We start from the raw sequence: 60,891 nt of genomic DNA, 5'->3' as shown, positions 1-60,891 counted from the left end.
TAACGCTCTAGGGGAATGTGCATCCTGGGTCGACTTCTATGGGAACTGTGCCGAGATTACATAGCGTGCACCCTAAGTGTTGGCTCAGGCCCATTGGACCAGTCGGTGCCTTCCCGCAGTCAGACGCTACTTTTTCTCCTTTGGGAGCAAGGACTTTGACTCCCCCCTCATAGCACCACCTTCAACACAATTGTGTTTATAATGCCATTTTAACTTATACTTGGTGTCCGAAATACCCGATCAACGGTCAATGTTACTTCAGCAGGTGAAATCAAGCACCGCCTCAAAACTAACACAACTGAATGAACGCAATAGCTACGAAATACCTCACTTGAATTGTACTTTTGTTTTGTTCAGTTTCTGTTCCGATTTTTTTTTTCTTTTTGGCAACGCGGCTCAATCCGCTGTGCATATCGTAGTTCCGATCTCTCACAACACACATTACGTCTGAACCGTTTCGCGAACCGGTAACCGCCTAAATTTTTTTCGGTTCAGTTCCAGTTCGGTTCCATGCGAGAAAGAAATGTTTTGGATCGGTTCAGTTCCGGTTCAGCAAAAAATACGTGTTTTTAGCGGTTTTCGGTTTGGGCTCAGTTCCGGTTCAGCAAAAAATACGTCTTTTTAGCGGTTTTCGGTTTGGTCTCAGTTTCGGTTCCGGTCCCTGCGTAAAACTCCAAAGTGTAGAAACATAGTGTTTTGCGATGCGGCCTCCGGGCACCTTGTAAAGAAAAGCCGCCTCTGGATGTGATTCAGCACAGTTCCACGTGAAGCGGCGGGACATTGTTATTTTCCATTTCATGTTTGGAAGTTGGGTATTCTCTGTTTCGTGTCTTCTTGGGTTGTGGATGTACGGATGTAATTGAGGGCATTGCTGCGACCTACTCTTCATAATAACGATACAACGATACCACCACAAAGACGACTGCGCTGGCAAAAAGCCAAGGTTATGTTATATCGCAGACGCAATGGCAGACGTCACGAGTACTTGAAGAGGGCATGTGTTACAGCGGTATTAGAAGGACGGAAAGTATCGGGGGTGTAGCTCAGTGGTAGAGCGTTCGCTTTGCATGTGAAAGGCCCCGGGTTCGATCCCCGGCACCTCCACTCCTATTTTTTCTTTTTTTCCCCTCTCTTTTCCGTTTCCTGTGGCGGGCGAATGTGTGCGTCCACTTTTCGACAAGGGAAAGGTGCCCGCGCTAGAGCCCGCGCCAAATCCCACAACAAAAAGCTTTAATGATTGCAGATGATAACTGGAATGCAAATGTTTTTCATGTCGAACTTGTTTATGCGGCAGTAACATAGAGTTACTTGCTCCACGGTGAAAATTTTTTGGAGTATAAATGCGTAAGTCGTAAAAAAATATAACGGCAACAATTTTGATCTGCAATAAAATGTTTCGCAGTTCTTCAACAGATTGATGAGCGACGACGGCTGTTCCTGCTCAATAATATATTTTCTGGATGTCTTACAACGTGGTAATCCAAGACGACAGTGTGAGACAAAAAAAAAAAAAAAATCTAATTGGCGTGATTGCAGGGAGGACTATAGAGCTGAGCGTGGATAGGGTTGATTAGAGTCACTATATTTAGTGACTCTAGGGTTGATAGCATCCACATCCGTTGACGGTAGCGGCACATATTTGCGATCGCATCCGCGCTTGTTGAAATAGGTGTATCCACATCCGGGGCTGTTGCGCATGACGAAGATGTTACGTTCCAAACATTTTTACTTTTCAGAATACGGACTCTCCCAGGAACCTTATGTCTTTTACCGTTGCTCAATAACAGCAGTCAAAGGAACTGCGAGGGATTGCACACTTTGGTACCATTTTTGATTCCTTGCGTGCTGTCAATGATGTCTTCCAGGGACTCCAAAGTGTGCAATCGCTTGCATTGCTGTTCCTTTGACTACTGTTATACTGTAGATGACATGAGGTTCCTGGGAGGGTTTGTGTGCTGAAAAGTAAAAACGATTGGAACATAATATTGTTTCGTCATGTAGATTCGTTTTCTCATTGTCTCATTGTAATTGCTCATTTTCTTCATGCGAATCTTCGCTGCAAAGAATATCGTAAGCAGATCGCATTCAATGTCTGTTTTGCGACTGGGCCATTTCTTTCGTTTAAGAGAGCAAAACAGACATTTCGAAGTGTAACCACTACTACGAGCTAATAAGACATAATAATAACGATAAATCATAGTGGTCTGTTAGTAGTAGGGGATAAACTACTCTAATTGGTTGCATTTGAAAATATTTCCGCTACTTTGTGCTTTTGAGCATTGGGTGTCGTATTTATATTATATATATATAGTGTCGTATTTTATTTATATACGAAGTTTTGCCCAGCGTTAACGTTGGCGTACCATGTTTCGGTGGCGCGTGGTTTAAACGTACCGTCTGACGTATCTTGTGTTCGCGAATTCGGTGTCTTCCATGTTGGAGTCCTCGGATACGACATAGACAAAAACAAACGGGCTCATGGGTCCCTCTGGGTTTCACCGATTTTATTTAGGCAATATTTTCCCTTGATTTTCAATTAGGGTTCTAGATGCTCCCAACCGTTTGAACTTTATTTTGACTAAAGGCAACACAAAAATAAATCGCTGAAACTCAAACAAAAACAAAACTGAAACACTGAAGATTCTGTGTTTTGTTTTCGTGTTGCCTTTGCCCTGTGGATCTTGACTAAACTCTCTACGTTCTCTTATTTTGACTAACACTATTTTTCCATTTGTACATTTTACCTCGACGAGCACACCTGACTAAGTGACGTCACTGGCTTTCAGCTCGGTAATGAGTGAATGTGAGGGACACCAACAGAAGCTGCTACTAAGCTTGCAACATTTCGTTCCAGCTTGCCCTTTAAGTGTCCTGTTCAGGGGCGTTGGAAGTCGCTCACGGCAAGGGGGGGGGGAGGCGAGTCCTATCCCAACCCAACCTAACCTAACCTAATCTATAGGAGCCATTCATGTGCTTATTAGAAACGACTCGTCCATGCAATCCGATGGCTGTGGAGGGCGTAACGCACATGGAAAGGTCACCTCGCGTTCTTGATTAGTAGCTTGAAGCGAAAAAAATTGGTATTTGACCAGCACAAACTGAAATATTCGTTGATCGTTTCATTAAGTAAGTAATCGAGCGGTGGGGTGTTCTTTTATTTTTTATTTCTGTTCTCGTCAAAAGCGCAATATTGTGTCGTCTGCAAAGTGTGTCATTATTGCTGCACAAAAAGGCTCTGCCGAACGTTGTGGCCGTGGCAGCGAACCTCCTAGCCGCTGGATAAGAGTTTCCCTTTCTATAGCCTCGAATGTTTCCCTGAGTTAATCAAAAACAAGTCGACGTCCTTTGCTGGAGCGAAATCTGCGAAATTTCGTCTTCTACTTTTTAAACGGGTGTTCATTTTCACTCTGCGCGGTAACAGAGCTGAAGGTCAGTCTGTCTCGGAAGACACATACAGATGAAAAATTGATCCTGTTTTTTTTTTTGGCCCCTGATCTTGTTTTTGTCGAGAAAAGAAAAATGCAGTCTTTGAATGAATGAGTTTTAATCGCGTGGCAGCACATATCGCTGCTGACCGGATCAAATGTACTTTTGTCAAATGGGAAAAACAACAACTTTATTGTGAGATGATGAATGGGGAGTTTCATCGCCAGGGGGCGATACTCTACCCCATTGCTGGTGGTGATGTGGGGAATGAAATAATGAGCCCCTTCACAGTAAGGATCGAAGTCCTATGGTATCCAGAAAGGTCAAGAGAGTTTTCAGGAAAGCGCGTTGGTGGGTTGGATGTGGCCAGGGACCAAGTGGGAAGCGAGTGATATCATGTCGCAATGGTCGGAATTTTCACAAAGAATGCGCGTCACAGATGGTCTGGTGGTGGTGGCACGGTCACATGGTGTCACGTGGTCCTATACATGCCGTTTTCAGCGCTTCCGGTTTAATGCCAAAACGACATCCGGTGTCACAGCAAACACGCTTTACGCCAACCACTGTGCCGATTGGTACAGTTATCGCTTCTGATTCGAGGAGAGAGAGGGCCGTATACGCCTTTTTGTGGCAATTCGAATTGCCAAAAAAAAAAGGCGTACGCCTCTTGTTTTCAACAAATCAGGAAAGCGAAAGATACATATAATTCTGCATGGCGGCTGGTTCCGAGCGTCCTGAGTCGCGGAAGCACCGGAAGTGTTCGTGGCACAGGAAGTTGTGGCGGAGGCTTGTTTATGTCTACCAGAGAATGTCATGTATAAAGCTACGGAAGGATACCTACACCATTTTCACAGAGTGTGTGGCTCATACCAGAGTTACGAAAGCTATGCGAAGAAACGATCATGCGGGAAGTGGTCTTCACTGGCTTTTGCACTGGGCTTTCAGCGACGAGTCTCTCACCCTAACGGGAAGGATATCATGTTCCACGTGACCTTCTGACGCCACCCACTCAAACGTTGCCCACCTGCGCACTGCTGAAGAAGCCCACGAAGACCGAAGCAGCTGTCCAGTGCATGGTGTGGCCAACGTTTGGGACTACATGCTTCAAGTTACGATTTTGTGTCAGACACGCAGCGAAGCTACCTAGTGGCACTTGGGGCTGCCAAGTGACGAGTAATTTTTGGATAATCAACTTAATCAGCTTCACCTTCGGTATGCAACTAAGTTTGCGACATGGTGCTTTTGCGAAACTACCGGAAAATTCAACAAGTTACTAAAAAATTTGAAATGAAAAAGGTTAACCGCACAAGAGCGCGCTCTTTGTAATTTGCCCTCGTGCCTAGGTTGCACAGCTTCACGACTTTCTCAAATTTGTGAGTAGAATCTCACTCACAATCATTGGTTCCGGCTGCGTCCAGCGTGCTTGATTATACTTATTTTGGTTTAAACTAACATGGTTTTTATTCATGATTATTATTATTTTTCACTCCATATTATAGTTTACGTCCTATGAATCACCGTGACTTGTCAAGTTGTCAATTTGAGAAACGAGTGAAAGTTTTCCCCGCCCTTTCGGTCATGCACATTTTTTCGAGATGTTTATAATTTTATTAGAAAACTTTTTGAGAGTTTTTGTTTGGCAGAAATTTGAAGTTTTCAATTTCTGGAAAGTTTGAGAAGTCTGGTAAACACCGCCGATTTTTCTCAGATGAAAACCCCGAGAAGTCGGATATCTACTTATAATAACTTACTTATACTACTTGCTTATAATAACTTACTTATAATAAGTTGCTGATTTAATCAATCATCACCATGACAGTCATCCGCACTGCGCTATCTGTTACGAAGACAAACTGTACCATATCACCAGATCTTGAAATGAGCTCCCGAGAGACCTACTCAAACTTTTTGGTTTGTACTCGATAAACATTTTTTGTGCCTTCTATCAATTTCAGGTGCCATGGGCAGGACATGGATGGGAGTCTTCATATTAGCATCTTTAACAAGTTTTACGAATGGTAAGTCAACGTCCCTTACTGCACGAAAGAACAAAGAAGTCACACGTCTGCTTGCGTTCGAAAAGATCACGAATTCACATTCGCTCCCAGCGCCGGAACAAACTCCATGCATACAGAAACGCGACTTTGCATATCCGGAACACAAAATAATGCATTCCTTATACAACGGATCCCGAGCACACGTAACCATATTCGATCACCCTCCAATGGCTTCGTTGAGATGAGAAGCCGTCTGTATATACGGTTGCGGAATCTCTAATGGAGTTGCCTCACGCAGTGCTGTGGCCTAGGCTATTAATTTCCGGGCTTTCTCCACAGGCTTCATCCATCGCTGATATTATTTACTGAGGTTACGGAAAGGGTGCTCCATAACAAACCAGAACATATACGTACGTCACGAAATGGTAACTCAGACAGCGACGACACAATATATATATATATACATAAATAAATAAATAAATAAATAAATATATATAATATACTCATGGAACGATGCGACAGCACCAGAGGACACGTGTTTCGCCGTGTTTGCGGCTCGTCAGCGCTGGGTAGCTGCGCATCGTTCGGGATTGGTAAACCAGGGGTCGCGTTCACTGGCTTGTTTTCCTGCATTATATATATATATATATATATATATATATATAACTTTTATAATTTCATAACGTTAACGTGGTTCAATAATAGCGTTATTTTGCATAACGTTATTGATTTGTTATGAAATCGTTATTGTTTTTTTGCGCCAAGTAAACACACGCGTTCTTGTCAGACTTTTGACTCTTCTGTGCATTTTAATTCTGGCCCTTTGCATCGTGTTCAACGTAACTATAATGCATCCTCCCGTGATAGTAGCATTGATATCTTTTCGCCCTATGTTGTGTTTAAACGTGAATTGTCTAGAGGGAGGAATATGTTTAATGGAAAGTAAAAAAAAGAGAAGGGAACGGTTAGCCACTATGTGGGCTTGCTATTCCCTAAGCTTTCAAGCGAACAAAGGAAGATACAAGCAGCTGAGATACAGAAAATTATGAAAAAATACAGAAGAAACAGCTCTTTTACTAATCGTTGTGCATAGGACGTATCAGAGAATGCCCAGGAGTTTAGATTCCCGAAGGAATCGTGTCAGCGCAGACGTGACTTTAGCATGGTGGGTAAGGCCAAGTAGCACCGCGAGGGAAAGCTCTCGGTAGCCAGGATGAGCAAGGCGGCGCCGGAGACTCGATCAGTGATCTTCGTACCGTTGGGAAGCAATGAGGACGTGTGGCACATCGGCTTCTACGTTGCACGTTGGGCAAAGAGGTGATGGGTTCTGATTCATCTTAAATAGGAGGAGAGGAGTTCGTGCCACATTCAGCCGCAGCCGATGAAGCAACGATTCCTCGATGCGCGGGATGCGGCCAGGCACAGCATATGTCATTAAAGGGTCAATGGATTAAAGGAAGGCATTGGTTCGTATAGCTTCTTGCTGAACGGGCTGTGTACAGTTGACAGTGAAGCGGCAGATTTTCAGCTGCCACATAGAGTGCGCAAGGGGAAAGACAGTTGGTTGCTCAGTGTCGTGGGCTTGCCGAGCAAGAGCGTCTAGCTTGGTGCATTAGGCACTTGGCTTATGATTGTTGATTTTCTTTCCTTACATTACTGTAAGCTGTATTTGAATGTTTTCAGTGCACTATCTAGTAGGATTTTTCGTTAATGGGCACTTTTAAATAAATAAATAAAATAAATATAAAAACGCGATAAGAGCAGCATAGATGTCGTCTTTCCAGTTGAGTTACACGGCCATGCGGACATCCTCTCCAGGAGAGTATGTATAACTACAAGGTGACTAATTATCTGAAATTCGTTAATGACCTCGTTAATTAGGAAATTTTCGGAAAAAGCGAGAAATAAAGCAGTACGGGAGCGATCCTCGTTGGAAGGCTTTCACTGACGGAGGCTTATCTGGGCCGGAAAGCGGTGGATCCGGCCAGCAGATCAGCACCTACTCCAATAATCTGAAATTGCTCCAAAGCCTCTGTTGCCACGGTTTCGGTTTCGGCTCATTCGCCTATCAAAATTCGCACGTGCGCGTTTGAGGATTTTTGGACTTCAACGAGTATTGTCTCCCATTCTTCTATCTCACTTTTGCACGAACTCCCTTAACTAAAGAGTTATTTAATGAATTTTAGGTAATTTTGTAGATACGAACCGTTTCTTCGAAAGGATGTCCGCCTGGCCGTATATAACTCAACTGCAATAGTGACACCTATGTGCTCTCATAGCTTTTTTAATAAGAAATCTGTAAAGCACACGCACACAAGACGACTAGAAAAAACGACCTGTAGAAATAAAAAATCAGCAAGACTTTTGTTAAAGTTTACAGTGTACCATATGTTGATTTATTTCAAGAAAGAGTACCATTGTACAATTCTAGGCCCAAAATAGGGACAACATTTTGGCGGAAGCTCCGCCTTCCTCAGGACTAAACAAACTGGCCAATCGCAATCGGTTTTAGAGTCCGTATTGGTGACGTCACAGTCTTGTTCCAGCGCACCTTCTGGTTGGTGCTTAGTTATCACACGATAACAGTAGGTCGTCGTGCGGCTTCCAACTTGTCCTACCTCCTCGGGAGTTCCTGATTCTGCTAGTAGTGTCTGCTTGACTGTTGCTCTGGGGCAGAATGTTACAGCAACGAGATCTCTTTCTCACGGCGAAGAGATTCTATCCACTGATTGGTACTCTCAGTTATCTGCCCACCATGTCAGACACTTCTTCGCAGAAATCAGGCACAATCTCTGGTCTACACGACAGAAAAAGAAAGAGGAAGAAAGAATCAGCTGTCGGAGTTGTTTCGGATCGCAGACCAAAAGTTAACTGGGCTGCTTGTGACAGATGTGCTTTCAATGAGGACAGTTAGTGCTTCTGTCGTAATTTTTCTCGTACCGCTAATAATGCACGTTGATATAGACACTTTGAATGTTAGCGAGTTGCGCAACGTGATTAAGCAAGGGGATGTGGTGAGCTTCGTATTGACAAGGGAAAAACAGCGCAAAAAAAGTTTTTTTTTTTCGTGCTGTCTTGCCCCTGTTCAAGACGTATACCAACTTGGTCACGTCACTACCTTAGCTCAGCTTTGTGTGTTCGCTATATGTTACAGTCTTAACGTCCGCATGTATGCGAGTATGAGATCCGGTAGGGACTGTGGAGTCAGAAGCTACAGTATATGCACTTCGGTTGTATGATGTTGAATGGTGCGCGGGAGTCTTCTTGTCTGAGGGCATGGAAGGGATCGAAGCAGCGAGAACTCGTCTTTTTCTCGCCTCTTCTCGTCTCTTTCGTCCCGTCCACCGTCCATTCGACAACAACAATGCGCCTTCATATCCCAGGCAGGGGGACGTTTGCCCCCCCCCCCGCCCCCTTGGCGCTGTACGCTGTACGAGTGACAACGCGTTTGAGTGCAGGACGAACTGTAGAAGTGCTGATAGAAAAGTTATCCACGTGGCCTACTTCATGTTGCCCCCATGGTGCGTGTCGGTCTTGCTTCTCGTCTGCATTGCGTTTCATGCTTTCGCAGAACTCGTGGGTCACCCCCTGGTATAGGGAGCCTATAGTTGAGGCCGCGTGTGGTGGAGGTGTATAGGTGAAAGGGCTCGGCGTTGTCGGCCTCACGGAGGTGGGCAACGTCACGACTGACGCCAAGGAGAATGTGCGTCCTGGGCCGACCTCTAAGGGAACTGTGCCGACATACGTCTGAAAGCGTCTGAGGAAAACCCAGGAAAAACCACAGACAGCACAGCCGGCACCGGGATTCGAACCCGGGTACCTCCCAGTCTCGACGTGACATGGGGGTCTGCATACATGTAGACAGCAGAGCCCGATCTCTGGCATTCAACAAGCACTTTACTGCTTCTTCAGTTTTCTTCTTCACAACCCAGCCCTTCGTTCTCCATCGCATCATCGTATTGTCCGACAACGTTACACCTGCATCGATAAGGGTACACGAGTATTCAATCGCACTTTCCTAAACGAGCTTTCTCCAGATATGACGCTGTCTGTCGACTGTTTTGTCTTGATTTCTGCGTAGGCAATAACAAGCACAGGAATCTGTATGCTCCAGACAATGTGAATCACACAAACGCATTTTCCCCTTCATCAGTTATGTTATTATTGTCAGTTGGCGGCGTTATCCTTGCGGATGATTTCAACTCTGCTGAAGACTCCCAGGTCATGCTCTAGGACGCACGGTCTGGAATGCGCGTAGACTGGTGCAACTAACTATAGTGCGCCAGTTTCAACATGCTGACGCTCTGCGCACAGCCCAAGGCCTGCGCTGGTTAGTGCCACATGGAAATCCGGCTCGAGGTTAGACCGTTCGTTCCTGACGGTCTGCGTGATAAGATTTCATCTTGTCATGGCATCCAGTATATGGTATCCAAGCACAAGTATATAAATTTGATCACTCGGCAGTGATGCTCACCATTGGGTTTGATCATCTCCCTGCTCTGCGTCGACTCGTTTGACGCCAGGATATGATCTGTTGGAGGGTGAAGTTATCAGTGCTGTCCACAATCCACTTTCTAGTGGGTTTACGTCTCTATATACCACGGCTTCATTACGTCAAGGCATAGACTTCATTACGACCTGAATTGGTTTCTTTCAAGCGAAGGGTGCCAGCTACAAACTGGGATGACTTTATCCCTGTTGCATGGCTGGCACACGGCAAATGTCGTACCTTCCGTCAATAATGTATTGAGTGCTCAGAAGTCATGTCAACATTTTCAAAATTTTCCAACAACCCGACTACAGCAAAAAAAAAAAAAAAAAAAAAAAAAAAAGAAAGAAAGAAAGAAGAAACAAGAAAAGCGAAAGGTTGAAGGTGAGGTATGTGCAGAGTTAACCGATGGGGCCGAAGTGCACAGTGAATGGAAGGTACGCAAAAGGGTTCTTTGCGCAAAGCCCGTTTCTTGGAGAAAACACACGAGGGTACGAATTTTTGTAGATCGTTCTGCCTAAGAATATCCGGGGTATAAGATGTTCGCCAATGTGCCAGTCTTGGAGTGTGCAAGGTAGAGGTTTCTCGCATGGTGCTGTATGCGCTGCATTCTTTCAGGATATATGTTCGATAGTTTCCGGTTGATGAGGGTGTAAAGATTGAACTTCACCGTATCACATGCTCTTCAACAACCATCATCACGAATGACATCGTTCCTTCTTTTTGTACGTCTTTTTGTGACAATGATTTAACATAACCGCCTAAGTGTCACAAAAAGGTGTGTACGCCTCAAGTCATTCGGGATCATGATTGACTACGAGCGTGTAACCGAGCGAACTTCTACACTAATTACCTGAATTAATTATCCTGTATTAATAAACACGATCATTTCAGCTCAAAACTGTTTCGGAGGAATCGAAACCTTCGAGAAAACGACGGGGTTTGCCTTCAGTTCGAGCGTCAGCGGCCAGACGTTACTTCAGCAACCCGACCAAGCTCTCACGAGAGACTGCATCAACTTGTGCAAGCAACAGTCTCAGTGTCTCACTTTCTCCCTCAACTATGTCGGCTATCGATGTGCCTCATTCAACCTCAACTCTGTTGGACGGAGGGAACTTCTTGTCACTTCACCGAGCACGAACTTCTTCGAGAAAATCTGCTTCAGAGGAGGTACGCATGCATCTTGCATCTGTGCGTCTTTACGGCTTGCACTGCAGCGTTAGTGTGACAGTGATGGTATAACATCGGTAATTGGAGGTCTACCATTTTGGGGACTCTATTCACAAGCTGAATCTCAGTCGAGACTAATTCAATGCAGACTCGTTATCAGATCTAGTATACGGGTACGTCTTCTGAGGCAGCCAGTTTTCTTGTTCCTATCCTTATCATCATCACCATCAGTATAATACGTCTAAAACAGTTTATACAGAAGAAAAGCAACTTCCATGTTTACTATCTGTTCATCTTTGCGTTTTACCTTTCTCTATATTGTCTATAGTCGTGTTCAACATAAGGACGACATGTGTAAGCCCCGCCCTACGCTTGTTCCTATTGGCTGCAATAGCTAGCCGCATCACTCTACACCGCGACAAGTAGTCCGCCAACAGTGAGACGACAACTGGTGGCACCGTATAGTATAATTCCTCCCAGAGATAGATAGACGAAAAAAAAAAAAAAAGAAATAGAGAGAGAGAGAAGAATGGAAATGTAGGTCGCGCCGGTGCGACCAGCTGTTCCCTGTCGCCTAGAGCTCTCTATGTCGTGAGTCTCTATCCTCTCTCAATCCTAGCCACATTCCCCAGAATACTCCAGCTGAAGATGCCAAAACCGTCATAGCTTTCTGCTCTCACGTGATCGCGAGCGGTCAGCATTCTTGTCTTCAGGTACACTGCTAACCGTGGGGAATATTCTGCGACACGGCCTCAAGATATTCCGTAGCAGACGACAAGAAAAGACGTTGACGGAGCCGTCTGCAAACTGTCGTCTGCTAAGTGCGCAGTACGCCACTCTCGATATTTCGGCACCGTGTGAATGCTCAACATAACACGAGACGGAACTTCGGCTCCGTGAGCAGCGTTTTCGCTTTTTCTTCCACTAGAATATTCCGTGAGGATGTCGCTCGTGTGAATACATTGGTACGTGTCCGTTGTATTGTTGACTGATTAGATGAGTCACAGAATTAGTATCGTGACCACGACCTACTAGATTATAGCGACCATGTCATAATCGGCAAATCCAATGAGGAGCCCGCCCCCACGATCCGCTAGGGGCGCTACTCATCGGCCCGTGGGACCTGCATCATGATTGGACGATGGAAATTTGAATTTTGAACGCCCAGAAGCGGACGCACGATTACCGTAGCAGACGACAGCAACAGTTCCTATGAAAACGTGTAGAATGATGATGATAATCAACTTTAAAAGGAAGCATCTCTCGTTGGACATCCGGCGCTTGTACAAAAATACTAAGGTAAGCTAAAGTACAGAGTACTGTAGAAATTGAGGAAGCATTAACCGGGCCGATGAGTAGTGCCACCGCTAGCCTCCAAATGCGGCGCTGGGAAGGGGTCCGTAGACATGGTCGCTATAATCTAGTAGGTCGTGGTCGTGACAGACTGTTTCCGATATCTAGAGTCGTGCCGTTTCTAGGTAGTTAAACATGGGAGCAATGGCATCTACCAGAGAAATGAAAGTTTCGCAGTGAAAGAGATCTGTTCGTCCTTCTTCGACGTGTGTTGCATAATGAAATGAAACCCGATGACATCCTGCATAAAAGTCACGGTTAATGTAGAACAGGGTTCAACAGCGCTCAGGCGCACTTTGTACAAAAACTCAACTGTTTTGTCACATCGTGCGGCTGAGCAGGAAGGCTACAAAGTCAGCTGCGCGACTTGGACGCGCAGAATCTCAAGCAAAAGTATAGCTAGTAAACACGTTATAAAGAAACTCTGGGTTTGACTTAATTTTCCTGCAATCTAATTTATATATCTGGCTTTTAGTCTCCTTGGGTTCGAAAAATTGTGCCCTCAGAACTACCATAAAGGACCGTATCACTGCACTGTCAAGCCCGTGTCAAGCATTGTGTCATAGCGGGCGCTTTCTTACATATTCCAGTGCAAAAGACAACATTTGATGCACTGTGTGGTGATCGGCTGTGGGCATTCGAAAGAGTCAAAGAAGGACATCTGGAAGGTTTTGTAGACAAAGAAGAGCACAACGTGAAAGACAAGGAAGAGTGCGCTAAAATGTGTCTCCTGGAAGAAGGCTTCCCATGCCGATCTGCCGATTATGACGAGATTACCAAGATTTGTCGAATGAGTCGAGAAGACAGGAGGTCTCAGCCTCAGGCCTTCAGGCAGGTCCCAGGAAACAGCAGGGACTACCTAGAAAACCAATGTGCTGCCACGGGTGAGTAGAATACTGTCTATGCTCTTTTGCACACGTGCCAGCTCCTTAGCTTCTTAGCTTAGCTCTAAGCTTCTTAGCATCGTTAGCGAACCACAAACGATCACATACTGAACACGGTGTTCCTAATGAATTGCTTAAGTTAGTGGCCCTTTGCTTGGTTGTCCCATGTCCACTTTTTGTTTTGAAGCGCAGCACACATAACTCCATAGTCACTACTAAACCTACAGTCACGTTGTCTTTCACTGCGCCGCGTGCCGCGCCGGGAATGAGGCCGCTAGTGAGTTCGCAACATACGCCACGCGCCGATGCTCCGCGCCCCGCTGCGCCGCGCATAGTTTGCTCCAGTGACTTACCCATGGCGCGATCTATCGTCACTCAGCGCTACTAGTGACTTTTCACAACATGCCGCAAACGCCTATTCGTCAGCCGCAAGAATCCGAACGCTGTTCAAGCGTAGAGTGTCGTATGTCGTGATAAACACCCCATTCGAAAAGTGTTGGACAGTGTACTCATTCGCCAGCAACCCATCACTAACAACATTTAGCGCATATATGCCGTGTCGAAGTGAATTCTTCCGCTCTGGAGGGTCCCACAAAAAAGTCACCCCAATGCCATACCATATGTTCAAGGATTCTCGCTGTCATCGCAACATTAGCATTTACCGAGACAACAGCATACAAATGAGACATAACGATGTTAGAGGCCACAGTCTAGGCTGTCAGGGGCCATCTAACAAAATAAAACAGAATAAGGCCGCTTCCCGTTTCCGTTACGCTTACAGCAGGGTGGGCGTTGGATTCTGCAACACGTCCCCACAATACAAAGAATCCCCCCAACATGCAAAAGGTGTGAGGGCACTACGATCGCTAGCGAGGCTGCGTCGTTATGTGGGAACGCTGCTATACCGTATGTTGTTCCTTTCGGAGAATGGATTAGCGGACCTTGGGGTGGTTGGATGTTGAAAGGAGGCAGAATTATATCTGTCAGGCGAGACAAATGGGATGGTTGTACGGTTAAAGGGGGCTTTACGTGATTACGGCAGAGAATTTGGAGGTCATAATACCCCAGAGCACGAACTTTAGTGTCGCTTCGTAATTGGCTCGTATGCTGTACCGCGGTGCTATGCCATTATACGGAACAATTACAAGCTCAGACAGATGCAGCGTCAGATTCTGCACGAATTCGTAGTCTACACCTCATATCGAAATCACACTGTGACACCGCTTAACGAGAATGTGATGTACAGCTCCCGTCAACCTTAATAATAACACTTAAAAAAAAAAAAAAAACATGGTCTCGTTTCCGAGCGCGGTTACAGCAACACTTGGGGCCACTAGCAAATCTTAATTGAACAAAATTATTATGTTAGTTTAACGCAAGGATTCTGTTCACTTAATAATCCCCCAGTGATCCCAGCTTGGCCTTTATCAGGCTCGGAAATGTGACCGAATTTCTTCCAGTGTTATTATTAAGGTTGACGGGAGCTGCACGTTGTAAACCAGTGAGTCTTGGGTACCAAGTACCCTTCGCAGAATTATACCCTTCGCAAGCAGGAGAAAGTCTGCAAAGTCACGTGTGCCCAAATGACATATCATACAACTGGGGATTCGTTCTATGGGCTTGGGAGAAACTTCCCTGGTATTTATGGCAATTTGTTCTTATTCCGATTAAAGCAAAGCAAGCTTCCCATTAGAGTTAAGCAATGATAGCGTCTGTGTACGAGTTCCTCTAAGAGGGACCTACATGATTTACCCAGCAAATGAACTCTACGGATTCCGATCCTTTTCCTCTTTAGATTTTCCTCATCCCTAGAAATGACATAGAAGTTTGCGCGTCTACCCCTTTGGATATGTATAAAATTTCCGCAAGCATTTTCATCTCAGTCATTTTCAGTCTCAGTCATTTTCATTTCAGTCGATCTGGGAATGGACAGCGATATTTCAAATGAAATTAAAACAATTCACGAAAAAGTCAACGGCTCATTTCAATTTCATTGGCCTGTAGAGGTTTTTGTGTGTTTTTGTCGTCCAATGATTTATCCAGTCGCCCCAATTTTTTGGTGACCTCCCAATTTTTTTACGACATAGCTGTAATGATGACCCCCCCCCCCCCCACGCACACACAAATTTTGTTCCAACCCCCCATGTTTGTGATTCTGGATAAACTACGGTCGTGCCCTTATGGAGCTTGCCTCGGCTCCATGTGTTTCCCTGGGAATGTCAACGTTGTTCATAGGGGCTCATTGAGAATTCACTCACATGCCTCCCTTACTATACGCATAACCAGAGGTAAACCCAAGAGGCAGTCAGCGTCCAAGATGCACAAGCACAATGAAGTACACGCAGTGAAGCTTTCAACTGTTTATTGACACGAGCTTTCGTGCAGAACCTGCACTTCATCAGGTGAAAAAAAAAAAAGGAAAAAAAAAGTGCAGGCACAGCACGAAAGCTCGTGTCGATAAACAGTTGAAAGCTTCACTGCGTGTACTTCATTGTGCTTGTACACATAACCTTGAGATACATTATAAGAAAGCAATGTCCGCACATACAGCGCCGACATCTTGCCGGTACGAGACGCGAGTTGGCGTCGGCGTGGTGTCCATGGACCTGCTACAATTTGCAACGGCCGTTGACGACTGCCAGACTCAGTGTGACCGAGAAACAACCTTCAACTGTCGTGCCTACTCCTACATGGAGAATCGGTGCTACCTCAGCGGCGATGACACCATCAGTCTGGGACCAAGCGGCCTTCCAGCCGTAACCAATGCAGCATACGGCGAGAAAAAATGTATCACAGGTACGTGAACCGGGGCGCGAAGAGAGCAAGGGCAACGACTTAGCGTATACCACCTATTGTTATTTTAATGCTAAGGTAAGCTGTATTTTTTTAACGAGACAAAACCAATAAAATAAGAAAATTCTGTATTCAAGGGATTTATAACATTGTATCAGGTAACAGACGACAACAACGTCCTTATCACCGCGATGGAAAGGGAGAAAATTCAGCAAACCGGTGAGGAAATGTTAAGGGAACACCCTCAGGACGAGAGCCACCAATATTTCGGACAGAGACTGGGCGCCTTGCCTTCTTCTTCTTGCCACCCAATGTTCATCATTGAAGGTCGCTCTCGACCGACTGGACGGTAGACCTTTTGACATTGTAAAGGTGTTTGGTGTCTGGCCCTCCAGCAAGAGGGATGCAGCTCTGACTGCGCTTGTGCATTTTATTGCACAGTGTTTGTTTGTTTGTTTGTAAGGAAAAAAAAGAGAGGAGAAATTGAACTCGTCCCCCGACATGTTCTTGTTGACAGTGTTCTCTGGAATCCGTTTATTAGGTTCTGGGCACTGTCGGTGTGTGATGTTGTGATCATCCGCTGTACCGCATCTTTGTTGCTGCTATTGCGCTGTCGTTGATGTTGCGCACGTGTTATCGCTTTGTACATAATTGTGGCCCCGCGACTACGTTATGGTGGGTGCGTGTCTTACGACACGTTTCTATTCTTTCTATTTCTTTTTGTATGTTTTTGTTTTTTGAGTTGCAGAATTGGTCCGGTACCGAATTTAATTTATACATATTTTTAAAATTTACTTATCAGCTTATCATGCTCTCGCCAGAAGAAGAACAGTCTCTATCCGACGGCTCTGGTCCTAAGGGCCCCTTCCCATAATATTACCACTATGTCTACCTACATCCATCGCTAAGCTTTACACCAAACTACCATTCGCGCAAATGCTTAGAGCCTACCGGCCCTTTTTCGGGCAGTCGAAAATGACCAGGTTGAGTTGCTTGGAGTGGCTAGTGCACTGTCGTTAACAAGAATGTCGGAGGCGGCTCCGCTTTGCTAACAAGCACAACATGCTTCGGAGATCTGGGAGGAGCGTCCTCTCCTACGACATTCTCGCCAACTTTCCGGAAACACTTGTTTAACTAGTTTGCCCGTTCGTGAAGTTTTCTCCGTGTTTGTTTCCTACTGCTGTTGTTCACATCACATTTAATTTTGCCCCATATCGCTTTGCGCTTTCATTTGTCTCACACGGGACATCGTGCTGCTCCTAATAGAACCGTTTCTTTGCAGAGCAATGCACGCTAGGAGTTTTCACGTACGAGAAGATGACAGGGTTCGTGATGCGTTCAGCTGCACGAACCGCCATTCCGCTCTCTAGTCCCGGAGCCCTGGGGAACACACTGGAATGTCGCCAGTTCTGCCAAATGGCTGGCCTAGATTGTCCGGCCTTCAGCGTCAACTATCAGAACATGCGCTGTGACAAACTCGATCGGAACTCCCAGGGACGAACTCAGGAACTGACACCCAGAGCAGGCGAGAACTACTTCGAAAAGATATGTCTCCGAGGTGCGTAGCCGACCTCATATAGTTCGATATATTCGACATAGTGATGCGGTAAGTTTGCCGCAGAAGAAGACATGGAGCGCTCCGACTCTTGATGGCTGTAAAGCATCAACTTAGTACTTCCCTAAAGAAGTTCACATTTGAGAGCGGTTGCGACATAGCGATGCATTCAGGGTTACGTAAGCCACTTCTGTTTTGCAAGACTTTCGAGAAGAGGAGTTAGGTCACGCCAACCGCCGCCAACAATTAAATTATGAAAGATGACGCCGTGGCATCATATATTCAGTCCGTATTTGCTTCCACGAAGCTCTCTTGGGAAACTTTAAAGCAATAATAGAAGAGAAAAAGCCAAAAAGATTCCGTGGTGCCTGAGAGATTTCAGGAAACCAGAACAAATACTATTGCGGGTGAACGATTGTAAGTTCATGGTCACTGTGCATGCGTATGTGTACATGTATATGAATGATTGAAACGATTTTTGCGTCGTATAAATAACAGACTATGTGCTTGCTCCTCACAATAGGAAACTTCGCCACGGCGTGTCAAGGCAAAGCATGGGCTTACGAGCGAGTACTGGGCATGGAGCTAGTCCCCACGTTGTACGACAAGTCCTTCGCGCATGTGCAAAGCAGAAGGGACTGCGAAGAATTCTGTCTCAACGAACAGAGCTTCAATTGCCGCTCGGCCGTGTACTTCGACGACACTGCTGAATGTCGTCTCAGTAGACACGACCGTCGTACCCAGCCTGATGGGGTCATCAAGAGCTCTAACCCTCGTATTAATTACCTCGAGAACCAGTGCCTTGAAGGTAAAGCCATTGCAGCGCCGGCCGAGTAAATTTTCTTGTTTGTTTGTTTGTTTGTAAGAAGAAAAAAAAAAACAAGGAGAAATTGAACTCGTCTCCCGACTTGTTCTGCTACTCCTAACAAAAATTATCACCCCACCCCACCCCCCAAAACTACTTCCCAGGTCCTCTACTCTCAAGTTCGCTATTCACTGTTCAGAAGTCCACTATCCACATGTTCACTAGAAGTCCACAATTAAACACTATTCACAATTACCCAAGATCATGCACACAGGATGCTAGAAGGTTGTATCCATCCCACAGCCCTGGACAAATTTCACAAGTGCCGCCAAGGCAGCATCCCTCGTGTTCGTAAATTTTCTTCTTAGATATCGTACTTGATAGTCCCTAGCTATTCACCATCACTGTTCCTGTGGAGACACAGGCCAGCTTGTAGATGAACTCCATAACGGCAGACCTGAGCGGGGCAAAAACAGGTAGAGCTGTTGTGTTGTGTCGTCTATGTGTTTTTGCCCCGCTCAGGTTTGCCGTCATAGAGTACAAGTGTGTGTAGATCTTCACATAAGGCACATCATGAAACTTACTTTCGGAGGACCAACCTTGCGAATTCTAATCTATTTTATGTGTTGATACAATGGGAAGAACAAAAAAAAAAAAAAAGGGAGAAAAGTTCTTCAGCTTGAGCGATGCCTAAACTCGCATGGAAAGAACTGCAGAAATTTTAGGGCATAATATTCTATAGCAAGCACACCACACACATGTGCACATATGATAACGACACGGGACCGTTGTATTCTGCAGAACGCAAGAGAATAATTTCAAGACACACACACACACAAACGAAGGCACAGCCGAAGCCGTGTTTTTGGTACTTTCTTCGTCCACTCGTTCTCCGTTTTTCTCTCTTTTTAATGCATATTTGTTAAACGCAAATTTATGATCTGTCCAGTACTATCAGTACGTGTCATGGCTCAGCTAAAATCAATTTCACCTTCATCAGTGTCATTCGCATATACATCCTGCCTGCTGGCCCACTGTCAGGCCGTGTACAGAGCTTACCACCATTCTCTTCATCTGAACTTTGCAGTGTCGCCAACGTGTCCGTACGAGAAAACCGCGGACGCGTATCCCGTTTACACGGACGTCGTCCAGATGACAGGCATAGTGTCTGAACAGTCCTGCGACTCCTTCTGCACTACATACCCGAACTTCAACTGCCGTTCCTTCGCTTACTATCCCAGCAACGGACAGTGCTTCATCAGTGGGGAGGACCGCATCAGCGCAGGTCCCGGTAACACAAACTCCCGCCCTGGTATACTGTTCTACGAGCGCTCCTGCAAAGATGGCGCCGGAACAACGGACGGTACGACCTCTGGCGGGACCGCATCGACAGGGCAGACACCTGGTAGCTTGCCGCCGACGTTTCCCACTGCTCAGACGGCCCAGACACCGACCCTGTTCCCGCCAACAGGTAATGTGGCGTCTGGTCCACGGACTTCGTTACAGCTTCAAGGGAGTTCACGTAAGAATGTCCTTCTCGTCCTTAGCATCGTGCCAGGTGCATGGACGGAAGATTAGAATGAAGGCTCGGAATGGGGTTTAGCTCACTGGGTGTTGGTGTGCACGTGTGCATGGTGTAGGAGAGCACGGTTACGGAACGTGGTCATACCGTATAATTGTCTACCATCTGAACAAGCCCATTGGATGGTATTCACCGCAAGAACGATATTTAGCAACGTGGCTTGTTAAAGGGATACTAAGGTGCAAAAAATCCTCCTCGCGAAACCTTGACACTAAGACAAAAGGAACAAGAGTAAGCTGTCGCGTCGTTCGCTATTTATGATCGATAGTTAAAAAAAAAAAAGAAAGAAAAAAACGCAATTGACGCTTTCCCGCTTGCTCTTCTTCCTCTCCAGCGGGGTGAATCCTGTTCCTTATGTGTCATCGTCAAGGTAACGGTATCGTTTATTTCACAGCCCACTTGCCGTCGAATTTTCCAAGTTATATTCGAGGAAATTGCGCAGCAAGCAAGCCCTGGTCGTGAGAGACGGGGTACTGACGAAACGGTTCCGCTTTTCCATCAACGATGCACTTATCTGTTGTGAATGTTTCTTCAGAAAGGCGACGTGTGTTTGTCATACAACGGGTTCTGGTGATGACACGAACCACCGTGCACTTCTTATCTTTTGCAAGATAGCCACTGTGATGCATGTCAGGCATACGTGTGCATGGAATCTCATTTGCGTCTGCGCATTGAAAATGATGGTCACTTAATAATCCTGGACGATTGTACATGCCAGTCCGATCACGCCAGAAAGCAATTTCATCGGGGACGGCGCGCAACACAGGGAACAACTAATCGATTCTTCACTGCGAGACGGTCGCGGATGATTAGAGTTGCGATGTAGTCCTTAGGCGTTACTATATAGGACCTGACACGCCACATTTCTGAACGCGACCCTGCCAGCGACGCTCCTTTACATAATATGCCCAGAAGGGGTTTTACGTGCAATGTACAGTGCTCCACCATGAGCTGAAATAGGATGCATGCGGTATCTCTATGCAGTATAACCGTCAGACTGCATGGTTGCTAATGCGAGTATTAAACGGAGTCCTTATTATCCCGGTTACTTCAGACGAAATAATTTTTGTTCCCGGAAGGAGCAACGCAGTGTCCTCCGAGATACTCAGTATTGCCGCTATCGAAAAAAAAAAGATTATGGACACATGGCAGAGAACCTTTGTAAGCTTGTAGGCTAAAAGTTTGAGGCGACCGTGATAGAGCAGGAAACAGGGTACACGCTATGTATGTCCGTATTGTCCCCGGTAGGAGTTCCCGTGAGCCTGTTTTTTTTTCTTTTTTTCTCTCCTTCTTTTGTCTTAGAACACTTACGCAGTCTAAATGTATGCACCTCTGTGTCGCTTATCGGAGAAGAACCACACAAACAACAACCATTTCAGCTCATACTGCAGCAGGTTACAAAGCTTATATGATAAGTTAGATATGATATATATATCAGATAATATGACATATTATATATATGATAAATAATATGATATATGATATGATATATATAATAGGTGATATGATATATGATATACAGGGTTCGCCAAGATAAACTTCGGGGTTTGTAACGAAGATAAAACAAATAAGAACAGTGTCGGAAAGCGAAAGTAGATGTTAGAGAACGTATCATGCCCCACAATTTTATATCGATACTGCCATTTGGTCCGTTTCCCTGCGGATAAATCGTGAAAATTAAAAAACCGCCGCTGCCTAAACGGCTATACCTGTGTTTAAGCTTCTTTCCGTCGGATGGCGAAACGGTCGAACGCGGCGTTGCAGAGTACCGACTCTGCATTCAGTTCCACTTCTTCACTTTGTTTCGATGTCGTCTGCAACGCCGCTTTCGACCGTTTCGCCATCTGACGGAAATGAGCTGAAACACAGGTATAGCCGATTATGCAGCGGCGGTTTTCTAATTTTCACGATTTATCCGCAGAGAAACGGACCAAATGGCAGTATCGACATAAAATTTTGGGGCATAATACGTCCTCTAACATCTACTTTCGCTTTCCGACACTGTTCTTATTTGTTTTATCTCCGTTACAAACCCCGAAGTTTATCTTGGCGAACCCTGTATATCATAGATGATATGATATGCATGATAGATGACAGATATATATGATAGTTTTTCGCGAGTGGGCGAAAGTAGTAGGGCTCTGCAATATCCGGATTTTCGAATACCGAAGCCAATAACTGTGTATTCGATTCGGATTCCGAATCGAAAACGGAATTCTATATCCGAAATTCGAGTCGAAACTGCTCTCATACAGGTTATATTCGAACTGTTCCGAAGCTGCACATCTAGTGCCCAAAGAGCTTGAAGAGAGGATATACAGGGTGTCCCAGAAAACGTGTCATTGAATTATAATAAAAAAACTACACCACCTAGAGTCATGCGGTCAATGGCATTTGTTCTTACTGGGTTTTTGCCACCTCCTCATGTTAATGTCGTGTAACGTAAGTTTAATTATGTCAATCTTTGCGAGCTTAAGTCGGAAATTTGCCTAGTAAAGGTTACTTTTTTACCCCACCAGTGTGAAGAGCGTGTCTAATTTAGTCAAATTAATGATAGTTGAGGGGGATATTCAGGAGCTGTCCCATCGGAAAAAATAGCTGAACACCATGCTCTATACGGAGGTCGCACAGAATAGCGCACGAGGAATTTTTCCGCGCAATCTTTGTCAGTCCGACGAAAGGAGGTTGGAAACCCAGCCCTCCCCGACATCGCAGAAAGAGATAAAACAGGCACGGCTTATCACGACCGACTTTCGCTGGAATAATGCTTTCCCTCTCCCAATTTTAGGAACTGTTACTTTTTCTACTATCACTCTGTGGGCTGGCTTCGGGGGGGGGGGGGGGTATATGTTTATTCACACAAAGGAGATGTCAGCCAGGCAAGTGCCGGCTTGCTACTCCTCCTCGGCTTCGGAACCTCCTTTTGTCGCACTGAGAGCGATTGTGCTCAAAAAGTCATCGCGCGCTATTGTGCGGTGCTCCGAAAAGCATGATATTCGGCTATTTTTTCCGATGGGATAGCTCGTGAATATCACTGTGAATTATCGTGAATTTGAGTGAATTCGGCACGCTCTTCATATTTGTGGGGTAAAAAAGTGACCTTTACTTGGCAAATTTCCGAGTTCAATTCGCAAATATCTACATAATTAAACTTGGAATACATGACATCCACATTAGGAGGTGGCAAAAACCTAATAAGAGCAAATGCTGTTGACCGCATGATTCTAGGTGGCGTAGTTTTTTTTATTATAATTCAATGACACGTTTTCTGGGACACCCTGTATAAAACAAAGTGAGCGATGCTCTACGTATGCTGATAAGTTGAGAAGTAGATGAAATAATATGGAGAGATTGAGTTCAGCACTGCAACGAAAAAAAAAATAACAATAAGGAAAAGAAAAGAAGTGTCGCAACGCGCAATCAAAATGCATGCTCTACTGTGTCTGAATGTGCTTATATGCGTTTGGTTTGGTTTTACGATTCGCTTTGAATTTGCTGCGATTATATTTCTATTAGCAGCGACGTACTCGCTTCGGTCTGAAAATGATTATTCGCACAGCCCTAATTTTTCGAGCAACGGGAAAACCAAAAATTGGTTTCGAATCAATTGGTTTCAAAAGTCGAGTACGACCTGTAGATGCTCGCGGATATTGCCACAAGATGTCATCACGGTTCATGTCGATTCGAAAGATACAGGCTATATTTCACGAATAAACTTGTTAATTACAGCTCGACAGTGCAGCGCCGGCGACAAGCTGACATTCGCCCGCGTGTCTGGCTTCGAATCGCCCACACGACCAGGACCTGTCCTGCTGACAGCCCCAGCGGACGGCATGACGAAAGAATGTGTCCTGCGCTGCGAACAACGTGACGACTGCCGTTCATTCACCATCGACTATCGGCGCCACGAATGCTACATCGCCGGCTACTATGGAGGTCCCGTACCTGCTCATCTGAGGCCCAGCCCTGGAAAGAGTTACTTCGAAGGAATCTGCGTGCCTGGTAAATATGGGTGCGGCGTTCCCGACCTAACACGTCAGCGGAGCCGGCGCCGGGTGGTAGCGAACAAGGGATCGCACCAAGTTGCCTATCTGTTGTCCAAGCTATTTAGTGCTATCTAATATCCAGCTATCACGTTATCAGGCTATTTATCGTTCAACATCCCGATGTCCAAAGGGTGTCGCATACGTGCGAACTCGGTCTCTATGCATTCTGATCGAAGTGTGCTACAGTTTCTGCACGTACTATCGTACGAAACGAAATTTGTAAAAGTTGTGTTGAATCATACGACGTTTTTAAATGAATACCGCCTGTAAATATTGACACCTGCCATGCACCGTCGTGAAGATCTGTAGTACCCAGGAGTACCGTCGACAGCACGCAGGCTCCGCCGCGGTGGGTATTGGCTTTAGGCCTTCTGCTGTCAAACCAATAGACCTCTCCCTGTTTGTAAACAAACGACGTCATAGTGTTCGACAGCGCCACCAATTCGGTAGAGTTGAACTACGCTCAAAGCTAAGGGGTGAACAAGGTCGCGCCCGAAAGCCACGGTCTTGAGGGGATTACGATGGTCCCTGAAAGGGACGCGACCTTCGGTCCTACCTTTCTCTCTAAAGGGGGCAGCGAACAAGTGCCCATTCGTGGAACCCTGCCCTCCCCTTCTGATTTGTTTCGGTTTCAGTCTGTCTACCAACGTCATGATGACGTTTCTCGGGTAGATGACTATTGTAGACAAAAATTGGACTGTTTTGTTTTTCTTTATGGCTGAATTACTCGCAGCATTCGATTCTGCTTCAGCTGCTAGGATACGGCAGTCACGGCACGCATCCAGTTTTGTGATATTACATGCATCGTGCGCGGTCCGTTGGTATTATTACCAGTTTCTTTTTCCCCTTTTTTTATTCACGCAGTATATCACGCGTATTGAGGGATACGAGTCGCATAGGGGCGGAACTCCACGCGTATATGTTCGTTAGTCGAGCTCGTTCCACCAAAGCGCACAGACATACATATCGATTTGAAGGGTCCGCTGGCGGGGAAAGAAATCCCCTCCGACGCTTTTATTACAATGGCTGAACAAGGGGAGAAAGTATATGCGGCATTTATGACGTCATCGGACGCGAAAGAAGAGGAAATAGAAACCAGTACGTTGGCACCAGGGAGCTTCGTTGGAAGGCTTCCAAAACCGTATCTCCTGCGGCTGCGTGTGATAAGTGCCAAGATACAACTACATTTGGCGTAGCAGAATTCACAAAATTAGTGGCTATCACAGTCATGCAGTGGCTATGTGTGTACAATAGGGGACGAGACTCTCGTGGTTTCCAATGTTCAATTCCTTTTTTTTTTTCTCGAGAAATCGTTAGCGAGAATGAGGTGGCAAGCGCTGCGAAGAGGCGGCTCACAGTGTTCGGTTGGGCGAACACACGTTTCAGCGCGGAACAGAATCACGTCCAGAATCACTCGGTGACGTCAATATTATGTGACGTCATAATGTACGCCACACAATGACAGCTGTGTCTCATATTCCGATATAGAGCGCCTCTGCATCGAGGTAGCGTGGCCGAGTGGTCTAAGGCGCTGGTTTTAGGCACCAGTCCGTTAAGGGCGTGGGTTCGAATCCCACCGCTGCCAAACGCGCGTTTTATTAGATTTACATACGGATTAGGCATTCCAATTGTACAATGATAGTACTTTTTTTTTATAATCTCTTGTTGTTTATATATTCATTGGATGGTAAAGTTATCGCCTACGGCGACCAAACATGCCATTTATTGTCTCCAAATTAAAGTTGTGTGTTTATTCGCCTTATCGGGAACAGTTTTCCCGAGTGTTCATATTGACGGATACTCTGTTGCATACATGTCGGTCATAGGGCCTTCGGTATTTACCGGAAGCAAGGATGTTACGTACGCCGGAAGATATTGTACGCGGTCGGTGAAATCAATCATAAAAAGAAAATTCCCGGAATGAGCACTTAAAATTGCTTGTGGATTGGGCCTTCCAGACGGATGTCAGCACAGTTCCCCCTGAAGTCTGCCCAGGCGCATACTAGCCCCCTTGTCTCCCCCTCCTTCTTGCTGTCACGCCTCCACCATCTGTCCTACACTGTACGCAGCTCATAGTCACAGTTCCTTCACAGCGCCTAACACGGAATAATAATAATAATAATAATAATAATAATAATAATAATAATAATAAAACAAGAAAACATTACATTACATTAGTTGTTACAAAACATTAGTTACAAAACATTAGTTGTTTTTGCTTCCTGTCGCTTCGTACTTTCCCAAAGTATAGCTCCTCTCGAATAAGTTGTAAAAAAATCTACAGTTTCACCGCCAGGGGCGACACTGTACCCTGTTGCTGGTGGTGATGTGGGGAATGAAATAATTAGCCCCACCATTAAGGATCGAAGTCATATGGGATCTACAGTCAAGAACGATATTTCAATATCTGCATTCGCAAATTCTTTCCAAATTCCCCACTCTCCAAGGCCGAAAATAAAGTTGTTGTTGTTCTTTAAAGCGAACATTAAGATGGCACCCGGTAGTAAGTGAGTCAGTTATAGATAGATTTGAAACATAAATACACGAAGCTTGGAAAGTTCGAGGCCCAGAGTAATTGTTTCCGCGGCTCACCTATAGGAGCCCTAGTATTTTCTCCACGCTGACACGTTCACGATAGTGTGAAAAAGGAATGGAGCTCTCTCGCAACGTAAAGGAGTATGTATTACGTGGCCAGGGCCGGTGCTAGGGGTGTGCGGGGCCTGAGGCAAAGGCACATCGCGGGGCCTGTTTCACACGATTAAGTGAATACTTGATATATATATATATAAGTAATCCCTGGTTGAGGGCTTCGTGCGCGGGGCCTATGCAAGCGCGGGGCTTAAGGCGGTCGCCTTACTCCCCCCCTATCGCCGGCCCTGTACGTGGCATGTATACATGGATCGTGACGAGTTTTCTGCTTTCTGAAGTGCGTCTTACCAGAGACTGAATATGTGCTACTTTCACTTACATGGACAGCGGCAAAGGCATGTCGTAAGCTGTGGACGATTGAAAGGATGGTGGACCAGGAGCTACGAGGCGTCAGTCCCCGTGACGTCAGCAGGTTCATCACGCTGCACGACTGCGAACGGCGCTGCATCGAAGAACTGCGGTTCCCTTGCGCAGCGGCCAGCTTTGACATGAACCTGCAAGAGTGCAGACTCTACTCGGAAGACCGTAACTCGAGGTTCGCTCGGCTCATTTATGGGCGAGGTGTCTATTACCTGGAGAACCAATGCACCGTCAGTGAGTACAGTTCCTTACCGTTCGGCACAGAAGTAACCGGTTATTCAGATCGGGTCAGATAGTGATTTAAGAATACGTAGCGCGGCTGCTGAAGATAAATTTATTCTATTATGTGAAAAGATATGAGGGCTACGGTGGGGAACATTATATTGAAAATTAAAAGACTTACTCATGTATTATATCCCAAAGCCACTATATATCCTATAGCTATTATACCGCGGTCTTTGAACGCGGCTTGTCTGCATTTTCACTGTTTATCTATATTCTGATTGATTCGAAAATACTAAATATAATTTTGTCAAAGCATGGTGCATATATTAGAAATGTTCCTATTTAGTGGTGCGCATCAATAGGGATGAGAGAAGAGGACCTCTCTTACCTCTTTTTAAAATTATTTGTACCCAAGAATTTTCGGAAGCATCTAAACAGAAGACAAATGCCTTCAACAATGGTGCATTTTGTATTCGCGTTTAGTCCTTTTTATCAAAACCCATTTTGAGCCATGTGATTCTTAATTGAGAAGTTTGATGTCAACGGTGATTGAAGCAGCAGGACATGCATACAAGAACATACAACATAATACGCCTGCCTGTGTACTGGTTACATTATTATCCTGCTACTCCAAATACCATGCAGCACAGCAGACCCACAGTCGTGTTAACGGTTCTTAGTAGGTTGCAGCTCTGCATGGAGATATACAGGGTTCGCCATGATCAACTTCGGGGTTTGTAACAAAGATGAAACAAATAGGAACAGTGTCGATAAGCTAAAGTAGATGTTAGAGGACGTATTATGCCTAAAAATTTTATGTCGATATTGCCACTTGGGCCGTTTCTCTGCGGATAAATCGCGACGATTAAAATCCGCCGCTGCCTAACATTTCCAATCGGCTATAAATGTGTTTCAGCTCCTTCCGTCAGATGGCGACACGGTCGAACGCGGCGTTGCAGACGACTTCGCACAGCAGTCCTCTGCATTCAGTTCCACTTGTTCACTTGGTTTCGATATCGTCTGTAAAGCCGCGTTCGACCGTTTCGCCATCTGACGGAAGGAGCTGAAACACAGCTACAGCCGATTGGAAATGTTAGGCAGCGGCGGTTTTTTTAATTTTCACGATTTATCCGCAGAGAAACGGACCAAGTGGACAAGGTGACACAGTATCGACATAAAATTTTGGGGCATAATATGTCCTCTAACATCGACTTTAGCTTCCCGACACTGCTTCTACTTGTTTTATCTCCGTTACAAACCCCGAAGTTTATCTTGGCGAACCCTGTACATAAAGGTGACACTACTCCTAATCGGAATGCAATTCCGTTCCGCAGACACCGGCCCGTGCCTCTACGCCCCGATTCAGCGAGATGTTTACATGACACACATTACACGTGTGGTCCACGGCGTCAGCTCCACGTTCCAGTGCGAGATGGAATGCAACCGGGAACCAGACTTCAACTGTCGATCTTACACGTACATCGAGCACGGCACACTTGGACCACCTCAATGCCTCCTGTCCGCGGACAGTCGACAGAGTGTGGCTCCCGTTGTCCTGGAATTTCGCAGCAGGGCTCTCTATGGAGAGAAGGACTGCCACTTGGGGGACGACGGAAGGGCTAACGGGATATCGGCCACCCGTCCACCACCACCACCGCCACAGTTGCAACCTTTCCCGACGTTCCAGCCGGGTCCAGCACCAGGGCCTGGTCCATTTCCCCCACCGGTACCCACGGGAGGACCACAACCAGGTCCTCCGGCCCCGCCGCTGCCACCGTACCCGCCGCCGTTTTGCCGCTTCGATCAGTACACTTATGAGAAGACACTTGGACATGACTTGAGGTGAGGATGAAGCTATGGCCCTGTTACGTCTTTAGGCTTAGAAAATGGGCTTGCGTTATGCAAGAAACGTCGGCGGTTGGGAGCGAAAAACCCCCAAGGAGCTTATCGGCTGACTTCCAAACGGATACGATACGAGAGGGAGGTACAAACAAAACGATGATATAAGAAGGATATTCCGCAGATGTGAAATTAACGTCATTATACGCGCGTAGTTGTCCGTATGCTTTGCGCGGACTCTTTTGTTTTCTTTGGTGTTCTATGTGTTTTTGTGTTCAGGTGCTTCGGTGTCGTTTGGGTGATAAATTTTGAGAAATAATATTCGCACGTCACCGCTGAGCTGGAATTTTAAAAATTAGTTCAACGTAAAGGGCGAAGAAAGGGTTGCGGCAGTCGCTAACATCATTGCTCCTGCAAGTTGCTGGTGTGCGTCTGTCCGTGTCTATCAAGTTACAAACACAACGGGATCATAAAGTAAGGATTGGACGAAACTTCCTCAAAACGTACTTATACACTCTGGACACCAAGCAGGCACATTAACGATTATCATGATTCTTATCATAACTTGTAAAAAGGAAGAAAAAATGCCGAAAGGGCTGAATACGTTTTTTCCGTGATGCGCAGGTTCAATCCTCATTGGGAACTATCTTACGGATATTAATAATACTAATAGTGATAGTTATAGCATTAATATTATTTTTACGTTTCGAAATATTCCCCGTGATGCCGATTGCGTTGCCAGCAGAATACATGTCCCCCACGATTCCCCTCAAATAAAACGCTGCATTAGAGTTATTCCTTGTTTCTTCTTGAATACAGCTATGCGTCAATCGCTATGATAACCATGAAAGTTTGTCTGGGGTGGAACAGCAATGTATCGACCGATGGGGCGACGAACCAAGCCATGGATAAAATGTGCGTTAGATACGCGTATGTCCTTTTTCTGTTTTTTTCTTACGAACAGAATATGCGTTGTGCGGGGCGCCTCTGTACTGCGGCGCCCAACATAAATCGAACAGGAGCGAGTTTCCGTGGTGTAGTGGTTATCACGTGCGCCTCACACGCGCAAGGTCCCCGGTTCGATCCCGGGCGGAAACACATTTTGTGCACAGCTGGATGTATCTTTATTTTTGGTGCTGTGTCTTTATATGGTCCTTTTTTTAGCATGGTCGTCAAACGCATTGCGTCTCTACCACAAGCAACGTCTCCGCGTCAAGGCAGTTATGGAAAGTCACAGTGGCAAAGTTTACAGAAGTTTTTCGTTAGTTTGCTACTGAAGTTTAAAATTTTCTGGCTAATAATCAACGGTCACTTAGTCATTGATTCAAGCGAATGTGTTACATCCTCTAGCTTAACAGAATCACGTATTAGACATTGTAAAGCTATTAAACTTGAGAAATGTCGAACTGATAAGTACATGGGAAGAAGGGAGAGGGTGCAGGCAAGCTGGTATAGAGTCATGGTAGGGGACCGAGAGACACGGAACAAGGAGGACGAAACAAATTCTCAGACTCAGCTAGGCTGAGTCTGAGAATTTGTCATCCGTCCTTCTTGTTCCGTGTCTCTCGGTCCCCTACCATGAGTGATAAGTTCATGCATTCATTTTTCCCATACATGTCACGTCAATGGAATTCTCTCCCTAACAATGTGTATGTTCAACTAATTTAGATGCATTTTTGACCTTACCTCCTCCTTGTTAAGATAATTGCTTTTAATTCATACATTTATCTGGGTATTGTACATTTCATTTTGCTCTGTATTTAAGCACATGCTGTGTATTGTTTGTTTTGTCTTCACTCCTGTAACGGCCTCTTAGGCCAACAGTATTCTAAATAAATCAATCGATCACTCAATAAAAGTAGGCATAGAGAAAGTAGAAAGCAGTAGAAGTAGCATAGGAAGGAATGTAGCTTCGTTTTAGCTGGCAACCTTAACCTTCGATGACCACAAAGCACGTACCAAATGCAAAGGAACACGATTATCCTGACACTAGTCTAGGTTGTCTGACGTAGCTTTGCTACCAATCACTCCGTACGTTCCGCAATACCACATCCAACTACTTAGGGATGAGGGATGCCCTACAGTCGCTGTTTTTGTAACGACCCTCAACGGTAACGACCTTCGTATCCTAGCGGCTGTCCAGCGAAACACGTTCGGCGCGCGCCTAAACACCGCCGGTGCCGCCTTGGCGCCATCTGTTGAATATGTAGGGAACCCTCCCTGGCGCCGTCAGGGTCACAGAGCATGCACAGACAGAAGCGTTGAGAAAAAGGTCCATTCCCCTATCGGATGGTATATTCGGGAGGTTTGTGTTATGGGCGTGATCTTTCAGCTCAGGTTTGCAGAGTTCTAATTATGGAATCACATCGACTTTGTGTGCGGAGACTCAGACTCCGTGGAATAAGAATGAGCGGCAGTCGTCGTGTTTCCGTGGTGTAGCGGTTATCACGTGCGCCTCACACGCGCAAGGTCCCCGGGCGGAAACACGTTTTGCATACTGCTGCATGCTGCAGTTGCTTGCATGCTCTGCTGCACGAAGAATATTCTTGCAGAAATGTTCGAAAATGGCGGGAATCATAACGACAAAAAGAAAAACAAAGGCTGTACACCGACTTAACTAAAAAAACAATCGTTTCGTGCTCCGCGACAAATCTGCGGCACTCACAACAGCAACAACAAATACACTGATGATGATGAACGGGGAAATTCACAGACAATGTGGAATTGAAAAGTATAGGATTGTAGCTTCGTTTTATCCGTCATGTAGGTTTATGCCAACGCAACCTTAACCATAAAGCACGTACTAAATTCAAAGGCTTCATGTGGTCCTCAATACCCATTACCCCACCCAACTACTTCGGGATGAGGGATGCCCTAGAGTCGCCGTTTTTGTAACGATCCTCAAGCGGTCGGAAAAGAGCAATTCCCCTATCGGACATCATACCTATTTGGGAGGTTCTTGTTGTACGTGCACCCTTTCCGCTCAGTTTTGACAGTGTTCTAACTCAGGAATAACATAGACTTTGCGTGTAAAGGCCCGAACCCTGCGGCATAAGAAGTAGTCACGGTCATCGCGTTTCCGTGGTGTAGTGGTTATCACGTGCGCCTCACACGCGCAAGGTCCCCGGTTCGATCCCGGGCGGAAACAATTTTTTTTCCCACAGTTTTAAGCACGTTTATTTTATGAAGTCGTGTGCCCTTGTATACTACTTTTTTTTTTCATACATCGCAATATCGTTCCTGCAGCGACAGATGTCACGCTTCACGTTCGAGATGATCAACGGAAAGTTAATGTACTTCGTTTTATTTTGTCTTGTGGTACATACGCGTGCAAAGTGTCCCCGCTCAGTGTTTCAGCAACAAGGTACCAATTACAATTAATGCTACCAGCATTTACCGTTACACTTGAACGGAACATCGCCCCCCCCCCCCCCCCCCCCCACAAAAAGAAGAGAGAAGACATTCCAATGACATGTTATACGAATATGCATGGCGGTAGCCAGCCAATACGAGTATCACTCCCCCTCGTCCCTTACGGAATTAGAACATCCACTAAGAGGAAAATCCTAGGCAAACCTCCAACCCCTAGGCGGCGTTTCACTCACGCTGTTCTGTTTCCCCTCTTCTCCCACCAACAAAATCCCCCTCCCCCTGAACACAAAGCAGATAGAGCAAATGAATTAACCTGTCGCCCTTTAATACTTTGTCACTTGTACATCCTTTCGGGAACACCACCGACGAGTACAGCAACCTGACCAAAGGGATACCCCTGTCACACGGGCAGTCTTCAATGATGACTGAAACCAACGGCCATTGAACATGCACGTAGCGCCACCTACCGTGCAACGTTGCAACTTCTCAAAGAGCACTGGATCCAATGCTCTTTGAGAAGTTGACACGTACATGCTAGGTGGCGCTGTTCAACGGCTACTGGTTTCGATGCACATTGAAGACGTGGCAGGGGTATAGACGACCCTCTGTTTACAAACATGTGACGTCATGAGAGGACTGGTTCGCGGTTATATTTGGCTGTGGTGGGCAAGGAGCGGGAAACACGTGTCCGCTGATAGGCTGATAAAGCTGATAGTGCCCACCAGCATGCTTTGCGCGGCGGCGTTACGTAATCAATGACGTAGGGGTGCGGGTCGTCTATAAGTTCTTTCGGAAAGGTGCTGTTCCATACCCGGACTCGAGTTTGGAGTCTCATATGTTGCGTAATACAGTGAGACGACCGGTCATAATGCGACGCAAAATGGAATATTGATGGACGCACAATAGAGCTCTGCAGTATACATCTTATCGCTGCCTCATGAATACAGAACAGAAGCATTCCGAAATCACTGACAAAAGCATTATAACACAACAGGCGCTTTCGAAAGCTCTGTAACATATATTGTTTGCGTGACCTCTTCCAGATATGTGCCTCGAGAGCGGGTTCCAACACGGGCTAACGTCGGCGTTGTTCAAGACGCATACACGGAGTGCCAACGTCTGGGCGATCGTTGCAGGGCGTTCACCGTAGAATATGGAAACTTCCAGACGGCATCTTGGCTTTCAACGGCAGCAGAGGACAACAGACAGCTGCTCACCGCCAACCCCGTGACAGCGTACTTCGAAAAGATCTGCCTTCACGGTAAGCTACGGCGTGCCTGACTTTGGTTAATGCTATATAGATTTGGCTTCCTAGCAAATAACTTGAAGAACGACGATTGACATGGACGTTTCCATGACATGTGTGAATAATGTACAGGTCCACTATACTCAGAGAGAGAGAATTTGAAGCGATAGCATTATATAGGGCAAACACCCGGTCCGTCCATTGCTTAATAGTGTGACCGAAGATTTACCCTAACCTACCTAAGGTACTTTTTGTTTTGTATAATTCTTTGGGCATGAACTGAAACATTTACTGTCGTGGCACTGCAAATTAAAGGTGAACAATGGAACTACATGTAATGATACATGAAATAAAGCTCGACACCGCTAAATTCTCTCGCTTAGGATGTAAAATAAGGTGGGAAATGTACTCGTACGGCCTGGGACAAAAGTTTACGGAACCCGGCACTGGCATATTTCTTCGTCGGAGTGGCAGCCTGTTAGCTCAGTTGTTGACTCAAGGATAGAAATAGGCAAGATACGAATAACAAGTGGGGTAGCAAGCGGGATAAATGGTTAGGGAAAGTTTAGGAAAATGAGTACACAATCTTCTGTGGCTCATCTCATAGAGTCAACAATGCACAGGAAGATATCGAATAAGAAACGGGTGGCCACCTGTCCCATTCACCTCTCAGTATGCGTGTCCACTCCTAGTTGCTACCTGGGAGTCGCTCCAATGGAGAAATGCGACACTACGGTGTTCCTTAAACTTTTGTCCCAGTGTTACTATATATACACTATTGTGTCGCTATACATCTACAAGAAACTCGCGTTATAATCTTGTATTAGCGCCCGTCATGTCTTTGTCTATTCTATCTTTTGTCACCTGTGCTAAGTCCTTCAAAACCCATGTACCAACTATTCCCATATTCTACGTTTCTATGTTGTATCTCTTTACCTGTCCCCCGACACCAATTGCCTTCCGAGAAGCGTCTCAACTTATACACTGTCTTTCAGCATAATTAGCTCTATTTGAAAGCAGCTGGAAGCCCGCTACCTTCGAGAGCCGAGAAGCAAACCATATTTTCTACGAAGGACAGCCTCCATTACGAATATAGGTGATGGAATCAACGTACAAAGAGACTGTGAGAGCAATAACCGCTTAAAGCCCTTCCTTGGTCAACGAAAGAAGAAGAAGAAAAAAGATAAATCAAAGCGGAAGTGCCGCCATCGCGCTACCGGATGTACATCCGATGCGCGGACTCTACATGCTCGACTGCGCCTGTTATATGGTCGCTACGGCGAATGCGCAACCGCGCCACTATTTTTATCGCAAACCGCACGGTGGTCTAAATGCGACGAGATTAAAAATAACGCAGAAAACGTACGACGAAAGTTTTCGCGTAGAACGAGATAGCGAACAATTTAATGAACGTCGCACCGTACAATAACGCAGAAGGGAGTAGTGCACGAGGCAATAGAAAAGGAGATATGGGCGCTACGTGTGGGCTTATACCGAGGTTTATCAGAGCATGAAATGCTCTGTAGAGAATCTACGTTTAAGCTCCGTTTGGTGGTACTGTGGGTCACCTTTACGTGGCTCTGGACCGTTACGCTATGAATATCGTACACTTGGAAGACTATCGAATTCCGTGCATTGCAATCCACGGGCAATTCTCCCAAAACATTGTTTCTCTGTGCGGGGTGGAAGTATCATAAAAATTAATTTCTAGTTTTGAGAAGTATGGACGACATAAGGGGGCGCAATCAGCGGTGCGTCTGGCAACATTCCTCCCTCATGGTTGATTACCGTCTCCTCAACACAGCTGCTGGCAGACTTTCAACGTTGGGTGAAGAGCGGAGACGCTCGCGCCGTTGCTAGGGGAGAGACACAATCTAAAAACAGAACGTGTGCCAGCAATTGCCACGAATGATAGGGTTATAGCTTCTGATTCCATGAGAGAGGGGGTACATATGCCTTTTTGTGTACGTATACGCCCCCTCTTTGTCCGAATCAGAAGCAATAACCCTATTATTCGTGGCATTGGTTGGTGCACTGCGTGCTATGTGGTGAAGTTCTGTTTTTAGAGTGCACCAACCCTCGATGACGTCACCAATCTTTGGAGAATCACTGATGGCATTTATATTTTGCGTGCCACGTCTTTGAGTGCGGTTGATTTTTATACGAAATAAAATAGATACGTATATATTTTTTATTCCAGAGCAGCACTTTAAAAGACAAATGGTTCGAAAAGGCGGTCGTGAGGGTGAGGTATCTGTTTCCTCACAGACTACACTACATGCTGCAGAGGAGATTGATAGTCTATTACAGTATCCTTAGTCTATCACACGCTAATACTCTGTTGATGGCACCTGACGCGGATCTCTTCCATGCACTGACCGAGCTTCGTTTATGCGTCGATGGCCGTTCCCAGCGATCCGGATTCGGATAAATCCGGATAAATGACACTCGAGACTGGACGAGCCATCAGTTGTCAACAAGACCTGCGTTTATTTCGGAGGACATAGGAAACTGACCATTGTTATTTGAGTAAAATTCAGCTCCTGTAAACCCTTACGATGACTTTAACTGAATTATTCGTGCACAAAAAAAAAAAAAAAAAAAGAAAAGAAAGAAACAGATGTCGGAGGTTTTCTCTGTGCACTTTCCGCACTCTCAGGAGAGGAACACTGAGTTCCAAGGGCGAGCAGGAGAGGCCATTTTGTTTCCGCGCCCTGCTAGCGTCACCTAACGAAGCTCACGATGCCATCTATCGAGCGCGCTTCGAAATGTTGTTCATCCTGTGAGAAGCTCACTACGGTAGATACTTTGGCAGCCCCTTGAGTTCACCTTGACCTTCTCTGGACGGTCTCTTGGACAATACATAGATAATACGCACGACAGACAGTCACACACATTTCCCTAACCCACGGTCCCCAGGACGAGCATTGTTATGTTAGCTGTCTCTGCTCCTCAACAGGGGATGACGCTTGTGCGGAACGAAGACAAGATGGCTTCCCTGCTCGCATGTGGAACTCAGTGTCGGTACTCTGAAGGGTGGGAACGACGTCATTGGGGGTAATGGTTGGCGTGCGCCGTGCGATGCGGTGAATTTTCGGTGATCTGGTTTATTCTTCGCACGTTTTCACAGAAAAGGCCATCGACCCTGCGATGTTATAAACGTTCAATGTACCCGTCGTCACGATAGTGGTACCGCTGGGCGATGTCCGTTCGGCTTCCTGTACAGCGTAGGCAGGTTGACACAACCCGGTGCCTACGTCAATGAGTGTTGAAGGCGGCAGCACCTAACTGATCAACCGTGATTTCCACAGAACGGACATGTGGCAAGATGTGGGTCTTCGAGAGAACCCTAAACCACGAGATGCGAGGAGCTCCAGACCGCGAGATCCCGGCCACCCGGCGCCGCGGCGAGTGCCAAGACCTGTGTCTTCGAGAGCGAAGCTTCGTCTGCAGGGCGGCTACCTACCAGTCCTCCCGCCACTTATGTCGCCTGTTTTCGGAAAATCGTCGGACCAATCCGGCTGCCTTTGCTCGCACTGCGGAAGAAGTGGACTATATGGAGAATCTGTGCGCCCCTGGTAAGCTTGCGACTGTGCCACATGTGTGTGAGTGTGATTACACTCCCGCACCAGTCCTACGTTTTTTTGAGAGGGAAATGTGCAGAACAAAAAGTGTTCGTGCAAGGAAGAGCTTAAAGTCTTCCTATCTACAGGATAATTAAGATAAAGGGACATTAAAGTGCACAAGTTCTCCTCGCGGAATGAAAGTGCCGAGAGCATTAGAAAATAGAAAGGTTTCATATTGCCGGAGAGATGCGTTGTCAACTTCAAGTCTCGATTGTGAATTCCTTTGCTCACTGGCTTGCGCGCAGTATAATAACACACAAGTCGAACAAAAAATACAGCTAGAATATCACTGGATGCATTCATACAACCTCTAACCTAATGGTCAGATAGCACAGCGCGAATCACACAAGAAGGACGAAAGGCGCTGCGCTTCCTCAATATACTCGGTACCCGAATTCCCCAACTTTCTAATGTCACACCCCTAGCTGTTACACCCCTGTCACATGGACGGTCTTCAATGATCATTGAAACCAACGGGCATTGAACATGCGTGTAGCGCCACCAAGTGTGTAACGTGTCAATTTCTCAAACAGCATTGAATCTAATGCTCCCTGACAGGTTCACACCTGACACGCTAGATGACGCTACGTTGGCGCTATGTTCAACGGTCGTTCATTTCAATCATGTTTTTAAACTACCCTTGTGACAGGGGTACTGATTGGTTTGTAAAAGAAAAAAAATTGGAGATGTTAGTCCCGAGCCACTTGGGACTGGCTACTCCAGGACGCGTTATTTAGAAAAGAAAGGGGTACAGGGGCATTATTCTATTCCAACGGTGCAGAAGCATGTTTTGCGACCAATATTTTGGCCACCCAGGGAGCATGCCAGGTAGAATCACCGCAGGGTCAACACCACCTATAGATAGAGAAAGCCTGGTTACTTGTCGACGTGACGTAACAACTGAGAGTCAGCCAATTATCGTGTTTTCAACGGCGGCAGCCAATCACGAACGTGCTTTCAGCGGTCGTGCACCATGAAGACGAACCACCGTCGTCTGCGAATAGTGATTGATCGTACTGAATGGGAAAACTTCGAAATAAAGCGCAAAACGATCCCATGATCTTTCTGAAAACTGATTTTCTGGAAAGCGTGTTGCACTCTTTGTCTACATATTCAGGTCTGCAGTTTCCAAGCTGGCTGCAATCATTTGCGAGTTCTTGAATTCGCAGAATGACGAATCGCAGTAGCAGACGCATTCTGACTTTATATGGCCGCGTAGCGAAGGAGGGGGAGGAGGCAATAAGCAGGCCTTCTATATGTAGGTGGCGTTGGCAGGGTACACTTAGGAGAAGGCAGCAAAATATCGCACTCTCTTTTTTGTAGAAGCCTCGACGTGCCAGTACCGCGAAAGTGGAGACCGTTTTCTTCCCATCATCGACCGATTGAGCCACGCTTTCAACCTGGCTGAGTGTCAACGTCAATGCGACCTGGAAAGGAGATTCAGCTGTCGAGCCGTCAATTTCGAGACAATCCACAAGGATTGCGCCCTGAGCAGTGAAGACACTCAAAGCACCCCTCTGGGCACGGCGGCCATGGTGTTCAGGAGGTTCTCAATCTACAGCGAGAAAGGAACATGCGAACAAGGTACGCGGGTGTTTTCCGAAACGTCGCTCTTACGTCTTTGAGCGAGGTTGATTTATAATACCAAATAATATAAATGTTTTTTTTTATAGCCCGCAGGGGCGGTGTGATTACGGGAATGCCGGAGTTTAGATTCTCAAAATGTACACAGCAGAGTTAATGTACGCAGGTTGTATACATGCATGCATGTAGCTGTGTTAGACGCGTCAGGGGCTACGGTGCCCGTTTTGTGCTGTTTTTTTTTTCTTTTCCCCCTTAGGGGGAGTTGTTTCGACACGAAGGTAGATAGCCATCAACAATTACCAATTCTGCACAGCAAATTACAGTGCAGAAGATTCAAAAACGTGCACAGACGCTCGGTTAGGTTGTGCCCTACCGGATTTTTGAAGCACTACCTGGTTCAAAGGGCGCACTTGTTTTTTCTTATCCTCCGTGGTGTCAAAGGGCAGATGTACGGCTGATGGAGTGGAGCTCCGATTGCTAGAGGTTGCTTTGAATCATTCGGCTGCACAAACAAATGCTGTAGTGCAGGATTTTCACGGAGGAAAATAGGCGGAAATGCCCTTCGTTGTTATGCGCTTATTAGAATTCGGGTTCACAGGAAGGCCTGCATGTGGGCAAGTAAAGTGCCGAAAAGAAATGAAAAGAAGAGAGAGAGAGAGAGAAGCCTTAATATAAGACAAACGTATTGAGGGTATGGGTGTTTTCGAGCTTATTATCTGTGAAAAAATGGCTAGGAAGCAAGCGAGCTGGTGAAGATGATGTATAATGTAAAAACCCCAAGACTAGGGAACACGTGTTGTGTCTGTCCCTTCGTGTTCCCTAGTCTCGGGGTTTTTACATTATGCATTATTATCTGTGTCATTTCAGTTTATGGATTTCGATGTGATTGCCATAATAAGAGCGCTTCGACTGCACCGAGGTTAAGAATGTGAAAAGGGGAATACGCATAAGACATCACCCATTCGTTGGTAAAGAACCGAATTGAAAGCAAGGCTGCCCGGTCTGTGTAGACACACCCAGATGCACCGAACAAGAAAGAATGTGTACGCAGTAATTTTTTTTTTTTTTCACACCTTTCAGCTCGCAAAGGGGGTTGTGTTTGTAAACCAGCGCAACTTTTTTATACCGCAGGCTCAACCATAAGGTGTAATAACAATGTCAAAAGAAGTGTTTGCAATACACCTAGGGATTTTCCCACTTTTGACCTACATGTTGAACTCCATTATCATCTCTGTTCGTCTCTGGACATCATTCCTTTGTGTTTTCATCATCTCATCATCGGTTTGAACTTTCTGTATTAAGTGTACTGGGGTAGCCAGTTTGACTTCGTCGAAACTAACATCCCCATTTTTTTCTTTATTCACATCACATCACATCACATCGATTTTCCCAACTTTAACGGTGTCACCCCATCTGAAACAGTGCTGTGAGTTGTATACGTCCCCTTGAAATGGTGCATTCGCAATGGAGTTTTTTGGAGAAGTGTAGTGTACCATATCGGAGGAAACATAGCACTTCGTGTTAAACTTTGTGCTTACGTGTAACTTTACCCCCAATTATTATTATTGGTGCGTGCCACAGGACATCTTACATTTCCCCCTCTCATTTCCCCCCAAAAGCAATGGGGTAGCATTCTGCTCTATGAGCGGAAGTCATCCCCATATCATCGTCATCATGTATTCTCTCTCTCTCTCTCTCTTACAGCCGAAAGGCGTAAAAAGAAAAAGAAAACAAAAGTGCTGTGTATGTCACCATATCGTAGAAAAAGGGCAATCTTTGACACTAACGGCAATAACCGGTGAAAGCAAAGAAAATAAAAGTTCAGCTACAGGGTATAGAAGCTCCGTAAACGACCGGCGAGTTGCGCATAATTTTCCCCATCACCATCGACGGAAGATCGTTACGCGGTGCTGTCACCAGGAAGCCATAAAAAAAAAAGAAAAAAGAAAAAAACACAATTTTTTGCGCTACTTATTGCTCAGTTCAACTCCATCACGTACAGTACAGGCGGCCCTCATATAGTGAGTACCTCTACGGCAGTCACCGACCAACGGTTAAAAAAAAAAAGGAAAAACGTACTTCTTCTTGTTTCGCGACTTCATACCCTCGAGTGAACGTGCAGTGAAACGTGAAAGGCTTCGTTTTTAGTAATTCTCTAGCGCAGTTATATGCGTTCGTTTACCGGACGAAAATGTGATTGTTTTGCTCTCAGTCCCTCCATCGAGCAAGCAGGATGGAAGACACAGTCGGTGTCTGGTGGAGGAGCACGTTATTTCTAAGCGGAACACATCGGAGGTACACTCCAGGGAATACTGTTCGCAATTTGCCTCGCATGAAACATCGCGGAGCTATATATATATAGTAGTATCATATGTCTCGTAGAAGGCTTTTCACCCCCCCCCCCCCTCCCCTGTAAGATCCGCCTTCGAATGCGGAGCGTGTAATGATGTTGTAAACCTTCCTAGTCTTTGTTCGGTGTGCTCAATAAAGAGAGTGGTTGTAAAAGTGTCTTCTAGATTAAGATGTATACGTATACTATATACTGTATTTTGCTAGCAACTATATTCCAAAGTGTACAAGTGGTTGGCTTGACACAACGTTAAAGTGTAAAAGGGCACTGAAGAGGCGCTGTCGTGCCCCTTTAATACCCTAGCCACACAGCAAACGAGGCGTACGCCTTTTCTGTTATAATTATGTTCCGCATAATTGTCACAAAAAGGCGTATGCCCCCTGTTTTCAACAAATCGGAGGAGAGAACGATATCATTCGAGATGGTGGTTGGTTAGAAGCATTTTGTGTAATTAGTTTGTGCTACATTATATTGGAACTGTACTACACAAGTTTACTTGGTTATATTAAATATCCTGAACAGTAAATGCCATTCCGTTTAATGCATTAAGTTTGCCGTGTGGCTAGACTCTTAAAAATGAACTTCACCACATAGCACGCTCCTAGCCAACCATCACCCCGAATGACAACGTTCTCGCTCTAGATTTGTTGAAAACGGGAGGAGGAGCCTATTTTGTGGCCATTATGCACGGCACAAAATAGGCTCCTCCTCCCGTTTTCAACAAATCAGGGGCGAGAACGTTGTCATTCGGGATGATGGTTGGCTAGGAGCGTGCTATGTGGTGAAGTTCATTTCTAAGAGTGTAGGGTATAAAAGAGTACAGAAGCTCTTTCTGTCTCTACGCAGTGAGCGTGCAGTGCAACCAGCAAGACATGCTGCTATCTATGAACTTCGACACCCCTTTCCACGGAAGAGTTTACGCTAAGGGAAACCCTGGACAATGCTACGTCGTCGGAAATGGACAGAACAACCTGCAGTTCGCTGTCTCTCTGGGCACACGCTGCGGCACGCTACAAGAAGTAGGTGTCCTTTACTTGCACAAATACACGTGTTTTACATGAGTGTGTTGTAGTGTCGACATGGTGGACTTTAGTGCGCCACCGCTTCGCTGTAAGGCGTGACGTTGCTGTGAGCGCTCGAAGTAATTTTGACCATCTAATCATAATAATCGTGTCATACGTACTCTGGAAGTTCCGATGTCGGACTGTAGCTCAGAACCGCCGTATTCGAACAATGCATCCGAGACCTACTCTTGGTATGTGTTGGCTCCGTGACTACCTTGAGGGCCGTCTCTTTTCGATAGGTGAGCAGGAATTCCTGATTCAGTGGACTAATTGGTACATATGCGTGAAGTATGGGCGCGTTGCTCTGAGGAACCTCGTTTCTAATAAGGGATTCAGACTATGTAAATAGTGGAAATAGTCAGAACCAATTTCGCAGTCGAATTTTGCCTGATATGTGTACCCCACCCCCCTCCCCCCGATACGAACGGTAGATTGTACATATTTTGAGCAGTTTAACATACTTGTAACGATCGTTTGCACATAGAACATTTAATTATTTATAATTTTAGTGAAAAGCAAAGTGTAATTTGGGCAGTTACTTGTGTAATTAGATAATTATGTTAATAAACTATTCTGAACACAGTATAGATTGACAGACGTGTTCTTCGTAACCGCATTACCTTCCAATCACAGGGCGATGGAAGGTACGCCAACGAGGTTGTAGTGCAGCAACACCCGATCATCATGACAGACACAGACCGAAACATTCGCGTCGTCTGCTCTTTCGATGCTGGGGACCGAACAGTCACATTGGCATCGACGTTCGCGAGGAATGGCGCCCACAGCGGCCTCGATGTCACGTGAGTGGTCCATACAGAGCTAGCGGACACAACCAGATATGTATGTCTGTCGTAAAGTAGTGCGTACTTGTTAAAGTGGAAATAAAGTGGAAAAATGTGTACCCACTGAATGAAGGATGTCATTACCTTGAAACAAACACAAAATGACGTTCATGTTGTGTTCGTGTCAAAAGGTAACGGCACCTTTAATTCCGCGGGGAGGGATTTTTGCACTTCAGTGTCCCTTTATATGTCATCGACTGTCTCATACTCGAGCCGTCTTTCATTTTCTGTGATTTTGTCCAGGACCTTTAAACGTCATTGACTATCTCGTACTCGAAGCGTCTTTCATTTTCTGTTATCTTGTCCAGGACCAGAGGACAGCCAACAATAACGTCTGTCGTGACCAACACAGCGCCGCCACCTAACGTCGTCATGCGAATACTAGATCCAACTGGTCGTGATGCACGGATTGTCGGGTTAGGCGACGAACTCACACTTCGTATTGAGATTCAAGAGCCAGGAAGTGAGTACGCCTCGTGTGCTGTCGAGATAATTAAGTGCTTGGTACACTCTTAGAAATGAACTTCACCGCATAGCACGCTCGTGGCCAACCATAATCTCGAATGATATCGTTATCTTCCCTGATTTGTTGAAAACGGGAGGCGTACGCCTTTTTTTTGTGACAATTATGAACAGCATAAGTGTCACAAAAAAGGCGTACGCCTCCAGTTTTCAACAAATCAGGGGGCTTAATCGCTTCGTTGTCGTTACGGTCGTTTCAAGCTAACGAGTGGCGGGAAATTCAAAAAGGCGGGCGGGAAATTCAAAAAGGCGGGCGGGAAATTCAAAAAGGTGGGCACGTGACAAATTGCGCGTGACGTGTACCACGTCCTTCACGTATCGCGCGAAGAGCGCCGTGCACGTGTTTTATCACGTGCCCGCCTTTTTAAATTTCCCGCCCGCCTTTTTGAATTTCCCGCCACTCGTTAGCTTGTAACGACCGTAACGACAACGAAGCGATTAAGCCCGCAGGTCAGATATCATTCGAGATGATGGTTGGCTACGAGCGTGCTATGCGGTGAAGTTCATTCGTCATTCTCATTCTCTTGCTCCTGAAGACAGGCCTTGCTCATCGACCCATCTAATACTCTACTCTCCCCGATGAACTCGTGCACCTCACCGCCATCCCGATCCTTCAACCTCCTCTATCCTCCATCCGTCCGTCCTTCCTTTGTGTTTTGTTTTGCTTTGCGTTCTTTTTCTTTCTTTTTTGTTGGCTATAGTCGTGACGACGCCCACTTCTGCGTGGCCAACAACGGCGAGCCTATCCTGCCATTACCCCCCCCCCCTCATTCGTCACCACCACCACCTCATTCTTAAGAGTGTAGTCCTAATCAGACCTGTAAAAATACCTTTCACAAGTAATTAAATTACAATAACAACTACAGGCTCATAAAGTAATTAAATTGCAGTTACAATTACAAAATCATCATGATAACTTAATTAGAAGTATAATTACTCTTGAAAGTAACTGAGTTACACAGAATCGCCTTCATTTCAATGTGTAATAATTTTGTAATAGTAATAATTAAGTAATTCTGGAAATAATTATTTATTGAGTATGTCATTACTTACAGTAATTTGCTTACTTGCAATTAATTACGCCTACAGGTCTGGTCCTAACAAAAATGTCTCCCGCGTAAATGCAACCTTCACTGTGTATAAGCGCCTGAAATGATATGACGCAAATTGCTATTTGCAATTTTTATTTTGCAGCCGCATTCGCCATCTTTGCAAGAAACCTTTACGCAAGAAGTTCCAACGGAGAATCATTGTTCCTAATCGACAGCAACGGGTATGCAAACAATGACTGTGTCATAGAATGTTGATGCTTTTGCATGTCATGTAACGACAAAGCGATTTACGATGATTTACTGAAAATTTTGTCCAGGTGTCCCATCGACCCCAGCATCTTCCCGGCACTTAGACCAGATTTCCGTCAACCTGGCTCACTTTTCGCCAACTTCAAAGCATTCAGATTCCCTTCGTCGGGCATGGTTAACTTCGAGGTGCAAATCAGGTTCTGCCAGGACCGCTGTGACCCTGTAAGCGTGACCCTACCTCCGTTAGTCCCACAGATTGTAATATTGGTAGTGCGGAGGTACACGAGAACGACAGAATCGCCAACCTCCCAAGGTAGCGGGTTCGAACCCGGCCGGGGACGCCAGCAACTTGGTACAAGTTGCTCTGACACGCCGTCTTCCGCGAGGGACGCTAAATACGGTGTGCCGTGTGTTGAGATTTCATGCACGCTAATAATAATAATAATAAAAAAGGCAGGCTTGAAAGATTCCTCCACAGACGGACGACTATGGTGTCGCTCATGATCACAGTTGTCTCGTGACGTAAAGCCACGAATTATTATTACTATTAATCACCACCTCTAGGTCCTCGTACCTCAGCATCATGAGAGATAAATTTGAGGTGTACCATACGAGTAGGGTTCCGCGTTTTTTTGGTTTTTATAGAAAAACACCGAAAAACATACGCCGGGTAAATCTTCCCTCATTCGGTTTTAATCGAAAAACACCGAATACAGAAGGACATTCCAGGACATGACAGAGATACATTGTTGCACGTTGCACATAACCAACAAGTTGTTGACGCGCAGATCAGAAAAACCGTACAGAAATACCATGGTTGTGAATAATGTCCGTTTACTTTTTCGTTAGCCGTAAAACGCCACCGCAGCGAGCAACGCCATGTTGAATGAGCGTCGTGCGGAAATTACATTGTGATTTCTATTCGCCGATAACTGTCGGGTAAACCATGTACACGCCAGGACATCGAAAAACGCCGACTTCGTGAAAATCAATAGACATTGAAAAACATACGCCGAGACCGCCCAAAAATAAAAACAGAAAACGCGAAACCCTACATATAGGTTAGCGTCTAGTGTAAGGCCACATGTGTAAGACTTAAAGCAAAAATCTCGCGTTATTCGATTCGATTAATTTAAAACACGGAACATTATTTCGAGCAATGATGTGTGGCAAGGATACGGCTAACAAAAAAAAAAAAGACAAAGAAAAAAATCGCACTTGACATTGTTTTTGATACTGATTCTACAAACTTTGTTTCTGTGTTGAAACAGGCTAGATGCCCAGCCGGTGGAGAGTCATTCGGCCGCAAACGCCGACAAATCTACGATGACCCAGAGGGCGCCACTTTCGCTCACGGCGCCCATTTCAACGAAACGCGTTCCCCGTTGCACGTCACTGCCCACAGACCAACCGTCATCATCAAGCAGTACCCTCCTCCTCAAGCAGGGGCCACTAACCCGCCTAAGGCACCGACGACAACTTCACGCCCAGCTACAACTGCTTCACGTCCATCAAGCACCGACTCAACAACATTACAACTTCGAGACACCACGACCGGACCGGCAACCACGGTGGTCGTGACCGTACAAACTGACGGCTCCGTGACCACTGAACCGGTCGCCGAAGAAGTGAATTCTACGGAGACTGAAGCAGAGACGTTCAGCAAAGTGACAATGCCCAATTCTACAGCTGACGAGCCCGTGACAGCGTTCGCCAGCACAGTCACGAGTACGTCGACAACCGGAGAAGAAAACGTGACGACTGAGACGTCCGCGGACCACGCCGCGACGGAACCGCCTATACTGTTCAGGAAGCAGGAAATGTATTCGCCTGAGGAGAATAAAAACGACACATCGGGCGAGAAAGCCATCATGCGCCACTCCGACGGTCTTCTGGACGAACAGGCGGCATCGGGTGTACTCAAGATGGAAGGAAGTGAACGTCCGCCCAACAAGGGAGGGTCGACGTCACTTCCGCCCGACTTGACTTCATTACCGTACGGAGGTTACGGGATGGGTTACGGCCGGCATTATCCTCAGCCTCCGGAAGATCTAGTTCAACCAGAGAAAGACGTGTCAGAAAATCGGGGATCCTCACGGAATGGCCGCATGTTTGGCCAAAGTGATCGCAGCCCGTTCGGCGGTTACGGCTCTCCCGGACATCGGGCTTATCAGCGATCGGATCAACCGCAGAACGATACGAGCGTGGGGCGGACGGGCTACTACAGGAATGGAGCACCCGATACTACGCAAGGCACGACAGCGGCTTATCGCTCTCGAGACGGTCACATGTCAGGGTACGGCTCTCCTCCCACGAAGAAACAAACCGCTCCTCATGGGAACATTCGACATCTTCCTCCAGACTACAAGCCAGACCCAAGAAATACGTACTGGTTCGATAAGAACAACGACACCGCAGAGAATCATCAGAATAATGCTATCTGGCGAAAGATATCGACGTCTTCTGGAAGTAACAAGAGCGATGGCAGAGAAGATCTAAGATACCCGCCGCCGTCTCTGCAAGAAATCGTGGCAACAACGGAGCCGCCTTATCCAGAAGAGGTACCGCTATCGTTGGCAATCGTTGTGGGAGAGGAAAACGGAGCTCGCGTTGATAACGGATGGAGGGATCCTGGAAATTATCATCCACCAAGGAGTCGGAAACGAGGTGAGGTCTGCTGGGTTTTGGTGATCACTGACTTATACCCCTGCCACATCTATCTCATCCTTCTTTCACCGATTGTTAGTTTATCCTTTATTTCCTAATTCTTTTCTTTTCTATTTATTTCATTCGTCTTTCATTCATTTTTTTTCTTTGCGGAATAGCAAGACGACGTCCCGTTTGGCTGACCTTTTCCCTCGTTTTTTTTTCCTTTGGTCTAATAAATATATCCCCCCCCCCCTGTCACACCTGCACGAAAAATGACATTACGTGCCTGATGAGTTAAGTCTTACTGTCATTCGTGCCGTGCTATACGGAGATATTTAATGGCATTCGTCTGAATGACATTTTCCGCATAATGAGACCGCCACAACTCATTCGCCCACGAAATGCGTATACCCTCGCTCCCATTGTCTGATCACACGAGCGGTTTAAAACTTCCATAAGCCACTCTGTACTGCACATCGCGCAATTATTTAATAAATTACACGAAAACAAGCATTATTTTTGGAAAATGCCTGGCGTTGGTAGCGATTGCTTTTTTGCATATTTGCTTTTTGCGTAGACTGCCACCTGACAGGCAACAACAACAACAATATATTAATGCTGATGAATGGGGAAATTCGCCACATCAGGTGCGGCCCACTACTACCCCAATGCACAATGGACACAATCAGATGTGTCCTATGATGACAAGCAAGATGGCAGCAGTTTTCCGACATAGTACAGACCATCGATAATGAAATAAAGCAAATTTTCTCATGTTGCGGGATATTATGGGTATTTTCAATCTCTTTGAAATCGTTTACGCTCTTCAAGTACCCCATCTCTTATGCGGCTAGTGGGAGACCCGCATCGCCATCATCGCGTTTAATGTCATTCAAATCTGACGTGTAGTACGATTATCGTAAGGCATGGCATTCGGTACCCGACTGACATTTCACGCTAATGTCATTTTTGTTTCTTCCCGTGGGGCACGGTTGTGGCACCGCCCTCGAGTTCTGTACAGTACACACCAATCAGTTATTTTGCTGTGCACCACTTTAGCGACGTGTAAGATATCATAACGGACTGTCTCGAATGGAAGTGCTATTTTTCACGAACAATTATTCATTCTTCTATGGATGGTGGTGGTGGTCAATGGGCTCGCCGTTGTCGGCCTCACAGAGGCGGGCAACGTCACGACTGACGCCCTGGGGGAATGCGCGTCCTGGGCCGACTTCTAACGGAACTGTACCGACATATGTCCGAAGGAGTCTGAGGAAGGCCCAGGAAAAACCCAGACAGCACAGCCGGCACCGGGTTCGAACCTGGGTACCTCCTAATCTCGACGTGACGTGACTTCCTTGTATGGAAGTCGCGGCAGAGCCTTTGACGAGACCAATCCGAGGCAAATCCGCATTGTATAATGCTTGCATATTCGTCACATGTTGTTGTTTGATGCATGGTTCCGCTTTAATGCGATCCCTCCCTTTCCGCAGAACCTACAGTCCCGCCAAGGGCAGAAGAAGACCTGCCCTGCGATCCGCAGAACACCATCATTATCACGGCTCTCGTAGTATCCGCGATACACGTGGGTCTCATGCTCGGAGGCTTGTTCTGCTTCCGATGGCAGAGGCGGTCGCTCAAGAGAAGACAACTGATCTCGGACTTCCAATTTGCTCCTGCACCTCACTCCGCGGTCACTGTGGCTCATCAGCACAGGGCTGCGCAGCCACGGCCAATGGTCTACGGAAAAGCTGATATGTCCTTCCGACAAATGTACGGCGAGTTCGAGACTCCACCATAACGCTTCGTGGGGTCCTTATTTTCAGTTCAACCGTTATGTCCTGGTAGAAGGAGGTCGCGCCACGTGACCTCCTAAGGGAACAAATATGCGCTTAAAGGGGTACTCAAGTGCAAAATTCTCTCGTCGCGGAATTGGAAGATGCTGTTACTTTAACAGCAATAGAAAAGAAACGGGGTTGATCCGCTGCGTCATTCATGATTTGTGCGAGAAGGAAATAGCCAGTTTATACTTTTCCTATTGTCGAATCATCGCGGGAAGTCGTTTGCGGCGACCAATGGAAGGTTGCCCCGCATTGTCGCGCCTCTTGAGAAGGAGAGAAGAGGGAAAGCGTTCCTTTTGTGCTGCTGTCAACGTAAAGGAATCTTTCATTCGACGAGGAGAAATTTTTGCAGTTTAGCGATTTTCAAGAATCGTCGTAGTGGTTCGAAACATCAGCTTTTCTTTTTTATCTTCTGCTGTATGGGCCGTTAGAACAGCTGGCTTGAACATTATCCGCCATCTTGTTCCCTGTCTCTGGTTGCATGTCCCAATTATATCATTATCATCGACTGTGGCGTCTTTCGTTATCGGATATTTAGGTGACCACGGGTGTGTTCCGAAGCTTGGCTCGATGAGAAGGCATCTGATTGGTCTGCCAAGTACATGTCTCGGGGGCGCGAAATTGGAACAGACTTGCTGCAGGTTTAGCGCTGCGTTCGCCATCTGTTAGACAACGCAGGAACTACACCCCGTACTCGATAGAAAGTTGCAACTGGTCAATTAGCGCTGAGTCATCAATACGTATGACTAGGATTCCGCGTTTTCGGCGTTTATTCCTGCGATGATTCGTCGGGCGTTTTTGGGCATTTGTATGTTTTTGTCAAATTCGGAAATTTTCGGCATTTTATAACGGTTGTGCCAAATATAGGTGCCGAATAATCGGCAGCTATAATCACCGGACGGAGTTACACAGGGAGGAGCTTTTTCCCTAAAAACCGCTTGAAGTACAGCTAAATGGTGAAATTATGAAATGAAACATTCGCATATCAAACCGTCAATCCCTGCTACAGAAAATACTTCGAAATCAGGATTTTCTTTCACATAGTAGTCATCAGGAGCTTTCCTCTTGCGTCCCATTTCGCAGCCGCTTGAGAGACTGCCTTAGGGTTTCGCGCCAACCAAATAAAAAGACGACTTCTGCCCTAAGCGTGCAGGGTCATCGCTACTCCTTGACCAATGATAGGTACACGCATGATTCATGGAAGGAGAGCAGCTTACTAGGAAGACGTTGGGGATGCAAAGAATTTCCTTTCCTTTGTTGAGGGACTCACGCTGTACTTGAACCCCGTTGACCCACTGACAAGTGTTACAGGGGATGTTTTTTTCCCGGAAACTAGGGGTTAGCGGCCCCGTGGGGCGGAAGAAAAAACACAATCGGGTACCGGCATTTTCGGCATGTAGCACTATATGGAAGAGTAGAATTCAGAGTTTTTCGGAACATACCCAACTTCGAAAAAAAAAAAAATATTCGTCGGGTATTTAACGGCATTTTTCGGCAAATGCCGGAAACGCGGAACCCTCCGTAGGACCTATACTTAAACGCCCGGAGACTTGCAGACGTGGAAGTCTCGATGTCGTCGACAGACGTGACAACCTCCATGGCTACCGTCAACTAGTCTGCATGCCTAGCCTGCATCGGTGCAGACTATAGACGAGGGGCGTCTTAGTAGCAGTGTATAGGCGAGAATCGGAACGAGACCCAAAATGGCAGCGCTTCCGGTTAAACCGCCAAGAAGAGTCCGAGTGCCAGAACACACCCAACATGAATAATCACTAAACCGAAGTCCCCGCTTTCTCTGAGACGACGACTTTGTAGTGAGGCTTCGTCGTTAGTAATACGGCTCACCTCAAAATATTTATGCCGTGGTCATTACCCATCCCGCCGTTCATCAACCTCATGCATCTTTTGCCCAGTTGGCTGCAGCTTGTACAATGCAACCATTCTATTTTTCATTCTAATCTTTGTGCATGTCACATTGATGTGGACGCCACGAGCCGGCAGCAGTGCAATATAAATTTACGTTTATTTATTTTTTTCTTGTTTATCGAATCTGCATTCACACTCGGTTTGTGATGCCTGATGAATATGGATCGCCCTCTGTTACGTGCAAATTTTATTGGCGACCGCATTTCCAATTCCTATTAGTATTTTTTATTCAAAAGGTAGGTCGCGACACTGGCACCGAGCCACAGTAAGTTTCCCCGCGTGTCACGCATAATGCGAACGGTTCGATGACACTCTCAAATCCGAAATTCCAATGACCCAACTATCATTCCGGTGATATTGTTTTCCCTCCTGATTTGTTGAAAATGGAAGGCGTGCGCCTTTTTGTGACGTTTATGGGTCAACTATCACAAAAATGTGTACAACCCCTTCTTCACATCAAGCGTGATACCAATATTACCTTTAGCGTGTTATATGGAGAAGTCTTGAAGAGTATGAAAGCATGCGACGCTACTTTTTTTTAAATTTGTGTGTGTAGTTGCAACATTCTGATGTGCAACATTCTGTATCATTAAAGTCATTGTATGGGTCATTAAAATGGCGATCAGTTAAACTACAGTCATGTTTCCTTTGGCAACTACAAGCACAGAAGAAAACACGATGTTAGCTTGTGAGCTTGTCGTCGTCCACAATCAGCATGATGATCCTGACATATTTTTGGTGGTTATCAAGGGCATTTCTCCGTAGTTCCTTGTGCTCGCTCATTTTCGGTCGCACTTCTCTATTCTTATGCACGTGCACTGTACAGTTTGTGTATTTATATCCGTTTTCATCTTAATAAAGAACCTTCATTACCAACTGTCTGTAAATTTTGTCTACTTCTTCTCACCACATAAGGTGTTGTCGTATTGACTACTTTCGGTTTGGCAGCCCTGGCAGCTTCCAGACACAGCATGCTCGCGCGCGACAGAGCCAACGTTCCGAAAGCGTGTTACATGGCGTGGGTTCCGCAACGCGTATTATACCTACAATTTCCTCCTCTAAACATGGCAGTTCCTCCACATTCTTAAACGCGTCCGACACCAACAACTGCCGTCAACGCAGAGTTAGCTAGTTAGTAAATTAGTAGAATAAGATAAACCTTGGAGCTCTCAGCAACCCACCATTGGTGCTACCTGCTCCATTGCAAAAGCTGTATTGCTATTGCAAACTCTGTCAAACCTCAAAAACTCTGAACTCAAACTCACGGGCACTCAATCAATAGAGCGGGAAAACAAAATATCACACTACAAAGGTACAAAATACGGTGTCAGCAGTTCACACTAAAAGGGAGTTTGCACTTATTGTTCACAATACAGTTGTGAGACCGGTCTCACTCAGGAAGGCTACCAGCAGACTGATTGTCTTCCGGTGATTGCGCGGAGTATCCCAAGGACCCAATAAATGAGCCAGCTCCACTGACTGTGCAAGTTCTGCTCAATCACCACAAAATCACAGCATTCTCCGTCTACATAAGGCCACCCTCTGCAGAACTGCATCACGCCCTCCTACACGAAAAGCCTGTCCTGGGTCTCCGCTGGGCGACCCCAACGTCCTCCATCTACTCTGTGGCACGAAGATTTCGCATAGATCTTTCGAAGACATCGCTGATTGATTCGCAAGCTCGGGGCATCGCACACGTTTGACTTCGACCGTCCCTTTACTACATATGTACGAACCGCGTACATGCAAAATATATTAACTTGACCCACGCTACGCTGCACTTTTCACTGGTGTGGTGGCCAACTTCTTTTGGAGCTATCACTAAGGCATGAGCATCGGACAGAATCCCAGCAGAATGGAGCGAGAGGATCATAGTTGCCATCCTAAAGATGAGCGGACCAGTTAACGACGTAAGTTCTTATCCGCAGGTTAACACCATCTTGTACCTTGCTAAACCTATACGGCGCCTGTTGCTCAGGCGCCTCCTATGATACCTGGCGAACGAAGGCATCCTCCCGGAAGAAATGACCGGCGTCAGAGACATCATCGCCCCTCCCCCGTAAAAATACTTAACCCCAAGCTCGAAGCTGACACATTTTGGTGAAGAAAGACCTCACCTTAGTATATCTTACCTTTCTATACCAGAGTAACCGACGCTGGACACATGAAGCTGCAGAAGGCATGAATAGCGTTGATGTGTATTATCCTACTCACCTTCATTGTGAGCATAGCAGAGCCCTCGTCTTTTAGACGTCCCCCCCCCCACTTTTTTTTCCTCTACTAGATCTGGAGTAGCTTGTCCCGCTGTGAGCGGGCTCATACCTCCATATCTTTTCTCTACCATCATCATTATTATTATCCTACCGGCTGGAATGACGCATAAGCATACCTCTGAAGTAATTAATTACAAGCAATTCAATTCGTGTCATTCATTACATTCTTTGTAGTTAATCACATTCGATATTATGTGATTGTAACTGTAACCGGACCTTTGCGAGTAATTTGAAATGAACTTTGAATTACTTTTGGAACTACTTTGTATGCGATTTGGGATACAACTTTCGAATGTCCAATCACTTTCACGATGTCCGCGATTTTTACTCTATCACGTGTCAGCGTCATCGTCATCGTCCGCTGACATGCCCATCGTCAATGTGTGTAAGTGGCGCCACAGCAGTATTTAACGGCGGCGCGCCACGTTCTCATTGCCAGTCAGTCAGTATATGTCTTGTGTCATCGGTAGATTCAGAACGTCCTATGACGACCTATTCGGCGCTTTACCATCCTAAATTATTATGCATACCTGTAAATACGCCTCCTCCTCATTAAACGTTTGTGATGTGATGTGATGTGATGTGATGTGAATAAAGAAAAAGATGGGGATGGGGATGGGGATTTGTTGCTGCTCCGGCTGTCGCATCATTATTTCAAGAATTTGGCGGAAGATGTCATGGAGTGGGAGCCACGGCCCGTTCAACTTCCTTCCACGCTTGGCATCCCAGGACGTTCCATTTTCATCCCGCCTGACACACGGACAAACCCCCGCAACATAGTGTACGATTCGGTGTGTGGTCTGCAATCGTCAAACGGTGGTATAATCATGACCAGAAGGCGCGCTAATCTTCCGGAAATGAATTTATTTATTAAATAACAGAAAATAGAGATACTTCTGCTGGAGGACAATGAAACTTATAAACTAAGCTGCTATGTTTAGGCCTTTTTCCACTGTCTAATGTTCTCATGTCTCCGCTATGTAATAAGCAAATTTCTCCGGCAATTCTAACATTGTACATGGCATTGTACTCCACTACCACTAGTCATTTTCTTGTCTTTCGTCTTCTCCACCTGAAATTTGTCTTTCGGATATATATATATATATATATATATATATATATATATACAATGAAATCGTACAGGGTGTTTCACGAAAAATGAGCCAAAGTTTAAAAATAGAATGGTTCACCGCACCGCAAAAAAACGGACTGCATAGTGTGAGGATACTCAAACTATTTTTGTTTTGTAATTAACTAATTAAGTGAAATTAATTAGTCCGTTTTTTAATTAGAAGGATTAGAGCCAAAATGTCAATGAGAAAGTTCTATAGCGGGCGATACATCGACACGAAACCCGTCGATTGCAACTTTGTACCTCTAACGGATCCTTTTTTTTTTCCGGCTCTAAAGACGAACAACTTTCGGGTTTGCAAAAAATCGACTGGGACCAACGTCGGTTTTTTGCAATCCCGAAAGTCTTTGGAGCCGATAAAAAAAAAAAAAAAAGGGACCCGTTAGAGGTACAAAGTTGGAACCAGCGGGTTTCGTGTCGTTGTATCGCCCGCTACAACATTCTCATTGACATTTTGGCTCTAATCCTTATAATTAAAAACTGAATCGTTAATTAATTAATTACAAAACCAAAATAGAGTATCCTCACACCACTGGTGACACTACGCAGTCCGTCTTTTTAGTGTGCGATGAATCATTCTATTTTTAAACTTTGGCTTTTCGTGAAGCACATAAGAAACGCCTATTGGAATGAACGTAATTCAGTATAACTCAATTGCTTTTCAGAGTAACTGCAATTGTAACCCAGTTATTCTTATTGTGCAATATTAACTGTAATTTAGTAACGATTGAAAGGTAATTTTTACAGGTCTGCTCAAGCGATCAAGCCTTGTTTAGACTAGAAGACGTTGGTACCGACTGCGGGAGAGATCACGTGCTTATACGAACCAATAGGAAAGACGGATGCTCTCGTTCCTCTCACTTCCCACTTCTCACATCGGTTGTGTTCCTTTATTGGATTCGCGCAACTCGAGAGTCGAGAGAATCGACTCTTGGTGGGTGAAAATGCCGCCGGGCGGCTCTCGTGATGTCATCTCCGTGGCAGTGACTCGAGGAGGAGGAGGAGGAGGAGTGTCGTTGGGAGGAACCCGAGAGGTCTGCCTGCCTGATTAGGCGGCATGTTTCTCGGGAAGGGAAAGGTGGTGGAGAGGAGGAGAGGAAAGGGTGAAGTGGAAGACCGAACGGAATCCGCTCTGGGGGAGGATAGCTGCGTCCATGGGCCGACTTCAGGGGAACTGTGCCGGCATACGCCTATTACACATCTGAGGGAAACCCAGGAAAAACCCCAGACGGCACAGCCGGCCCGCGGATTCGAACCGCGGACCTCCCAGTCTCCAAGCGCACGCGTTACCGTTGCGCCACCGGAGCTGGTGGCAGTGACTCCCGTTCGAAAGTTCGAGGATTCAGCACTAGAGGTGCTCGAGAGTCGAGCAAATACGGCGCCCTGATCTGCTAAGTATTGCATGCATGCTTCGCCCAGCGACAACGCACGCGAAACGTCCGCTCTAATTCGAGAAGACGCCACTGCGCAGTGCACCGTGAAAAGGCGGGGCCAGAGCTCTGGGCGGGGCGTCCGCGTATGCCGCGATAGACGCAGACGCTGTGGCCTTTAGTGGGAGTGAGTGGACACATAGATTTTGGCCTTCGTGCACAAGTGAAAGCAGGCGTAAAAGCGAGGCTGTGTAATGCATCGAAAGCGTCGCGTACCCCGCATGCAAGCGCATTTATGAGACACCTCCGGGTCTGTTGCCACGGGCTTCCTGGTAACGCACAATAGCGGACACGGCGTGGCATTTGTTTAAAGTTTGTGGGCCGCTTCGCGACCACCCTAGGGACGTTCGCGACCCACAGTTTGGGAACTACTGCCGTATACGATGACTCTCATATGTCACGACTCCGACTCGCGGGTTGCGCGAGCTGCATGAGCGAACACAACCATCGTATTCACGAGTCTGTGCTTCACTCACAAAACGCGTAGAAAAATAATACGGCTTCCCTGAGTATTCTGGCGTGTGGCAGCATGTGTGCGACGCATGAAGAATCACAGTACGTCACAGCCGTTTTAAACAGCTGCGACATATACGGGCGGAGGTTTGAACCGCATGCCTCCGTGGCGCAATCGGATAGCGCGTTCGGCTGTTAACCGAAAGGTTGGTGGTTCGAGCCCACCCGGGGGCGGCCTACTGAAATGTTTTACATTACCTCACGTAGGAGAGGGCGGATAGTATCATTCAGTTAGATGCTGATATTGCTCTGCTATTTAGCCGAGACTTCGCGACCACCTGGTTTGGTTCTTTTTCTCAGTTACAAAGGCCCTACCTCGACTGGGTCTGTGATCGTTACTGTTCTCTTCCGCACTGTGATTTGCACGTATTATGCAGCTTCAAGCTTTGCCGCCTTTATTTATTTACAATGCGTCAAAGACTCATAAAAGGACATTACAGAGCGCTGCGGTCAGTTAGTTTAGTTATAACAAGATATATATGTATACAACAAATGACCACAACACATTACGCCAAAATAAGAAGAAAAATAAACATAATAAAAAATACAAGGAAAAGACCACAATCGACGCATGAAGTGATAAAGTGACCAATGCTTCCCTACTGAAATACCCATGTTTGTAATATAACCATTACGATTTACCAATGTTCACCTGGCAATGCCAAACTCGTTTTTGGACACGAAAAGACGATTAATAACCGCTAGTCGAGACGCACACGAGAAGCTCCATTCGATCATCGTTAATTGCGGGTAAGAAATGCACTTCCTCGACATCAGCAGAGACACGCCACTTGATCACGGTAATTACAGTGACGCTTGCCACCAGCGATGTTTGGGTTTCCATGCACCCGCAAGCAGGTATGCTTTTTTCCCACCATTTCAAAGTGTACGCAATCGCTCCAGGCTACAATTATTCGTTCGAGATCGACGCAGGTCAAGTTGAGAGGATTCTGTATCATGGGATGCGGAAGGGATCGATGATTGGGGCGTACCCGTCTAAAAGCGTCAAAATGTCGGCAACGCTATAAGTTGGTGATTCGACAACATAAGGTCTTCGAGATCGCTTGCGAACAAGTACTTAATGACTGCTGATGCACTCTAGGAAAGGAACTATATCTTTTCAATTATGTCGTTCCGGATGTGTTGTAAAGCGGACGTCTATACAATTTTCGCCCCCACTGCATTCATAGTTTTTTTTTTAGAGATGGGACGAATCCAGAATTTTCCGAATCCGAATCCAAATGCGAATCCACGGAAGGTTCTGCTAATCCACGAATCTTACGAATCATGAATCTTTCAAATACTTTCTTTAAAAAGCGTTTCAAAAGCCAGAAAGAAAAAAAATAACTTCTACTCGAAAGTGTTTCAAAGCAGAGTATGATACCTGTGTCTAATGAAATGACAAATTAAATAATAGTTCAGTTTCAGGAGAAAATATACCCACATAGTCATTTTCAAACGTAATTTATTTAATACGTTGTTCATCGACTACAAGAAATACACAAATTCTCGAGTCTCAAAAGCAAAACCATGTTACTTTTAAACCTGTAGTGCAACAGTTCCTACCTGCACTCTTTCAGTCCAGAGTAATGTAAACAAACAAACAAGAAAACACCCACCGACGTTTCGAGGATTCCAGGATTCGCGGATTCGGTTGGCACATCCACAGTTTTTTTTTTTTCAAGGTTAAATTTGAAAATTACGGACGATGCTGTGTCGGAGGGTCACCAGCTGCGCAGTGTTCGTCAAGTATACGGAGGCAAACCTACATTGCATGCGGACAACACTGGATCGAAAACGATATAAGTTGGTTATTTATCAGCCACGCAGCCACCAGAAGCAGTAAGTATGGACAGAGGGTGAGTTTTAGCTTGCTTGTAAGGGACACGGAACCTGAGAACGCCAATGAGGAGCACGCCACTTTAGGGGCACAGGGGTGGCATCCAATGTATTGCTCCGCAGACGAAAGCGTGCTGGGCGAACGCGATGCATCCTGGACAGGTCCTGGTCGCACGTCACAGCAAACACCAAGGCACACGTGACCTTGCCGACCACGGCGCCCGTGATCGGCTGCCAAACCGTTTGTAAACAGTGCGGTTGTTGTTTCTGCACGACGTTTTAGACGCCTTGCGATCACGGTAATGTTTTTTATCCGATAATCTCGCAGTAAAACGCGCAGTTTTACACATAATGCCTCGTAATGTTGACGACTTCCAAAGATGTGATCACGACAGCGCTTTAAGATTACTGAGCCGATGCGATGTACTTAAACTAAGGCGAAATGGGCTACACTCTTAAATTTATAACACCCTTTAGGGTGTAATCCGGGCGTAACTGGGGTGTAAACTAATTTTTACTCCCAAATTACACCAGCTCGAAGAAACATGCTGGGATGAGGGGTGTTAAATGGGTGTAGTAATAACGTAACACCTTATTTACAACGTCCACTGAGCTCGGGTGTAAAAGAGGCGTAAAATGGGTGTACCGGGCATAGAGCTTTTACATGAACTGTATTTCTTTTGAAAGCACAATGATATGCTTCATGTTACCTACAGATGCATACAATAGGGCACCTCAGCAGAAATGTTGGGTCTATACTCTAAATCCTGTGACGAACATGTGCCGGTTAAAAAAGTTCCCTCAGAATGTACAGCCGGTACACAGCCGTAACCGTCTGGAAGCAGCCGTAGCAGCTATCAAATAGCAAGCCCAACGATCCCTATCGACAAATATGTGTGCCCCGCTGAATAATATGTGTGCCTCCTGAGCCGTATACTCGTGTGCTTGTCGAATAATCCGTGTGCCGGCTGAATATGTGTGCCTTCGCTGGAGCGTACTACGTTGTTCCGCGCTCCGCCTGTGAGGAGTGACGTGGCACCGCGTATTCTACCGCAGTGCATTCGTCGCTGCGTTCGTGCCTGTTATGTGCGCTGCAACCTCGCCTTTGAAAGGACGACAACCTTGCTTTCTAATTACAAGTTTAATGTTTGCTTAAGGTAAGTCAACCTGGCTGTGATGCAACGTACGACGCCTGCGTTTTACTTGTGTTTAACAATCGTTCTGTTGCAGACGATGGACACATTGCAAATGGCGGCAGGAGTGGATCGGCTACATCGGTGAAGCGACGATTTATATTACAAGAGAGGCTAATTGTATTCTTTCGTTACAGGTGAACGTGGGACTGTATCGACTGCAAGGACGTGAGTTACAAAAAGCTGTAATATTCTAGCAATAACGTTTGAACAATACCAGCGTGATGTTCACTTCGGTTTCTTTACAGGTAGTGTCCTGTCTCAACGGTCACGCATATGCGTGCAAAACTGCAACTGCTTCTCACATCGAAGAGGGGCCTGGTGCCACATGCTCGGACAATTATTCGTCGGCCATTTCGTTTGGGGAACTGTCGTGTTCGTCACTAACAATGGCCTTGGTTGAGCTTTGCAGTGCCAGCCTGGTGCATCGGAGGGGTTGTGTCCATGCAACGTGTGCTTCATATGTGTGTGTTGGGATTAGTGAACCGTGTATGCTTTCCATTCAGCCAACGATGATGTACTGGATGAAATTTAAAGGTATGTGCACGCCAATAAAATTTTGTGTTTCAAGTTCAATGTCCTTGGTGAATTTTTTCCCCTATTTTCTTCTTCTTTTTTTCCCCGAAGCCTGGCGATCATTTTCTGTTAGAGAACTTGAAAGGCATAATGTGTCTCGCGTATTAGTTGGTACAAGTATTCCTTCATTACGGCCGGTACACTGTGGCTCCCGACGTCAGCAGCGATGTCGTACCAGTTGTCTCAGGGGGCACAGGGCACCTACAGCTTTCGCAGGCTTCCTCTTGAAGTCATCTGGTGCACTTTTTGTGAAATGTACCAGTTGATCAGGAGGCACCTATCCGTCAATGGGTTTAGAATGTACATTGTACCTATTTGAGACGTACTTGTCTGAAGTTTGGGTTTCGGGCTTAAATATGTCGAAAATATGTCGGTAAGCGGCAAAACGACATGCAAACAAGGTCACATGACCTCAAAATGACGTTATCTATGACGTGCG

General features: G+C 46.0%; 1 protein-coding gene, 1 long non-coding RNA gene and 5 other non-coding genes across 7 annotated transcripts; all 7 read left to right on the top strand.

Moving 5' to 3' along the window:
- Positions 1-1,032: 1,032 nt before the first annotated feature.
- On the top strand, positions 1,033-1,104 carry Trnaa-ugc (transfer RNA alanine (anticodon UGC)). Its single transcript has one exon. It is a non-coding gene; the product is annotated as a tRNA-Ala (tRNA).
- An 8,612-nt stretch (positions 1,105-9,716) lies between these two features.
- LOC135391294 (uncharacterized) lies at positions 9,717-52,366 on the top strand. Its single transcript, XM_064621506.1, has 20 exons — positions 9,717-9,753; positions 10,807-11,082; positions 13,026-13,319; positions 15,870-16,115; positions 17,395-17,670; positions 18,191-18,475; positions 19,560-19,943; positions 23,784-24,073; positions 27,085-27,343; positions 28,669-29,176; positions 33,589-33,806; positions 37,103-37,369; positions 38,741-39,001; positions 42,198-42,370; positions 43,049-43,215; positions 43,566-43,720; positions 44,974-45,052; positions 45,149-45,302; positions 46,352-47,747; positions 49,223-52,366. Exons 1-20 carry the CDS (start codon positions 9,717-9,719, stop codon positions 49,528-49,530), a joined length of 6,033 nt encoding a protein of 2,010 aa, XP_064477576.1. The 3' UTR covers positions 49,531-52,366.
- Trnal-uag (transfer RNA leucine (anticodon UAG)) lies at positions 25,605-25,685 on the top strand. Its single transcript has one exon. It is a non-coding gene; the product is annotated as a tRNA-Leu (tRNA).
- On the top strand, positions 30,199-30,271 carry Trnav-cac (transfer RNA valine (anticodon CAC)). Its single transcript has one exon. It is a non-coding gene; the product is annotated as a tRNA-Val (tRNA).
- On the top strand, positions 32,249-32,321 carry Trnav-cac (transfer RNA valine (anticodon CAC)). The gene has a single exon. It is a non-coding gene; the product is annotated as a tRNA-Val (tRNA).
- A 4,578-nt stretch (positions 52,367-56,944) lies between the features above and the next one.
- Positions 56,945-57,018, top strand: Trnan-guu (transfer RNA asparagine (anticodon GUU)). The gene has a single exon. It is a non-coding gene; the product is annotated as a tRNA-Asn (tRNA).
- Positions 57,019-59,702: 2,684 nt separating this feature from the next.
- On the top strand, positions 59,703-60,407 carry LOC135392759 (uncharacterized). The gene is made up of 3 exons (XR_010422213.1): positions 59,703-59,840; positions 59,914-60,044; positions 60,125-60,407. It is a non-coding gene; the product is annotated as an uncharacterized LOC135392759 (long non-coding RNA).
- The last annotated feature ends 484 nt before the right edge of the window (positions 60,408-60,891 follow it).

The sequence above is a fragment of the Ornithodoros turicata genome, chromosome 4 (assembly GCF_037126465.1).
Source record: "Ornithodoros turicata isolate Travis chromosome 4, ASM3712646v1, whole genome shotgun sequence".
NCBI lineage: Eukaryota > Metazoa > Arthropoda > Arachnida > Ixodida > Argasidae > Ornithodoros > Ornithodoros turicata.
The sequence above is the reverse complement of the archived record's forward strand: the minus strand, read 5'-3'. Positions and strand labels throughout refer to the sequence as shown.

What these genes read in the sequence shown, in the direction of transcription:
- LOC135391294 (XM_064621506.1), top strand. Translation starts at nt 9,717, where the DNA reads ATGCTGACGCTCTGCGCACAGCCCAAGGCCTGCGCTG. An exon ending in GCTGCGGCACGCTACAAGAA is followed by an intron (nt 42,371 to 43,048) that starts GTAGGTGTCCTT and finishes TTCCAATCACAG; the next exon opens with GGCGATGGAAGGTACGCCAA. An exon ending in CACAGCGGCCTCGATGTCAC is followed by an intron (nt 43,216 to 43,565) that starts GTGAGTGGTCCA and finishes TATCTTGTCCAG; the next exon opens with GACCAGAGGACAGCCAACAA.